The sequence below is a fragment of the Salvelinus namaycush genome, chromosome 1, assembly GCF_016432855.1.
Source record: "Salvelinus namaycush isolate Seneca chromosome 1, SaNama_1.0, whole genome shotgun sequence".
NCBI classification, from domain to species: Eukaryota; Metazoa; Chordata; class Actinopteri; order Salmoniformes; family Salmonidae; genus Salvelinus; species Salvelinus namaycush.
The window spans coordinates 2,460,478-2,532,566 of record NC_052307.1 but is presented as its reverse complement, the minus strand read 5'-3'; positions in this window follow the sequence as shown (position 1 = coordinate 2,532,566).

Genomic DNA, 72,089 nt, shown 5'->3' with positions numbered 1-72,089 from the left:
AAATTTCATCCAACTCGGAATTCCAAGTCGGGAACTCGGGCCTCTTTCTTGTGCTCTGACCTGAAGATCACTGACGTCATGATTCAACCTTGTTTTTTCTGAGTTCCCAGTTGTCTTGAAAGCACCATAAATCCAGAGAATGCCAGACTTTGATGACACATTTTGATGCCAAACCGCCACTACACCTTCCTGTTCAAGTGAGCACAGCACAACAAGGTGAGTCCAAAAGTGTATTGAATGCTGCTCTATAAATGATGTAATATGCCAGGGAGATATGTATACTGTAGCTAAGAAAGTAATACTAAGTGTATGTTGTGTAGTAAGCTGTTAGGAGCCCATGTGCCTCACCCTAATAATTTTGTCCCTTTCCCCTCTCATAACTTAGCCCACCGCTCTGACTCGGTGGTATACATGTAGACTATAGCCTGTTTTGGAGAAATGTAATCATCAAATATTGTAAGAGCTTTCATTGTCTGCTTATAACTGCCCTCCTGCAGTTATGACTTGGTGTACAGGGAGAATACTGTAAGAACAGCCAATGTTCTGAATTCTGTCGATGTACATTTCAAAAGAGCTGAACAAATAGTTATATTGACTACGTCTGTCGTCGCTCGCTCATTAATGTCTTCATCAAAATTACGGATTGCCTGTTATCCGCTTGTCGTCCACTTATGCCATAGTTTCTACATCTTAACCTTTTGTCAATAGGGGGAGCAGTTAGCACTTATTTTTTCTGGGTGTCGCCAAATTAAACTGCCTCGTGCTCAATTCTTGCTCGTACAATATGCATATTATTAATTCTATTGGATAGAAAACACTCTCTAGTTTCATAAAACGTTGGAATTATGTCTGTGGGTGACCCAGAACTCTTTCTACAGCGAAATCCATGACAGATAGTGCGAAGGTCTGAGAGCGAAGCTCTGGTTTCAGATCAGTTTTTAAGGTCTGTGTTTATCCTATGGAACGACATGAACTGCACCCGCCTTCCCCTGGATGTCAGTAACCAATGAGAAGTGGAATGGGCTTTCTGCGTAGCTCTCAGAGGTTATAAAAGACCAAGGAGTGAGAGTAGCCCCCTTTTCGACGCTGGCCATTACGCAGGAAGGGACCTCCGGATGCCATTTTCAAAGGCTCGGTTATCAACGTGAAATGTATCCGTCTGTAATTTAATTCGATATAGGAGTTAGAAACATCATAACGTAGTTAATTTAAACCGTTTTATAGCAATTTATATCCGTTTAGTGCGATTTTGATGCTTTCTATGTGATGCTCTATGAAGCTTTGGGCACGTTTCGGGGTCCCGGTCGAACGTTAGCGGGCATTTCGACGGACAGAGGACATCTTTCGACCACAAGAAGATTAGACCCAAGAAAGGATACATTGCCCAAGAATCTGATGGAAAATCACCTCAAAGTAAGAAATATTTAATATGATAAATCGTTGTTCTGTCGAAATATTTTAAACGCATATGGCGCCATTTTGTTTTGTATCCCTTCGCTTGGCGAACCCTGTATTGCACAGTAAGGATAATTTTAGAAATGTAAATCAGCGATTGCATTAAGAACTAATTTGTCTTTCGATTCCTGTCAACCCTGTATTTTTTAGTCAAGTATATGATTAGCTTTCGATTAAACTAGATCACTCTGAAAGATGACGTCCGACATTTTGAGGCGTGATTTGCTACTATTTTCATTGTATAACCACGTTTTTTTATGGCTAAATATGCACATTTTCGAACAAACAATATATGTATGTTGTAATATGATGTTACAGGAGTGTCAACGGAAGAATTCTGAGAAGGTTAGTGAAAAAATTAATATATTTTGGCGATGATTACGTTGTCGCTCTCTTTGGCTTGAATCGATGCTCTGGTAACGTTTGCACATGTGGTATGCTAACTTATCGATTTATTGTGTTTTCGCTGTAAAACGCTTAGAAAATCTGAAATATTGTCTGAAATCACAAGATCTGTGTCTTTCCATTGCTATGCTTTGTCTATTTTTATGAAATGTTTTATGATGAGTAAATTGGTCATACACGTTGCTCTGTGTATTTATTCTAGTCTAGTTGTGATGGTGGGTGCAATTGTAAACTGTGATTTCTACCTGAAATATGCACATTTTTCTAACAAAACCTATCCTATACCATAAATATGTTATCAGACTGTCATCTGATGAGGTTTTTTCTTGGTTAGTGGCTATCAATATCTTTATTTGGCCGAATTGGTGATAGCTAGTGGTGTTGAGAAAAAATGGTGGACAAAGAAAAATGGTGTATTTTGCTAACGTGGTTAGCTAATAGATTTACATATTGTGTCTTCCCTGTAAAACATTTTAAAAAACAGAAATGATGGGTTTATTCACAAGATCTGTATCTTTCATCTGGTGTCTTGGACTTGTGATTTAATGATATTTAGATGCTACTATTTACTTGTGAAGCTATGCTAGCTATGCTAATCAGTGTGGGGGGGGTGGGGGGTGATCCCGGATCCGGGTTTCTGAGGCAGTAAAAGTTAATTGTCAGAAGAAACCACAATTGTTTAAGTACGTCAGCCATATCAGATATGTTCTTTTAAAAGGCAGTAAATGAGTCTGAATGAACTGTTTCGCTGCCAGACAAGGCTCCGCTGATAACCAGGTGTAGCAGTGGTAAGATGTTGGAACTGCTGTTGGGACTCTGCTGTTGGGACAGTTTTATGTCGACCCTAACAGTTTGTGGGCACCGTTTGTCACCGTTATAGTGCAATTCAGGTATTGTTGTTGTGTAGTGACTTTGTTGGCATGCATCCCAAATTATGATTTTCTGCCTCACCAAGATTTATCTACTAAAATAGCCACTGCCTGTGGCGCTGATGTTAAGCCGAAAGGATGTCTATTTTTTATGTGCTCTAGTGCAACGGTGTCTAGATGGAATTTGTATTTGTGGTCCTGGTAACTGGACCTTTTTTTGGATTATTTTGTTTTACTGAGATTTACTGTCAGGGCCCAGGTCTGACAGGGCCCAGGTCTGACAGGGCCCAGGTCTGACAGGGCCCAGGTCTGACAGGGCCCAGGTCTGACAGGGCCCAGGTCTGATAGAATCTGTGCAGAAGATCTAGGTGCTGCTGTAGGCCCTCCTTGGTTGGGGACAGAAGTAGCAGATCATCAGCAAACAGTAGACATGTGACTTCAGATTCTATCTCGCTCTCTCCGTCCTCCCTCCTCTCTCTCTCTCTCTCTCTTTCTCTGCCCCTCTCTCTCTCTCGCTCTCTGCCCCTCTCTCTCTATCTGTCCCTCTCTCTCTCTCTGTCCCCCCCCCCTCTCTCGCTCTTGCCCTCCTCCCCCTCCCCCCTCTCTCTCTTTTTCTCTCTCTCTCTCTCTCTCTGTCCCTCTCTCTCGCTCTGTCCCTCTCTCTCTCTTTCTCTCTGTCCCTCTCTCTCTCTGTCCCTCTTCTCCCCCCTCTCTCGCTCTTTCCCCCCCCCCTCTCTCTGTCTCTCTTTCTGAGCCATGACAATATCCCTTATAGGGACATTTCATTAAACGTATAAGGATGAGTGTTTCAGACAGTGGGGTTACCCAGAGGATCGAGATCGTTTACAAAAAAGATTTACTCAGGATGACAACCTCACGCCCAAACCACCCGGCGCTCCCGACCAACGAGTTCAATGCTTCCTTCAATACTCCCCACTTGGCAAACAGTTCAACCACATCCTTACAAAACACCGGTACATCTTGATCACTGATCCACGACTGGAAAAAACGTTTGAGGAATCCCCGCAGGGTCGTATTCAGACACGCCCTCCAACATCAGTCAAATGGTGGTGAGGTCTGATCTAACACTGGTGCCACCTTCCTAGACAATGCGCCGGACGGTAATTACAGATGTGGTCCGATGTACCCAGTGTAACTTTACGAACAAATGTACAATGTTCCAATTACAGACCAGACCATTCAGGTTAAAGAGGCATCATTACATGTTCCACAACAAAATAATGTTATCCACCTGATCGAGTATATTTGTGGTCTAAACACAACGAGCTACACAGCAGTAATATCAGGACTTTTGACCAGAGAAACAAGGATAACAGAACACAGTAGTAATATCAGGAGCCTTGACCAGAGAAACCCTGTGGCTGCACATATCATGGAGGCTCGTCACAACATTAGCTCTTTGAGATACATTGGTATGGAACATGTTAAGACTCCTTGGAGAGGTGGAGATACTGATAATCTATTACTGAGAAAAGGTCTGATCCAGGAGTTTGATATCAGACCATTTGTCCACCATGTCTCCTAAAGGTCTGATCCAGGAGTTTGATATCAGACCATGTGTCCACCATGTCTCCTAAAGGTCTGATCCAAGAGTTTGATATCAGACCATTTGTCCGCCATGTCTCCTAAAGGTCTGATCCAGGAGTTTGATATCAGACCATTTGTCCACCATGTCTCCTAAAGGTCTGATCCAGGAGTTTGATATCAGACCATTTGTCCACCATGTCTCCTAAAGGTCTGATCCAGGAGTTTGATATCAGACCATTTGTCCACCATGTCTCCTAAAGGTCTGATCCAGGAGTTTGATATCAGACCATTTGTCCACCATGTCTCCTAAAGGTCTGATCCAGGAGTTTGATATCAGACCATTTGTCCACCATGTCTCCTAAAGGTCTGATCCAGGAGTTTGATATCAGACCATTTGTCCACCATGTCTCCTAAAGATCTGATCCAGGAGTTTGATATCAGACCATTTGTCCACCATGTCTCCTAAAGGTCTGATCCAGGAGTTTGATATCAGACCATTTGTCCACCATGTCTCCTAAAGGTCTGATCCAGGAGTTTAATATCAGACCATTTGTCCACCATGTCTCCTAAAGGTCTGATCCAGGAGTTTGATATCAGACCATTTGTCCACCATGTCTCCTAAAGGTCTGATCCAGGAGTTTGATATCAGACCATTTGTCCACCATGTCTCCTAAAGGTCTGATCCAGGAGTTTGATATCAGACCATTTGTCCACCATGTCTCCTAAAGGTCTGATCCAGGAGTTTGACATCAGACCATTTCTTACATGACTATGTCACGTTAATTTGTGTTGCCATCCAGGTCTCCACTCGGTCATGTTGTACATATATATATATTCTATTTTCTGTAACTACGACATGTGTCTATCTCATTGATATGAAATGATTAGAGGTAAACAAGTTGTTTTTGAAATAGGTTACTGTAATTATATCTACGTGCAGTTTTAAAGTTTTAGTGTGCAAAGTTTTACTGTTGCCTAGGTTTTAACTTGGAGCCATTTGGTATGTATATAATATTTTATGACCACATGTGATTAATTGTGATTGACTATGCGCAAAAAAATGGAATGTAATTGTATCCACACCCACCATGCATCGTGTGAGTGTAACGTCCTGACCAGAGTTCTTATGTGTTTTGCTTGTTTAGTGTTGGTCAGGACGTGAGCTGGGTGGGAATTCTATGTTGTGTGTCTAGTTCGTCTGTTTCTATGTTCAGCCTGATATGGTTCTCAATCAGAGACAGCTGTCAATCGTTGTCCCTGATTGAGAATCATATATAGGTGGCTTGTTTTGTGTTGGGGATTGTGGGTGGTTATTTCCTGTCTCTGTGTTTGTGTTCTGCACCAGCTAGGACTGTGACGGTATGTTCTTTTGTTATTTTGTATAGTGTATTGTTTTGTGTTAATTAAATTCATTATGGAAAATTACCACGCTGCGTATTGGTCCTCTGATCCTTCTCGCCTCTCCTCGTCTGAGGAAGAGGACCAAGTAGACTGCCGTTACAGAACCACCCACCAAACCCGGATCAAGCAGCGTGAGAACGGGCAGAAGCGACAGCAGCAGCGGTACCAGGAGGAATGGTCATGGGAGCAAATATTGAACGGAGAAGGACCCTGGGCTAAGGTTGGAGAATATCGCCGCTCTCGGGAAGAGATGGAGGCAGCTAAAGCCCAGGAGCGGTGGTATGAGGAGGCAGCACGGAAGCGTGGCTGGAAGCCCGTGAAGAAACCCCAAAAATGTCTTGGGGGGGGGGGGCTAAAGGGTAGTGTGGCGAAGGTAGGTAGGAAACCTGCGCCCACTTCCCATGCTTACCGTGGAGAGCGGGAGTACGGGCAGACACCGTGTTATGCGGAAGAGCGCACGGTGTCTCCTGTACGGGTGCATAGCCCGGTGCGGGTTATTCCACCTCCCCGCACTGGGCGGGCTAGAGTGAGCATTGAGCCAAGTGCCATGAAGCCGGCTCTACATATCTGGCCTCCAGTACGTCTCCTCGGGCCGGTGTACATGGCACCAGCCTTACGCATGGTGTCCCCGGTTCGCCTACACAGCCCAGTGCGGGTTATTCCACCTCCCCGCATTGGTCGGGCTACGGGGAGCATTCAACCAGGTAAGGTTGGGCAGGCTCAGTGCTCAAGGGAGCCAGTGCGCCTGCACGGTCCGGTATATCCGGCGCCACTTTCCCGCCCCAGCCCAGTACCACCAGTGCCTACACCATGCACCAGGCTTCCAGTGCGTCTCCAGAGCCCTGTTCCTCCTCCACGCACTCTCCCTGTGGTGCGTGTCTCCAGCCCAGTACCTCCAGTTCCGGCACCACGCACCAAGCCTCCTGTGCGTCTCCAGAGCCCTGTACGCACTGTTCCTTCTCCCCGCACTCGCCCTGAGGTGCGTGCCCTCAGCCCGGTACCACCAGTGCCGGTACCACGCACCAGGCCTATAGTGCGCATCGAGAGTCCAGTGTGCCCTGTTCCTGCTCCCCGCACTAGCCTTGAGGTGCGTGTCTCCAGTCCGGTACCACCAGTTCCGGCACCACGCACCAGGCCTACTGTGCACCTCAGCAGGTCAGAGTCGGCCGTCTGCCCAACGCCGCCTGCCCTGCTCGTCTGTCCAGCGCCGTCTGAGCTGCCTGCCTGCCCAGCGCCGTCTGAACTGCCTGCACTGCTCGTCTGCTCAACGCCGCCTGCACTGCTCGTCTGTCCAGCGCCGTCTGAGCTGCCTGCCTGCCCAGCGCCGTCTGAACTGCCTGCACTGCTCGTCTGCTCAACGCCGCCTGCACTGCTCGTCTGCCCAGCGCCGTCTGAGCTGCCTGCACTGCCTGCCTGCCCAGCGCCGTCTGAGCTGCCTGCCTGCCCAGCACCATCTGAGCCATCCGTCTGCCCAGCGCCGTCTGAGCTGCCTGCCTGCCCAGCACCATCTGAGCCATCCGTCTGCCCAGCGCCGTCTGAGCCATCCGTCTGCCCAGCGCCGTCTGAGCCATCCGTCTGCCCAGCGCCGTCTGAGCCATCTGTCTGCCTAGCGCCATCTGAGCCATCTGTCTGCCCAGCGCCATCTGAGCCATCCGTCTGCCACGAGCCATTAGAGCCGCCCGTCTGTCCCGAGCCATTAGAGCCGTCCGTCAGTCAGGAGCCGCTAGAGCCGTCCGTCAGTCAGGAGCTGCCAGAGCCGCCAGCCAGTCAGGAGCTGCCAGAGCCGCCAGCCAGTCAGGAGCTGCCAGAGACACCAGCCAGTCAGGAGCTGCCAGAGACGCCAGCCAGTCAGGAGCTGCCAGAGACGCCAGCCAGTCAGGAGCTGCCAGAGCCGCCAGCCAGTCAGGAGCTGCCAGAGACGCCAGCCAGTCAGGAGCTGCCAGAGCCGCCAGCCAGTCAGGAGCTGCCAGAGCCGCCAGACAGTCAGGAGCTGCCAGAGCCGCCAGACAGTCAGGAGCTGCCAGAGCCGCCAGACAGTCAGGAGCTGCCAGAGCCGCAAGCCAGTCAGGAGCTGCCAGAGCTGCCCTACAGTCATGAGCTGCCCTACAGTCATGAGCTGCCCTACAGTCATGAGCTGCCCTCCAGTCATGAGCTGCCCTCCAGTCATGAGCTGCCCTCCAGTCATGAGCTGCCCTCCAGTCATGAGCTGCCCTCCAGTCATGAGCTGCCCTCCAGTCATGAGCTGCCCTCCAGTCCGGAGCTGCCACCCAGTCCGGAGCTGCCACCCAGTCCGGAGCTGCCACCCAGTCCGGAGCTGCCACCCATTCCGGAGCTGCCACTCAGTCCGGAGCTGCCACTCAGTCCGGAGCTGCCACTCAGTCCGGAGCTGCCACTCAGTCCGGAGCTGCCACTCAGTCCGGAGCTGACATTCAGTCCGGAGCTGACATTCGTTCTGAGCTGCCTCTCTGTCCGGAGTTGCCCCTCTGTCCTGAGCTACCTCTCTGTCCTGAGCTACCTCTCTGTCCTGAGCTACCTCTCTGTCCTGAGCTACCTCTCTGTCCTGAGCTACCTCCTAAATCATGTGGGGGCCTTGGGGAGGATTCTTAGGCCAAGGTCGTGGATTCTTAGGCCAGGGTCGCCACTCAAAGGACGCTAAGGAGGGGGACAAAGACAGTGGTGGAGTGGTGTCCTCGTCCACCGCCGGAGCCGCCACCGCGGACAGATGCCCACCCAGACCCTCCCCTTGAGTTTTAGGGGTGCGTTCGGAGTCCGCACCTCAGGGGGGGGTACTGTAACGTCCTGACCAGAGTTCTTATGTGTTTTGCTTGTTTAGTGTTGGTCAGGACGTGAGCTGGGTGGGAATTCTATGTTGTGTGTCTAGTTCGTCTGTTTCTATGTTCAGCCTGATATGGTTCTCAATCAGAGACAGCTGTCAATCGTTGTCCCTGATTGAGAATCATATATAGGTGGCTTGTTTTGTGTTGGGGATTGTGGGTGGTTATTTCCTGTCTCTGTGTTTGTGTTCTGCACCAGCTAGGACTGTGACGGTATGTTCTTTTGTTATTTTGTATAGTGTATTGTTTTGTGTTAATTAAATTCATTATGGAAAATTACCACGCTGCGTATTGGTCCTCTGATCCTTCTCGCCTCTCCTCGTCTGAGGAGGAGGACGAAGTAGACTGCCGTTACAGTGAGTAACGGTCATGTGAGGTGAAATGTGTATATTTTGGGATGTGAACACTCAGTCTGTTTGTCCCGGCGAAGATCCGTGTTGGATAGAAACGTTGTCAATAAACAGAGTCAATTGGGAGCATAAACAGAGTGAATTGGGAGCATAAACAGAGTGAATTGGGAGCATAAACAGAGTGAATTGGGAGCATAAACAGAGTGTGAATTGGGAGCATAAACAGAGTGAATTGGGAGCATAAACAGAGTGAATTGGGAGCATAAACAGAGTGAATTGGGAGCATAAACAGAGTGAATTGGGAGCATAAACAGAGTGTGAATTGGGAGCATAAACAGAGTGTGAAGTGGGAGCATAAACAGAGTGAATTGGGAGCATAAACAGAGTGTGAATTGGGAGCATAAACAGAGTGAATTGGGAGCATAAACAGAGTGTGAAGTGGGAGCATAAACAGAGTGTGAAGTGGGAGCATAAACAGAGTGTGAAGTGGGAGCATAAACAGTGTGTGAAGTGGGAGCATAAACAGTGTGAATTGGAAGCATAAACATAGTGTTAATTGGGAGCATAAACATAGTGTTAATTGGGAGCATAAACAGAGTGTGAAGTGGGAGCATAAACAGAGTGAATTGGGAGCATAAACAGAGTGTGAATTGGGAGCATAAACAGAGTGTGAATTGGGAGCATAAACAGAGTGTGAAGTGGGAGCATAAACAGTGTGAATTGGGAGCATAAACAGAGTGTGAATTGGAAGCATAAACAGTGTGAATTGGAAGCATAAACAGTGTGAATTGGAAGCATAAACAGTGTGAATTGGGAGCATAAACAGAGTGTGAATTGGAAGCATAAACAGTGTGAATTGGAAGCATAAACAGTGTGAATTGGGAGCATAAACAGTGTGAATTGGAAGCATAAACAGTGTGAATTGGGAGCATAAACAGAGGGTGAAGTGGGAGCATAAACAGAGTCTGATGTGGGAGCATAAACAGAGTGTGAATTGGGAGCATAAACAGAGTGTGAATTGGGAGCATAAACAGAGGGTGAATTGGGAGCATAAACAGAGTGTGAATTGGGAGCATAAACAGAGTGTGAATTGGGAGCATAAACAGAGTGTGAATTGGGAACATAAACAGAGTGTGAATTGGGAACATAAACAGAGTGTGAATTGGGAACATAAACAGAGTGTGAATTGGGAACATAAACAGAGTGTGAAATGGGAGCATAAACAGAGTGTGAATTGGAAGCATAAACAGTGTGAATTGGAAGCATAAACAGAGTGTGAATTGGGAGCATAAACATAGTGTGAATTGGGAGCATAAACAGAGTGTGAAGTGGGAGCATAAACAGAGTGTGAATTGGGAGCATAAACAGAGTCTGAAGTGGGAGCATAAACAGAGTGTGAATTGGAAGCATAAACATAGTGTGAATTGGGAGCATAAACAGAGTGTGAAGTGGGAGCATAAACAGAGTGTGAATTGGGAGCATAAACAGAGTGTGAATTGGGAGCATAAACAGAGTGTGAAGTGGGAGCATAAACAGAGTGTGAAATGGGAGCATAAACAGAGTGTGAAATGGGAGCATAAACATAGTGTGAATTGGGAGCATTAACAGAGTGTGAATTGGGAGCATAAACAGAGTGTGAATTGGGAGCATAAACAGAGTGTGAATTGGGAACATAAACAGAGTGTGAATTGGGAACATAAACAGAGTGTGAATTGGGAACATAAACAGAGTGTGAAATGGGAGCATAAACAGAGTGTGAATTGGAAGCATAAACAGTGTGAATTGGTAGGATAAACAGTGTGAATTGGGAGCATAAACAGAGTGTGAATTGGGAGCATAAACATAGTGTGAATTGGGAGCATAAACAGAGTGTGAATTGGGAGCATAAACATAGTGTGAATTGGGAGCATTAACAGAGTGTGAAATGGGAGCATTAACAGAGTGTGAATTGGGAGCATAAACAGAGTGCGGGCCTTCCTGTTCTTTACTAGTATTCTTTATTAGCCCAGCACCTTTGTTTTTAAGAACGTGCATACGGCCACAAGCTTTTCTATAAACGTATACGGATCCCACACGTTATGTATGTGTCCTAAATGCCACCCTATTCCCTTTATAGTGCACTACTTTTGACCAGGGCTCATAGGGCTAACACATAGGGCCCTGGTCTAAAGGAGTGCACTAGTTAAGACCAGGGCTCATAGGGCTAACGCATAGGGCCCTGGTCTAAAGTAGTGCACTATATAGGAAACAGGGTGCCATTTGGGACATAGGCCGTTTCATTTAACCACCAGAGAAGGAAACTCTGCTGGGTTTTAGCCACGGGAAAGATGTTTGGGGGTGCCACGCTACAGACGTCTATATCGGTCCTCTAATACAGAACTAGTAAAGGCCCAGTGCATTGCTTTTTGTGAAAATAATCATATTTAATAAAAAAAGTATTCTGATTTTTTAGTTTCCCCTACTCCCCTGCAGCGATGCACATAACTTCTCTTGGAGAGAACGCTGAGGATCTCACGCATTCATGGAGCAGAGGTGGCAACTGTTGTTTTCACATGGAAAAGTCCACGAGTCTTTTGGATTTATTTTCTTGGCTTTGGTTTTGATTTGACCACCTTCAATAGCGACATGGTGGCTTTCTCTTCCTTTCTCCTCTACATTCATGAAATATATAACCGCCATGTTCATTTAGTACACATACAAATACTTCAAATTACCATTTCTTCCCTGGGTACCTATACAATAGCAGATATATTCTAATGGAGTTTTCAATGAAAGTCTGGTTCAATAAGAGTTGGGCTCAGACCGAAGGCTGGGCTAACCATTGGCACCTCCATTCTGGGGAGAAAGGAGAAACATACCGGTCTGTCAGTTTCCCTTCCTGCGATCAGCTTTTCCCTGTACGATGGGAAACTGTGGAGGTAAGCAAAGTGTAATTGAGCTAAAAAATTGAGCCTGCCTGATTTGGGGGTGTCCGGAAGCGGAACGGGAACTACTTTACCATAGCTTAGGAGTCCTTGACCCACACCTCCACTGTATCAGAGAGTAGCAGACTGTTACAGCCCAAACTACCTTACCCATAGCTTAGGAGTCCTTGACCCACACCTCCACTGTATCAGAGAGTAGCAGACTGTTACAGTCCAAACTACTTTACCATAGCTTAGGAGACCTCTGCACAGCCGACTGAACAGTAGACTGGCTGAGCATCAATAGGATTAGAATACTATTACATGATGGAAGAGTTTTCAGTATATTTCTATGGTAAACTACTACTGCTCTATATGAACTTGATCAGATGCGAGACACCCAGCAAACAGAGGGATGTCCTGAGGACGTCCAGGGGACCATGACACGACCTCCTGACGTTCCAGGGACATCCAAACGATTCCTTTTTGGTTTGCAGGGCTAATCAGGACCAGGATTGGACAAGCCCTGTGTTAGACCGAAGCAGGTTAGACCGACTTCTATCTGATCTGTAAAAAGTAATTCATTCATCAGACGTCTTTCTCCCATCATCCAAGAGCCTGGTGACAACAAATGAAAAATCATCGGGCGACTGCCGGCCTGACGGCCCCCTCAGCCCATAAATCAGGTTTCCCTGCCATAACTGCTATGCCTCTCCTCTCTCCCAGTCCAGCTAAATATCAACAGGCCATCTAATGGCCCCGGCAGCAGTCAACAGATGGAGAGAAGGGCTGTGTTCCAAATGTCACCCTGTTCACTCTGTAGTGCATTAGTTTTGACCTCTAGTGAGAAGTAGTGCACTATATAGGGAATAGGGTGCCATTTGGGATGTGGACCCTGGTCAAAAGTAGTGCACTATATAGGGAATGGGGTGCCATTTGGGATATGGACTCTAGTCAGAAGTAGTGCACTATATAGGGAATATGCCATTCAGCAGCCTTACAGCAGGGTCAAACCAGCGAGAGAACAGTGGTGAACTTTACAGCAGGGTCAAACCAGGGAAAGAACAGTGGTGAACTTTACAGCAGGGTCAAACCAGGGAGAGAACAGTGGTGAACTTTACAGCAGGGTCAAACCAGGGAGAGAACAATGGTGAACTTTACAGCAGGGTCAAACCAGGGAAAGAACAGTGGTGAACTTTACAGCAGGGTCAAACCAGCGAGAGAAGAGTTGTGAACTTCAAGTACAATCCCATACTGATCATAGTTTTGACCATTCTGATCATATATAAATAAATAAAAATACACTAACACCCCTGTTTTTCATGAACTAACACTCACTTTTGGCTTTCCCCCCTACTAGTACTGACTTTGTCGATAGCTGTTTTATTGTGGAAAACTGTACAAACTATGACAGTGATATGTGGTTGTCCCACATAGAGCTACAGTGTATGTTACGATGAATGCACGCCACTAATTATAAGTCACTCTGGATAAGAGTGTCTGCTAATTGAGTTAAATGTAAATATTTAACCGCTATGATGAGGCTGTGCTAATGTTACCACTGCATCTGCTATCGTATATGATGTCATAAACAGTATGCCTTCGGAAATTATTCAGACCCCTTGACTTTTTACACATTTTGTTACGTTACAGTCTTATTCTAAAATGGATTAAATATAAAAATGTCCTCAGCAATCTACACACAATACCCCATAATGCCTAAGTCAAAATGTTTTTTTTGTTTTTTTGTAAATGTTTTTTAACAGAAATACCTTTTTACATAAGTATTCAGACCCTTTGCTATGAGACTCAAAATTGAGCTCAGGTGCATCCTATTTCCATTGATCATCCATGAGATGTTTCTACAACTTGATTGGATGTCCAGGTCAGAGCAAAAACCAAGCCATGAGGTCAAAGGAATTGTCTGTAGAGCTCAGAGACAGGATTGTATCGAGGCACAGATCTGGGGAAGGGTACCAAAAAATGTTGGCAGCATTGAAGGTCCCCAAGAACACAGTGACCTCCATCTTTCCACCGAGACTCTTCCTAGAGCTGGCCGCCCGACCAAACTGAGCAATAGGGGGAGAAGGGCCTTGGTCAGGGAGGTGACCAAGAACCCGATGGTCACTATGACAGAGCTCTAGAGTTCCTCTTTGGAGATGGTAGAAACTTCCAGAAGGACAACCATCTCTGCAGCACTCCACCAAATCAGGCCTTTATGGTACAGTGGCCAGACAGAAGCAACTCCTCAGTAAAAAGCACATGACAGCCTGTTTGGAGTTTGCCAAATGACACCTAAAGGACTCTCAGACCATGAGAAACAAGATTCTCTGGTCTGATGAAACCAAAATTGAACTCTTTGGCCTGAATGCCAAGCGTCACGCCTGGAGGAAACCTGGCATCATCCCTACGGTGAAGCATTGTGGTGGCAGCATCATGCTGTGGGGATGTTTTTCAGCGGCAGGGACAGGGAGACTAGTCAGGATCAAGGCAAAGATGAACAGAGCAAAGTACAGAGAGATCCTTCATAAAAACTTGCTGCAGAGTGCTCAGGACCGCAGACTGGGGCGAAGGTTCACCTTCCATCAGGACAACGACCCTAAAACCCTCACAAACTTTTACAGATGCACTGTTGGGCTGTATCACCGCCTGGTACGGCAACTGCACCACCCGCAACTGCAGGACTCTCCAGAGGGTGGTGCGGTCTGCCCAATGCATCACCGGGGGCAAACTACCTGTCCTCCAGGCCACCTATAGCACCCGATGTCACAGGAAGGCCAAAAAGATAATTAAGGACAACAACCACCCGAGCCACTGCCTGTTCACCGCACTATCATCCAGAAGGCGAGGTCAGCACAGGTGCATCATAGCTGGGACCGAGAGACTGAGAAACAGCTTCTATCTCAAGGCCATCAGACTGTTAAATAGGCACTAGGCGGCGTCCACCCGGTTACAAAACCCTGCACCTTAGAGGCTGCTGCCCCATATACATAGACTTGAAATCACTGGCCACTTTAATAATGTTTACATATTTTTGCTTTACTCATCTCATATGTACAGTTGAAGTCGGAAGTTTACATACACCTTAGGCAAATACATTTAAACTAATTTAATCCTAGTAAAAATTCCTTGTCTTAGGTCAGTTAGGACCACAACTTTGGAAGTATGCTTGGGGTCTTTGTCCCATTTGCGACCAAGTTTTAACTTCCTGACTGATGTCTTGAGATGTTGCTTCAATACATCCACATCATTTTCATTTCTCATGATGCCATCTATTTTGTGAAGTGCACCAGTCCCTCCTGCAGCAAAGCACCCCCACAACATGATGCTGCCACCCTGTTGGGATGGTGTTCTTCGGCTTGCAAGCCTCCCCCTTTTTCCCCCAAACATAACGATGGTTATTATGGCCAAACAGTTCTATTTTTGTTCCTGAGCGTTATGATGACTGTGTGGTCCAATGGTGTTTATACTTGCGTACTTTGTTTGTACAGATGAACGTGGTACCTTCAGGCATTTGGAAATTGCTCCCAAGGATGAACCAGACTTGTGGAGGTCTACAATCTTTTTTGGAGGTCTTGGATTATTTATTTTGATTTTCCTATGATGTCAAGCAAAGAGGCACTGAGTTTGAAGGTAGATCTTCAAATACATCCACAGGTACACCTCCAATTGACTCAAATGATGTCAATTAGCCTATCAGAAGCTTCTAAAGCTATGACATCATTTTCTGGAATTTTCCATGCTGTTTAAAGGCACAGTCAATTTAGTGTATGTACACTTCTAACCCACTGGAATTGTGATACAGTGAATAAGTGAAATAATCTGTCTGTAAACAATTGTTGGAAACATTACTTGTGTCATGCACAAAGTAATGTCCTAACCGACTTGCCAAAACTATAGTTTGTTAACAAGAAATTTGTGGAGTCGTTGAAAAACGAGTTTTAATGACTCCAACCAAAGTGTATGTAACCTTCCGACTTCAAATGTATATACTGTATTCTGCTTTTGATTTTGTTATACTCTTGTGAATTCTATGGTTTTTACTAGATTACTTGTAGTTTTCATGTTGTCTGTCTGTAATTTTTGTAATGACTTGGTGCTGCCTATCTTGGCCAGGACGCTCTTGAAAAAGAGATTTTAAATCTCAATGAGCCCTTCCTGGTTAAATAAAGGTTCAAAATAATAATAATAAAATAAAATAAATAATTCTATTCTACTACCTTTCTATTTTCCACTCCTACATTGCTCATCCTAATATTTATATATTCCTTAATTCCATTATTTTACCTTTAGATGTGTGTATTGTTGTGAATTGTGAGATATTACTGCACTGTTGGAGCTAGAAACACAAGCATTTCGCTACACCTGTTATAACATCTGCTGATGTGACAAATAACATTTGATTTGATTTGATGCACACAGCTAAGTGGCTTCGGGACAAGTCTCTGCATGTCCTTGAGTGGCCCAGCTGGAGCCCGGACATGAACCTGATCGAACATCTCTGGAGAGACCTGAAAATAGCTGTGCAGCAACGCTCCCCATCCAACCTGACAGAGCTTGAGAGGATCTGTAGAGAAGAATGGGAGAAACTCCCCAAAATCAGGTGTGCCAAGCTTGTAGCGTCATGCCCAAGAAGACTCGAGGATGTAATGGCTGCCAAAGGTGCTTCAACAAAGTACTGAGCAAAGGGTCTGAATATGTATGTAAATGTGATATTTCAGTTTTTTATTTATAATACATTTGCAGAAATGTCTAAAAAACTGTTTCTGCTTTGTCATTATGGGGTATTGTGTGTATATTGATTAAAAAACAACAACAATTTAATCAATTTTAGAATAAGGCTGTAAAATAACAAAATGTGGAAAAAGTCAAGGGGTCTTAATACTTTCCAAAGGCTCTGTAGCTGGCAATGCTCAGGACACTGGAGAAATACAAGCTACATGACTTGGGTGTGGACGTGCAGGTGCTACGTGGATATATGGTCTGCTACATGACTTGGGTGTGGACGTGCAGGTGCTACGTGGATATATGGTCTGCTACATGACTTGGGTGTGGACGTGCAGGTGCTACGTGAAGGGATATATGGTCTGCTACATGACTTGGGTGTGGACGTGCAGGTGCAACGTGAAGGGATATATGGTCTGCTACATGACTTGGGTGTGGACTTGCAGGTGCAACGTGGATATATGTTCTGCTACATGACTTGGGTGTGGACGTGCAGGTGCAACGTGAAGGGATATATGGTCTGCTACATGACTTGGGTGTGGATGTGCAGGTGCTACGTGAGGGATATATGTTCTGCTACATGACTTGGGTGTGGACGTGCAGGTGCTACGTGAAGGGATATATGGTCTGCTACATGACTTGGGTGTGGACGTGCAGGTGCTACGTGAAGGGATATATGGTCTGCTACATGACTTGGGTGTGGACGTGCAGGTGCAACGTAGATATATGTTCTGCTACATGACTTGGGTGTGGACGTGCAGGTGCTACGTGAAGGGATATATGGTCTGCTACATGACTTGGGTGTGGACGTGCAGGTGCTACGTGAAGGGATATATGGTCTGCTACATGACTTGGGTGTGGACGTGCAGGTGCTACGTGAAGGGATATATGGTCTGCTACATGACTTGGGTGTGGACGTGCAGGTGCTACGTGGATATATGGTCTGCTACATGACTTGGGTGTGGACGTGCAGGTGCTACGTGAAGGGATATATGGTCTGCTACATGACTTGGGTGTGGACGTGCAGGTGCTACGTGAAGGGATATATGGTCTGCTACATGACTTGGGTGTGGACGTGCAGGTGCAACGTGGATATATGGTCTGCTACATGACTTGGGTGTGGATGTGCAGGTGCTACGTGAAGGGATATATGGTCTGCTACATGACTTGGGTGTGGACGTGCAGGTGCTACGTGAGGGATATATGGTCTGCTACATGACTTGGGTGTGGACGTGCAGGTGCTACGTGAAGGGATATATGGTCTGCTACATGACTTGGGTGTGGACGTGCAGGTGCTACGTGAGGGATATATGGTCTGCTACATGACTTGGGTGTGGACGTGCAGGTGCTACGTGAAGGGATATATGGTCTGCTACATGACTTGGGTGTGGACGTGCAGGTGCTACGTGAGGGATATATGGTCTGCTACATGACTTGGGTGTGGACGTGCAGGTGCTACGTTAAGGGATATATGGTCTGCTGATGTCACAATACATTAGTCTCAAATCTACATGCTTCATTTCTTAGATTAACTACAAATCTGTTCACAAATACATTTGTCCAGAATCAGTGAATTTAAGTCGTTCACATGTTTCCCATCAGCAACAGTTTGTGCATATATTACGATTACATGTTGTGACGTTTCTGTTCATTTTGGTTTTCGGCCCCCCCAAAATTGGAATTTTTTAAATGTTATTTTGTCGAGGCAAGTTGAAGTCTGTAGCCAAAGTCTACATCCCTTCGTCTGTGATTGGCCAACAGTAGGAATTATTCAATGACGTGTTTGTTGTCAAAGAGAGACATACAGTTTTCATGCAAATGTTTTCCTTGCGAAATAAACATCTTAGTTTGACTAAGATCTCCTCAACAAAAACGGCAAAATGTGAATGACAGACTTCTTGAGTTATTTTGAGGAAGTGTATATTGGCTACGGCAGGTCAAGATGGACAAACAGTACAATTGCCGCTTTTTTTCTCGTTTTTCAAGCAAAGGTATTACAAGGGAGTCTGCGAGCACACTCGTTCGCTTCACCGAGCTGAAATCGAAGCATGTGGAAGACTTAAGAACCATTAGACTGTGTCTCTGTCCCAAATAACACTCTATAGTGTTAAAACATGGTTTCCACATCATTTCAACCCCAAACATCTATGTGATGACGTTAATTCAACCTGGAAAACTAAATGATATTGCAAAAAGTCCTCAACATAAAGTCATCAACTTTTAACCTAAATCCAATGACATGGTGAAATGTTTCGTTGATTTCAAGTTGAATTCACGTTATTCGACAACCAAATGTAAATCAAAACTAGTTGTTGAACTGACGTCTGTGCCGAGTGGGTTCTGACCAGGCCCTGGTCTAAAGTAGTGCACTATATAGGGAATAGGGTGTCATTTAGGACTCAGTATGTACTGACAGGTTTGGTGGCGCTTGATGCTGCATACTGCCTGGGTTATCATAGAACACAATCTGGATCCGACCTGGTTAACCTTTAACACAATCCAAAACTGACCTGGTCCCCCTTTAACACAGTCCAGAACTAACCTGGTTCCCCTATAACACAATCCAGAACTGACCTGGTCCCCCTTTAACACAGTCCAGAACTAACCTGGTTCCCCTTTAACACAGTCCAGAACTGACCTGGTCCCCCTTTAACACAGTCCAGACCTGACCTGGATCCCCTTTAACACAGTCCAGAACCGACCTGGTCACCCTTTAACACAGTCCAGAACTAACCTGGTTCCCCTTTAACACAGTCCAGAACTGACCTGGTCCCCCTTTAACACAGTCCAGACCTGACCTGGATCCCCTTTAACACAGTCCAGAACCGACCTGGTCACCCTTTAACACAGTCCAGAACTAACCTGGTTCCCCTTTAACACATTCCAGAACTAACCTGGTTCCCCTTTAACACAGTCCAGAACTGACCTGGTTCCCCTTTAACACAGTCCAGAACTGACCTGGTTCCCCTTTAACACAGTCCAGAACTGACCTGGTTCCCCTTTAACACAGTCCAGAACTAACCTGGTTCCCCTTTAACACAGTCCAGAACTGACCTGGTTCCCCTTTAACACAGTCCAGAACTAACCTGGTTCCCCTTTAACACAGTCCAGAACTGACCTGGTCCCCCTTTAACACAGTCCAGACCTGACCTGGATCCCCTTTAACACAGTCCAGAACCGACCTGGTCACCCTTTAACACAGTCCAGAACTAACCTGGTTCCCCTTTAACAGTCCAGAACTGACCTGGTTCCCTTTAACAGTCCAGAACTGACCTGGTTCCCCTTTAACACAGTCCAGAACTTACCTGGTTCCCCTTTAACAGTCCAGAACTGACCTGGTTCCCCTTTAACACAGTCCAGAACCAACCTGGTTCCCTTTAACACAGTACAGAACTGACCTGGTGCCCCTTTAACACAGTCCAGAACTGACCTGGTTCCCCTTTAACACAGTCCAGAACTGACCTTGTTCCCCTTTAACAGTCCAGAACTGACCTGGTTCCCCTTTAACACAGTCCAGAACTGACCTGGTTCCCCTTTAACAGTCCAGAACTGACCTGGTTCCCCTTTAACACAGTCCAGAACTAACCTGGTTCCCCTTTAACACATTCCAGAACTAACCTGGTTCCCCTTTAACACAGTCCAGAACTGACCTGGTTCCCCTTTAACACAGTCCAGAACTGACCTGGTTCCCCTTTAACACAGTCCAGAACTGACCTGGTTCCCCTTTAACACAGTCCAGAACTAACCTGGTTCCCCTTTAACACAGTCCAGAACTAACCTGGTTCCCCTTTAACACAGTCCAGAACTGACCTGGTCCCCCTTTAACACAGTCCAGACCTGACCTGGATCCCCTTTAACACAGTCCAGAACCGACCTGGTCACCCTTTAACACAGTCCAGAACTAACCTGGTTCCCCTTTAACAGTCCAGAACTGACCTGGTTCCCTTTAACAGTCCAGAACTGACCTGGTTCCCCTTTAACAGTCCAGAACTGACCTGGTTCCCCTTTAACACAGTCCAGAACCAACCTGGTTCCCTTTAACACAGTACAGAACTGACCTGGTGCCCCTTTAACACAGTCCAGAACTGACCTGGTTCCCCTTTAACACAGTCCAGAACTGACCTTGTTCCCCTTTAACAGTCCAGAACTGACCTGGTTCCCCTTTAACACAGTCCAGAACTGACCTGGTTCCCCTTTAACAGTCCAGAACTGACCTGGTTCCCCTTTAACACAGTCCAGAACTGACCTGGTTCCCCTTTAACACAGTCCAGAACTGACCTGGTTCCCCTTTAACAAAGTCCAGAACTAACCTGGTTCCCCTTTAACACAGTCCAGAACTGACCTGGTCCCCCTTTAACACAGTCCATAACTGACCTGGTTCCGCTTTAACATCGTCCAGAACTGACCTGGTTCACTTTAACACAGTCCAGAACCGACCTGGTTCCCCTTTAACACAGTCCAGAACTGACCTGGTTCCCCTTTAACACAGTCCAGAACTTACCTGGTTCCCCTTTAACAGTCCAGAACTGACCTGGTTCCCCTTTAACACAGTCCAGAACCAACCTGGTTCCCTTTAACACAGTACAGAACTGACCTGGTGCCCCTTTAACACAGTCCAGAACTGACCTGGTTCCCCTTTAACACAGTCCAGAACTGACCTTGTTCCCCTTTAACAGTCCAGAACTGACCTGGTTCCCCTTTAACACAGTCCAGAACTGACCTGGTTCCCCTTTAACAGTCCAGAACTGACCTGGTTCCCCTTTAACACAGTCCAGAACTGACCTGGTTCCCCTTTAACACAGTCCAGAACTGACCTGGTTCCCCTTTAACACAGTCCAGAACTGACCTGGTTCCCCTTTAACAAAGTCCAGAACTAACCTGGTTCCCCTTTAACACAGTCCAGAACTGACCTGGTCCCCCTTTAACACAGTCCATAACTGACCTGGTTCCGCTTTAACATCGTCCAGAACTGACCTGGTTCACTTTAACACAGTCCAGAACCGACCTGGTTCCCCTTTAACACAGTCCAGAACTGACCTGGTTCCCCTTTAACACAGTCCAGAACTGACCTGGTTCCCCTTTAACACAGTCCAGAACCGACCTGGTTCCCCTTTAACACAGTCCAGAACTGACCTGGTCCCCCTTTAACACAGTCCAGAACTGACCTGGTTCCCCTTTAACACAGTCCAGAACTGACCTGGTTCCCCTTTAACACAGTCCAGAACTGACCTGGTTTCCCTTTAACACAGTCCAGATCTGACCTGGTTCCCCTTTAACACAGTCCAGATCTGACCTGGTCCCCTTTAACACAGTCCAGATCTGACCTGGTTTCCCTTTAACACAGTCCAGAACTGATCTGGTTCCCCTTTAACACAGTCCAGAACTGACCTGGTTCCCCTTTAACACAGTCCAGAACTAACCTGGTTCCCCTTTAACAGTCCAGAACTGACCTGGTTCCCTTTAACAGTCCAGAACTGACCTGGTTCCCCTTTAACACAGTCCAGAACTGACCTGGTCCCCCTTTAACACAGTCCAGACCTGACCTGGATCCCCTTTAACACAGTCCAGAACCGACCTGGTCACCCTTTAACACAGTCCAGAACTAACCTGGTTCCCCTTTAACACATTCCAGAACTAACCTGGTTCCCCTTTAACACAGTCCAGAACTGACCTGGTTCCCCTTTAACACAGTCCAGAACTGACCTGGTTCCCCTTTAACACAGTCCAGAACTGACCTGGTTCCCCTTTAACACAGTCCAGAACTGACCTGGTTCCCCTTTAACACAGTCCAGAACTAACCTGGTTCCCCTTTAACACAGTCCAGAACTGACCTGGTCCCCCTTTAACACAGTCCAGACCTGACCTGGATCCCCTTTAACACAGTCCAGAACCGACCTGGTCACCCTTTAACACAGTCCAGAACTAACCTGGTTCCCCTTTAACACAGTCCAGAACTAACCTGGTTCCCCTTTAACAGTCCAGAACTGACCTGGTTCCCTTTAACAGTCCAGAACTGACCTGGTTCCCCTTTAACAGTCCAGAACTGACCTGGTTCCCCTTTAACACAGTCCAGAACTTACCTGGTTCCCCTTTAACAGTCCAGAACTGACCTGGTTCCCCTTTAACACAGTCCAGAACCAACCTGGTTCCCTTTAACACAGTACAGAACTGACCTGGTTCCCCTTTAACAGAGTCCAGAACTGACCTGGTTCCCCTTTAACACAGTCCAGAACTGACCTGGTTCCCCTTTAACAGTCCAGAACTGACCTGGTTCCCCTTTAACACAGTCCAGAACTGACCTGGTTCCCCTTTAACAGTCCAGAACTGACCTGGTTCCCCTTTAACACAGTCCAGAACTTACCTGGTTCCCCTTTAACAGTCCAGAACTGACCTGGTTCCCCTTTAACACAGTCCAGAACCAACCTGGTTCCCTTTAACACAGTACAGAACTGACCTGGTTCCCCTTTAACAGAGTCCAGAACTGACCTGGTTCCCCTTTAACACAGTCCAGAACTGACCTTGTTCCCCTTTAACAGTCCAGAACTGACCTGGTTCCCCTTTAACACAGTCCAGAACTGACCTGGTTCCCCTTTAACAGTCCAGAACTGACCTGGTTCCCCTTTAACACAGTCCAGAACTGACCTGGTTCCCCTTTAACACAGTCCAGAACTGACCTGGTTCCCCTTTAACACAGTCCAGAACTAACCTGGTTCCCCTTTAACACAGTCCAGAACTGACCTGGTCCCCCTTTAACACAGTCCATAACTGACCTGGTTCCGCTTTAACATCGTCCAGAACTGACCTGGTTCCCTTTAACACAGTCCAGAACCGACCTGGTTCCCCTTTAACACAGTCCAGAACTGACCTGGTTCCCCTTTAACACAGTCCAGAACTGACCTGGTTCCCCTTTAACACAGTCCAGAACCGACCTGGTTCCCCTTTAACACAGTCCAGAACTGACCTGGTCCCCCTTTAACACAGTCCAGACCTGACCTGGATCCCCTTTAACACAGTCCAGAACCGACCTGGTCACCCTTTAACACAGTCCAGAACTAACCTGGTTCCCCTTTAACACAGTCCAGAACTGACCTGGTCCCCCTTTAACACAGTCCAGACCTGACCTGGATCCCCTTTAACACAGTCCAGAACCGACCTGGTCACCCTTTAACACAGTCCAGAACTAACCTGGTTCCCCTTTAACACATTCCAGAACTAACCTGGTTCCCCTTTAACACAGTCCAGACCTGACCTGGTTCCCCTTTAACACAGTCCAGAACTGACCTGGTTCCCCTTTAACACAGTCCAGAACTGACCTGGTTCCCCTTTAACACAGTCCAGAACTAACCTGGTTCCCCTTTAACACAGTCCAGAACTGACCTGGTTCCCCTTTAACACAGTCCAGAACTAACCTGGTTCCCCTTTAACACAGTCCAGAACTGACCTGGCCCCCCTTTAACACAGTCCAGACCTGACCTGGATCCCCTTTAACACAGTCCAGAACCGACCTGGTCACCCTTTAACACAGTCCAGAACTAACCTGGTTCCCCTTTAACAGTCCAGAACTGACCTGGTTCCCTTTAACAGTCCAGAACTGACCTGGTTCCCCTTTAACACAGTCCAGAACTTACCTGGTTCCCCTTTAACAGTCCAGAACTGACCTGGTTCCCCTTTAACACAGTCCAGAACCAACCTGGTTCCCTTTAACACAGTACAGAACTGACCTGGTGCCCCTTTAACACAGTCCAGAACTGACCTGGTTCCCCTTTAACACAGTCCAGAACTGACCTTGTTCCCCTTTAACAGTCCAGAACTGACCTGGTTCCCCTTTAACACAGTCCAGAACTGACCTGGTTCCCCTTTAACAGTCCAGAACTGACCTGGTTCCCCTTTAACACAGTCCAGAACTAACCTGGTTCCCCTTTAACACATTCCAGAACTAACCTGGTTCCCCTTTAACACAGTCCAGAACTGACCTGGTTCCCCTTTAACACAGTCCAGAACTGACCTGGTTCCCCTTTAACACAGTCCAGAACTGACCTGGTTCCCCTTTAACACAGTCCAGAACTAACCTGGTTCCCCTTTAACACAGTCCAGAACTGACCTGGTTCCCCTTTAACACAGTCCAGAACTAACCTGGTTCCCCTTTAACACAGTCCAGAACTGACCTGGTCCCCCTTTAACACAGTCCAGACCTGACCTGGATCCCCTTTAACACAGTCCAGAACCGACCTGGTCACCCTTTAACACAGTCCAGAACTAACCTGGTTCCCCTTTAACAGTCCAGAACTGACCTGGTTCCCTTTAACAGTCCAGAACTGACCTGGTTCCCCTTTAACAGTCCAGAACTGACCTGGTTCCCCTTTAACACAGTCCAGAACTTACCTGGTTCCCCTTTAACAGTCCAGAACTGACCTGGTTCCCCTTTAACACAGTCCAGAACCAACCTGGTTCCCTTTAACACAGTACAGAACTGACCTGGTGCCCCTTTAACACAGTCCAGAACTGACCTGGTTCCCCTTTAACACAGTCCAGAACTGACCTTGTTCCCCTTTAACAGTCCAGAACTGACCTGGTTCCCCTTTAACACAGTCCAGAACTGACCTGGTTCCCCTTTAACAGTCCAGAACTGACCTGGTTCCCCTTTAACACAGTCCAGAACCGACCTGGTTCCCCTTTAACACAGTCCAGAACTGACCTGGTCCCCCTTTAACACAGTCCAGAACTGACCTGGTTCCCCTTTAACACAGTCCAGAACTGACCTGGTTCCCCTTTAACACAGTCCAGAACTGACCTGGTTTCCCTTTAACACAGTCCAGATCTGACCTGGTTCCCCTTTAACACAGTCCAGATCTGACCTGGTCCCCTTTAACACAGTCCAGATCTGACCTGGTTTCCCTTTAACACAGTCCAGATCTGACCTGGTCCCCTTTAACACAGTCCAGATCTGACCTGGTTTCCCTTTAACACAGTCCAGAACTGATCTGGTTCCCCTTTAACAGTCCAGAACTGACCTGGTTCCCTTTAACAGTCCAGAACTGACCTGGTTCCCCTTTAACACAGTCCAGAACTGACCTGGTCCCCCTTTAACACAGTCCAGACCTGACCTGGATCCCCTTTAACACAGTCCAGAACCGACCTGGTCACCCTTTAACACAGTCCAGAACTAACCTGGTTCCCCTTTAACACATTCCAGAACTAACCTGGTTCCCCTTTAACACAGTCCAGAACTGACCTGGTTCCCCTTTAACACAGTCCAGAACTGACCTGGTTCCCCTTTAACACAGTCCAGAACTGACCTGGTTCCCCTTTAACACAGTCCAGAACTGACCTGGTTCCCCTTTAACACAGTCCAGAACTAACCTGGTTCCCCTTTAACACAGTCCAGAACTGACCTGGTCCCCCTTTAACACAGTCCAGACCTGACCTGGATCCCCTTTAACACAGTCCAGAACCGACCTGGTCACCCTTTAACACAGTCCAGAACTAACCTGGTTCCCCTTTAACACAGTCCAGAACTAACCTGGTTCCCCTTTAACAGTCCAGAACTGACCTGGTTCCCTTTAACAGTCCAGAACTGACCTGGTTCCCCTTTAACAGTCCAGAACTGACCTGGTTCCCCTTTAACACAGTCCAGAACTTACCTGGTTCCCCTTTAACAGTCCAGAACTGACCTGGTTCCCCTTTAACACAGTCCAGAACCAACCTGGTTCCCTTTAACACAGTACAGAACTGACCTGGTTCCCCTTTAACAGAGTCCAGAACTGACCTGGTTCCCCTTTAACACAGTCCAGAACTGACCTTGTTCCCCTTTAACAGTCCAGAACTGACCTGGTTCCCCTTTAACACAGTCCAGAACTGACCTGGTTCCCCTTTAACAGTCCAGAACTGACCTGGTTCCCCTTTAACACAGTCCAGAACTTACCTGGTTCCCCTTTAACAGTCCAGAACTGACCTGGTTCCCCTTTAACACAGTCCAGAACCAACCTGGTTCCCTTTAACACAGTACAGAACTGACCTGGTTCCCCTTTAACACAGTCCAGAACTGACCTGGTTCCCCTTTAACACAGTCCAGAACTGACCTGGTTCCCCTTTAACACAGTCCAGAACTGACCTGGTTCCCCTTTAACACAGTCCAGAACTGACCTGGTTCCCCTTTAACAGTCCAGAACTGACCTGGTTCCCCTTTAACACAGTCCAGAACTGACCTGGTTCCCCTTTAACACAGTCCAGAACTGACCTGGTTCCCCTTTAACACAGTCCAGAACTAACCTGGTTCCCCTTTAACACAGTCCAGAACTGACCTGGTCCCCCTTTAACACAGTCCATAACTGACCTGGTTCCGCTTTAACATCGTCCAGAACTGACCTGGTTCCCTTTAACACAGTCCAGAACCGACCTGGTTCCCCTTTAACACAGTCCAGAACTGACCTGGTTCCCCTTTAACACAGTCCAGAACTGACCTGGTTCCCCTTTAACACAGTCCAGAACCGACCTGGTTCCCCTTTAACACAGTCCAGAACTGACCTGGTCCCCCTTTAACACAGTCCAGAACTGACCTGGTTCCCCTTTAACACAGTCCAGAACTGACCTGGTTCCCCTTTAACACAGTCCAGAACTGACCTGGTTTCCCTTTAACACAGTCCAGATCTGACCTGGTTCCCCTTTAACACAGTCCAGATCTGACCTGGTCCCCTTTAACACAGTCCAGATCTGACCTGGTTTCCCTTTAACACAGTCCAGAACTGATCTGGTTCCCCTTTAACACAGTCCAGAACTGACCTGGTTCCCCTTTAACACAGTCCAGAACTAACCTGGTTCCCCTTTAACAGTCCAGAACTGACCTGGTTCCCTTTAACAGTCCAGAACTGACCTGGTTCCCCTTTAACACAGTCCAGAACCGACCTGGTCCCCTTTTAACACAGTCCAGAACTGACCTGGTCCCCTTTTAACACAGTCCAGAACCAACCTGGTTCCCTTTAACACAGTCCAGAACTGACCTGGTTCCCCTTTAACACAGTCCAGAACTGAACTGGTTCAGAATATAAAGTAGCTGCAACACACCTCACAGTCTCACAGCCTCAAAACCCACTCATTAAAACTAGTGACCTTTCTATACCAGACACACTGTAAAACTGAAACACTAGGAAAACCATACACAGAGAGAGAGAGAGAGAGAGGGAGAGAGAGAGAAGAGAGAAGAGAGAGAGAGAGACATCTGGTAAACAACATTCCTCCGTCAAGTCTGTGTACGTAACCATACACACACACACCGTACAGTAATCTATGCAAACGTACTGTACTAACAAAGCCTTCATCCCAGTGTGAGAGTAATCGATAATCTACAGCCTGTATAGTAACTGACAATAGTACAGTAACCAGGATGTTATCCTGCCCTACATCTCTTCTGGACAGTAACCAGGATGTTATCCTGCCCTACATCTCTTCTGGACAGTAACCAGGATGTTATCCTGCCCTACATCTCTTCTGGACAGTAACCAGGATGTTATCCTGGCCTACATCTCTTCTGGACAGTAACCAGGATGTTATCCTGGCCTACATCTCTTCCGGACAGTAACCAGGATGTTATCCTGCCCTACATCTCTTCCGGACAGTAACCAGGATGTTATCCTGCCCTACATCTCTTCCGGACAGTAACCAGGATGTTATCCTGCCCTACATCTCTTCCGGACAGTAACCAGGATGTTATCCTGCCCTACATCTCTTCCGGACAGTAACCAGGATGTTATCCTGCCCTACATCTCTTCCGGACAGTAACCAGGATGTTATCCTGCCCTACATCTCTTCCGGACAGTAACCAGGATTTTATCCTGCCCTACATCTCTTCCGGACAGTAACCAGGATGTTATCCTGCCCTACATCTCTTCCGGACAGTAACCAGCATGTTATCCTGCCCTACATCTCTTCCGGACAGTAACCAGGATGTTATCCTGCCCTACATCTCTTCCGGACAGTAACCAGGATGTTATCCTGCCCTACATCTCTTCCGGACAGTAACCAGGATGTTATCCTGCCCTACATCTCTTCCGGACAGTAACCAGGATGTTATCCTGCCCTACATCTCTTCCGGACAGTAACCAGGATGTTATCCTGCCCTACATCTCTTCCGGACAGTAACCAGGATGTTATCCTGCCCTACATCTCTTCCGGACAGTAACCAGGATGTTATCCTGCCCTACATCTCTTCCGGACAGTAACCAGGATGTTATCCTGCCCTACATCTCTTCCGGACAGTAACCAGGATGTTATCCTGCCCTACATCTCTTCTGGACAGTAACCAGGATGTTATCCTGCCCTACATCTCTTCTGGACAGTAACCAGGATGTTATCCTAGCCTACATCTCTTCTGAACAAATTGATTTGGAACCAAACAGCTACTTTTGCCCCCCCAAAAGTTTGTTTGATGTTCAGTAATAGTAGGAGAATTACAGTCCCATCTGTCAAACCTTGACTTTTCTGTAATTGCAGCTGTTAGAAAGGTTGTTTCTGTCACCATATAATTACACAGATATTGTGCTGCTCAATAGGGAGAATGCAGTATTCACAGCCTCACATTGGTCCTATTTCCACTATGACACCCTCACACTGAAGACTGAGGAAAGTACACATGGCTTGTTTGGTTTCTGGTCTATTGACAGAGCACAAGCTTACATTACATATAATTATGTATTAATTATGATATTGCCTGCCTGTGCACGTTCCTGTGTGTGTATATACTGTATTAATACAGTACCAGTCCAAAGTTTGGACACATCTACTCATTCAAGGGTTTTTCTTTATTTTTACTATTTTCTACATTGTACATCTACACTGTAGAATAATAGTGGAGACATCAACACTATGTAGTAACCAAAAAAAAGTGTTAAACAAATCAAAATATATTTTATATTTGAGATTCTTCAAAGTAGCCACCCTTTGCCTTGATGACAGCTTTGCACATTATTGGCATTATCTCAACCAGCTTCATGAGGTAGTCACCTGGAATGCATTTCAATTAACAGGTGTGCCTTGTTAAAAGTTAACTTCTGCAGTATCTTTCCTTCTTAATGCGTTTGAGCCAATCAGTAGTGTTGTGACAAGGTAGGGGTTATACAGAAGATACAGTATCCCTATTTGTTAGAGACCACGTCCAAATAAGCAAAGATAAATGACAGTCCATCATTACTTTAAGACATGAAGGTCAGTCGATCCGGAAAATGTCAAGAAGTTTCTTCAATAGCAGTCGCAAAAACCATCAAGCGCCGTGATGAAACTGGCTCTCATGAGGACCGCCACAGAAAAGGAAGACCCAGAGTTACCTCTGCTGCAGAGGATAAGTTCATTAGAGTTACCAGCATCAGATAGCAGTCCAAATAAATGCTTCACAGAGTTCAAGTAACAGACACATCTCAACATCAACTGTTCAGAGAAGACTGTGTGAATCAGGCCTTCATGGTCGAATTGCTGCAAAGAAACAACTACTAAAGGACACCAATAATAAGAAGAGAATTGCTTGGGCCAAGAAACACGAGCAATGGACATTAGACTGGTGGAAATCTGTCCTTTGGTCTGATGAGTCCAAATTTGAGATTTTTGGTTCCAACCACCATGTCTTTGTGAGACACGGTGTGGGTGAATAGATGATCCCTGCATGTGTATTTCCCACCGTGAAGCATGGAGGAGGAGGTGTTATGGTGCGGGGGTGCTTTGCTTGATTTCTAACACCTCAGGACACAGCTGTTGAGCCACACACACACGCACCCATCCACCCTCCCGCCCGCCCGCTCACACACACACGCACACACACGCACACACACACGTACACACACAAGCACACACACACACACACACACACACACACACGCGCGCCATTTACTTTAAACTCCAGAAGCAGGGTTCAAATTATTCTCATTAGCAGCTAATAGGATCGTTACAAAACAAGGGCTCTATTTCCCAGGGGAAGAACAGCGGGACTCGACCTGTGAGCGACTTAGCGGCTCCCATCAGTGTCCTGCACAGAAGTGTTATTTTATGGAATGGAAAGTTAAATGTATAGATGACCTCTGTTTCCCCCCTGCTAACCCCAAACATGTGTAGATAATCCTGCTAGTGCAGCACTGTAAACTCCTCCCTTCTTCGTCCGACACGTCGGCCCCCTCAGAACCCTGTGTAGTCTGGTGTCCAGGAGAATGGACCATCTCTGTAGTTTTCTTCTTGGTAGTAGGGTAATACAGATGTAGGATCTTAATTTGAGCCAGTTTGCTACAGCAGGAAAATAATTCTGCAGCAACAGGACATGTGAATTGTTATGTGGATTATAATTCATGGACATTTTGTAAGTGGTTGATCAATTTGTTTGTTAGATTATATCAAGTTTGACATTTTAAAGTGGAAATTACAAACTTTAGAAGCCTTTTTAAACCTTGAATGCGCTACACGTTCGCATTTCCTGCTGTGCAAAACCAGGATGATCAAATTAAGATATGGCATCTGTACAGTAGGTTAATAGTGTGTGTGTATCCAGACCCGTCTGTTTATACCCCAGTGTCAGACTCTATGCCTGTCAGACAGTAACTGTCTAGCCGTCTGTCTGTCTGTCTGTCTGTCTGTCTGTCTGTCTGTCTGTCTGTCTGTCTGTCTGTCTGTCTGTCTGTCTGTCTGTCTGTCTGTCTGTCTGTCTGTCTGTCTGTCTGTCTGTCTGTCTGTCTGTCTGTCTCCAACGTAATACAACCCAGCCCAGCTCCTGAACCATTTTCTAGCACCTCTCAACTCTGTGGTTGACTGTCTGTGTGTGAATCCACCTGCTGGACTTGTCACTGTGACACTCCTGACATTTCCTGTATCACATTCCGGCAGGACTGTAAACCTGTCAGAGTGCTGCCGTACTGTAATCCATACATCCTCACCTCTACTGGGATGACTACGGGGAGTATGGGGGGGGCAGGTGGTTTTTGTCAGGTCTTTACGCTATGAAATGGCCCTGCGATAGACTAGCATCCTGTCCAGGACTCTTGACTTACATCAATCTGCCTCACATCAACAGAAACAGGGGACAGGCTCCTGTCATACGGTTTGTTCTGGCTCGGACAAGACAAGCCACAGTACTTTACTGTACAGTACTTATGCAATGAAATGGACTGGTAATTGAATAGACGTAGTAACGTGGTTTTACTACACTGTTAAAATGTAAAGATTCAAAACACCATCATTGTGTACTGAAACCATGAAAAGTAATGCACCTAAACAGAGATCTGGTGTTTGAAGGATGTTTGAAAGTAAAGACAATGTAAGTGTTTTGAAGTACTCTGAATGGAAGTATTATGAACGGAAGTACTCTGAACGGAAGTACCCAATGGAAGTATTATGAATAAAAGTATTATGAATGGAAGTACTCTGAATGGAAGTATTATGAATGGAAGTACTATGAATGGAAGTACTATGAATGGAAGTATTATGAATGGAAGTACTATGAATGGAAGTACTATGAATGGAAGTACTCTGAAACACCAAAAGTGGTTCTTCAATCTGAATATAATTTATTTATATATCTTGTCTGATCGCAGCAACTCGCCAATGGGCTCGGGAGAAGGTTGAGTCATGTGTCCTCCAAAACATGACCCGCCAAACCTTGCTTCTTAACACCCGCCCGCACCAATGTATCGGAGGAAACGCCGTTCACCTGACGACCGGAGTCAGCCTGCAGGTGCCGGCCTGTCACAAGGAGTCGCTAGAACACAATAAGTCAAGTAAATCCCCCCCTGGCCAAACCCTCCCCTAACCCGGACGACACTGAGCCAATTGTGCGCCGCCCGATGGGACTCCAGATCATGGCCAGTTGTGATACAACCCGGGTCTGTAGTGACAACTCTAGCACTGTGATACAGTGCCTTAGACCGTTGCGCCACTTGGGAGGCCCTGAATATCATTTATTTTAAGAGAGTGTTGTGAAAAAACGTTTTCGGGTTTCAGTATATTTAAAAGGCTGCATCAAAACACACAAAAAAAAATTCTGAAATGTACTGAGATTAACAGACAGAGCTGTCATATTTCTCCATAGTTTGCTTAAATATGTTCACATTTTAGAGGACACGTGGAATGTAATACTTTTCCTAGGATATACAATGGCACGAATTATACAGGTTACTACAGTTGCCAGCTTTATTGAGATTATAAATTATGTTACAATCAAAATGTTTAGGGTGATATAAGTTATAGCATAGGTAGCGTGAATTAAGTTGTGGTATTTGTGTGACAACGTGGATTTAAAAACCGGTTCTCCTTGTCAAAATACTGCCGTAGTCCACTCAGCCAGTCTACAGTCTTAACTATTGTGCTGAATCACCGTTGTTACACTGAGCACATGGAGCCCAATTCAGATTTGAGATCAATAAAACATGGCCCTTGTTTTACTTAAGTCCATGTTAAATCACTATATCTCAAATCTGAATAGGAATTGCAACCTTTATTTTTTCAAAACTTTATTTAGACAGATTAGAAACAGGAGGAGAAGGAGTGAAAGTGGGACAAGCAGAAGTGGGAATTGAACCCCTGCCTTGTGATGCAGTAAGAAGGAAAATTCCTTTGGAATGTTACCCAGTCAACCACATCTCCACATGCCATATGAATCCCATTGAAGTTAAAAACCTGGTGCCCCATATCAGAAGACTGAGGCACGGAGGTGGAGAATTATGGGTAATTGTGGCAAGATCAGTGGTTCTCAAACCCCAGACGTTTCACAATGTTGTTGTAGCCCTGAACTAACCTGATTCACCTAGTCAAAGGCTTGATGATTAGTTTACAAGTTGAATCGGGTGTTCTAGCTCTGGAATAAATCTAATCCATGGAACAGCTGGTGGTCCCCCGAGGAGACTCTATGATTACTCTATGATCAAGTGTAAAAAACAGGCAAGTTTGTGGGCACCTCGCCTCGCTTTCTGGTCCTTCACAAATTCAGACAGAGGTGAGAGCAAAACCAAACGCTCGGGTGAAAGGCTCCTAAACAATGAAAGAAAGTGCACGTCAATGAAAACGCAATGTTACCACATTGAAGAAGGGAACAGAAAAGGAATTCACACGACAAGAAGTGTTTAGCGTTGCATTTCATCCGCTATGGTAATAGTCCAAGTCAAGCAGCCATTTTGATTCATCGATCAGTTTTCTTGATGCTACACGTAGTTGTTAAACTGATATATGCCATTGTTTGCACATTTGTTTTTAAAAAGGCAAATGAATGCCTGCTTTTTAGTTAATACAACTGACTTGTGTGCCATCGCCCTCCATTTGTTAAATCTGACCATAATTCTATCCTCCCGATTCCTGCTTACAAGCAAAAACGAAAGCAGGAAGTACCAGTGACTCGGTCAATACGGAAGTGGTCAGATGACACGGATGCTACGCTACAGGACTGTTTTGCCAGTACAGACTGGAATATGTTCCTTTATTCATCTAATGGCATTGAGGAGTACACCACATCAGTCACTGGCTTCATCAATAAGTGTATCGACGATGTCATCCCCACAGTGACCGTACATACATAGCCCAACCAGAAGCCATGGATTACAGGCAACATCCACACCAAGCTAAAGGCTAGAGCTGCTGCTTTCAAGGAGCGGGACACTAATCCGGATGCTTTTAAGAAATCCCGCTATGCCCTCAGACGAAACATCAAACAGGCAAAGCGTCAATACGGGATTAAAATTGAATCCTACTACACCGGCTCTGACACTTGTCGGATGTGGCTGGGCTTGCAAACAATTACGGACTACAAAGAGAAACCCAGCCGCGAGCTGCTCAGTGACATGGGCTTACCAGATGATCTAAATGCCTTTTATGCTCGCTTTGAGGCAAGCAACACTGAACATGCATGAGAGCACCAGCTGTTCCGGACGACTTTTGATCACGCTTTCTGTAGCCGATGTGACCAAGACCTTTAAACAGGTCAACATTCACAAGGCCGCAGGGCCAGACGGATTAACAGGGAGTGTACTCAAAGCATGCATGGACCAACTGGCAAGTGTCTTCACCGACATGTTCAACCTCTCCCTGACCGAGTCTGTAATACCTACATGATTCAAGCAGACCCCATAGTCCCTGTGCACAATAAAGTGAAGGTAACCTGTCTAAATTATTACCGCCCTGTAGCACTCATGTCTGTAGCCATGAAGTGCTATGAAAGGCTGGTCATGGCTCACATCAACACCATCATCCTGAAAACCCTAGACCCACTCCAAATCGCATACCGCCCCAACAGATCCACAGATGATCTCAATCGCACTCCACACTGCCCTTTCCCACCTGGGCAAAAGGTACACATATGTGAGAATGCTATTCATTGACTACAGCTCAGTGTTCAACAACATAGTGTCCTCAAAGCTCATCACTAAGCTAAGAACACTGGGACTAAACACCTCCATCTGCAACAGGATCCTGGACTTCCTGACTGGCCGCCTCCAGGTGGTGAGGGTAGGCAACAACACATCCGCAACGCTGATCCTCAACACTGGGGCACCTCAGGGGTGCGTGCTTTGTTCCCTCCTGTACTCCCTGTTCACCCACAACTGCGTGGCCAAGCACAACTCCCACACCATCATTAAGTTTGCTGACGACATGACAACAGTGGTAGGCCTGATCACCGACGACGATGAGACAACCTATATGGAGGAGGTCAGAGAACTGGCAGTGTGGTGCCAGGACAACAACCTCTCCCTCATTGTGATCAAGACAAAGGAGATGATTGTGGACTACAGGAAAAGGATGGCCGAACATGCCCCCATTCATATCGAAGGGGCTGTAGTGGAGCAGGTAGAGAGTTTCAAGTTCCTTGGTGTCCACATCATCAACCAACTATTATGGTCCAAACACACCAAGACAGTTGTGAAGAGGGCACGATAACACCCTTTCCCCCTCAGGAGACTGAAAAGATTTGGCATGGGTCCCCAGATCCTCAAAAAGTTCTACAGCTGCACTATCGAGAGCATCCTGACCGGTTGCATCACCGCCTGGTAATGCAACCGCTACAGAGGGTAGTGCATACGGCCCAATATATCACTGGGGCCAAGCTTCCTGCAATCCAGGACCTATATACAAGGCGATGTCAGAGGAAGGCCCTAAAAATGGTCAAAGACTCCAGTCAACAAAGTCATAGACTGTTCTCTCTGCTACCGCACAGAAGACAGTACCCGGAGCACCAAATCTAGGTCCAAAAGGCTCCTTAACAGCTTCTACCCCCCAAGACATAAGACTGCTGCACAATTCATCAAATGGCCAGCCGGACTATTTACATAGACAGATCAGCACTTCTACTCTGAGACGCTTTATGATTACAGATATTATACATTTCACTGTTACTCCTGAACTGTGGATGTGTATAACAGGTGTTAGTAAATGTAATGACCTGTGGATGTGTATAACAGGTGTTGGTATATGTAATGGCCTGTGGATGTTTATAACAGGTGTTAGTATATGTAATGACCTGTGGATGTGTATAATAGGTGTTGGTATATGTAATGTAGTCCATACTTAGTAAACCCACTGATGTCTCATATCACTATGAACTGTAGGTGTGTGGTGTAAAAGGCATATGTAACACCAGTTTTAGGATAGATATCTCTTCGAGAAATTGGTTTCAAACTAGATGTGTGTAGAAAGGCTCAAGTGTATATTTAATACAGACCTGTACATATTTAGTCAACCCAGTTATATCTCTCCTCTCTGTCTCCAGTCTATAGTCAACCCAGTTATATTTCTCCTCTCTGTCTCCAGTCTATAGTCACCCCAGTTATATTTCTCCTCTCTGTCTCCAGTCTAGTCAACCCAGTTATATCTCTCCTCTCTGTCTCCAGTCTATAGTCACCCCAGTTATATCTCTCCTCTCTGTCTCCAGTCTAGTCACCCCAGTTATATTTCTCCTCTCTGTCTCCAGTCTATAGTCACCCCAGTTATATTTCTCCTCTCTGTCTCCAGTCTAGTCAACCCAGTTATATCTCTCCTCTCTGTCTCCAGTCTATAGTCAACCCAGTTATATCTCTCCTCTCTGTCTCCAGTCTAGTCCACCCAGTTATATCTCTCCTCTCTGTCTCCAGTCTAGTCCACCCAGTTATATCTCTCCTCTCTGTCTCCAGTCTAGTCCACCCAGTTATATCTCTCCTCTCTGTCTTCAGTCTACAGTCACCCCAGTTATATCTCTCCTCTCTGTCTCCAGTCTATAGTCAACCCAGTTATATATCTCCTCTCTGTCTCCAGTCTAGTCAACCCAGTTATATCTCTCCTCTCTGTCTCCAGTCTAGTCCACCCAGTTATATCTCTCCTCTCTGTCTCCAGTCTAGTCAACCCAGTTATATCTCTCCTCTCTGTCTCCAGTCTAGTCAACCCAGTTATATCTCTCCTCTCTGTCTCCAGTCTAGTCAACCCAGTTATATTTCTCCTCTCTGTCTCCAGTCTAGTCCACCCAGTTATATCTCTCCTCTCTGTCTCCAGTCTAGTCAACCCAGTTATATCTCTCCTCTCTGTCTCCAGTCTAGTCAACCCAGTTATATCTCTCCTCTCTGTCTCCAGTCTAGTCAACCCAGTTATATTTCTCCTCTCTGTCTCCAGTCTAGTCACCCCAGTTATATCTCTCCTCTCTGTCTCCAGTCTAGTCAACCCAGTTATATCTCTCCTCTCTGTCTCCAGTCTAGTCCACCCAGTTATATCTCTCCTCTCTGTCTCCAGCCGTCTAGTCAACTCAGTTATATCTCCTCTCTGTCTCCAGTCTAGTCCACCCAGTTATATCTCTCCTCTGTGCCTCCAGTCTAGTCAACCCAGTTATATCTCTCCTCTCTGTCTCCAGTCTAGTCAACCCAGTTATATCTCTCCTCTCTGTCTCCAGTCTAGTCACCCCAGTTATATCTCTCCTCTCTGTCTCCAGTCTAGTCCACCCAGTTATATCTCTCCTCTCTGTCTCCAGTCTAGTCAACCCAGTTATATCTCTCCTCTCTGTCTCCAGTCTAGTCAACCCAGTTATATCTCTCCTCTCTGTCTCCAGTCTAGTCCACCCAGTTATATTTCTCCTCTCTGTCTCCAGTCTAGTCACCCCAGTTATATCTCTCCTCTCTGTCTCCAGTCTATAGTCACCCCAGTTATATCTCTCCTCTCTGTCTCCAGTCTAGTCAACCCAGTTATATCTCTCCTCTCTGTCTCCAGTCTATAGTCACCCCAGTTATATCTCTCCTCTCTGTCTCCAGTCTAGTGAACCCAGTTATATCTCTCCTCTCTGTCTCCAGTCTATAGTCAACCCAGTTATATCTCTCCTCTCTGTCTCCAGTCTAGTCACCCCAGTTATATCTCTCCTCTCTGCCTCCAGTCTAGAGTCAACCCAGTTATATCTCTCCTCTCTGTCTCCAGTCTAGTCAACCCAGTTATATCTCTCCTCTCTGTCTCCAGTCTAGTCACCCCAGTTATATCTCTCCTCTCTGCCTCCAGTCTAGAGTCAACCCAGTTATATCTCTCCTCTCTGTCTCCAGTCTAGTCCACCCAGTTATATCTCTCCTCTCTGTCTCCAGTCTAGTGAACCCAGTTATATCTCTCCTCTCTGTCTCCAGTCTATAGTCAACCCAGTTATATCTCTCCTCTCTGTCTCCAGTCTAGTCACCCCAGTTATATCTCTCCTCTCTGCCTCCAGTCTAGAGTCAACCCAGTTATATCTCTCCTCTCTGTCTCCAGTCTAGTCAACCCAGTTATATCTCTCCTCTCTGTCTCCAGTCTAGTCCACCCAGTTATATCTCTCCTCTCTGTCTCCAGTCTAGTCAACCCAGTTATATCTCTCCTCTCTGTCTCCAGTCTATAGTCCACCCAGTTATATCTCTCCTCTCTGTCTCCAGTCTAGTCCACCCAGTTATATCTCTCCTCTCTGTCTCCAGTCTATAGTCAACCCAGTTATATCTCTCCTCTCTGTCTCCAGTCTAGTCAACCCAGTTATATTTCTCCTCTCTGTCTCCAGTCTAGTCACCCCAGTTATATCTCTCCTCTCTGTCTCCAGTCTAGTCAACCCAGTTATATCTCTCCTCTCTGTCTCCAGTCTAGTCCACCCAGTTATATCTCTCCTCTCTGTCTCCAGCCGTCTAGTCAACTCAGTTATATCTCCTCTCTGTCTCCAGTCTAGTCCACCCAGTTATATCTCTCCTCTGTGCCTCCAGTCTAGTCAACCCAGTTATATCTCTCCTCTCTGTCTCCAGTCTAGTCAACCCAGTTATATCTCTCCTCTCTGTCTCCAGTCTAGTCACCCCAGTTATATCTCTCCTCTCTGTCTCCAGTCTAGTCCACCCAGTTATATCTCTCCTCTCTGTCTCCAGTCTAGTCAACCCAGTTATATCTCTCCTCTCTGTCTCCAGTCTAGTCAACCCAGTTATATCTCTCCTCTCTGTCTCCAGTCTAGTCCACCCAGTTATATTTCTCCTCTCTGTCTCCAGTCTAGTCACCCCAGTTATATCTCTCCTCTCTGTCTCCAGTCTATAGTCACCCCAGTTATATCTCTCCTCTCTGTCTCCAGTCTAGTCAACCCAGTTATATCTCTCCTCTCTGTCTCCAGTCTATAGTCACCCCAGTTATATCTCTCCTCTCTGTCTCCAGTCTAGTCAACCCAGTTATATCTCTCCTCTCTGTCTCCAGTCTATAGTCAACCCAGTTATATCTCTCCTCTCTGTCTCCAGTCTAGTCACCCCAGTTATATCTCTCCTCTCTGCCTCCAGTCTAGAGTCAACCCAGTTATATCTCTCCTCTCTGTCTCCAGTCTAGTCAACCCAGTTATATCTCTCCTCTCTGTCTCCAGTCTAGTCACCCCAGTTATATCTCTCCTCTCTGCCTCCAGTCTAGAGTCAACCCAGTTATATCTCTCCTCTCTGTCTCCAGTCTAGTCCACCCAGTTATATCTCTCCTCTCTGTCTCCAGTCTAGTGAACCCAGTTATATCTCTCCTCTCTGTCTCCAGTCTATAGTCAACCCAGTTATATCTCTCCTCTCTGTCTCCAGTCTAGTCACCCCAGTTATATCTCTCCTCTCTGCCTCCAGTCTAGAGTCAACCCAGTTATATCTCTCCTCTCTGTCTCCAGTCTAGTCAACCCAGTTATATCTCTCCTCTCTGTCTCCAGTCTAGTCCACCCAGTTATATCTCTCCTCTCTGTCTCCAGTCTAGTCAACCCAGTTATATCTCTCCTCTCTGTCTCCAGTCTATAGTCCACCCAGTTATATCTCTCCTCTCTGTCTCCAGTCTAGTCCACCCAGTTATATCTCTCCTCTCTGTCTCCAGTCTATAGTCAACCCAGTTATATCTCTCCTCTCTGTCTCCAGTCTAGTCAACCCAGTTATATTTCTCCTCTCTGTCTCCAGTCTAGACTCAACCCAGTTATATTTCTCCTCTCTGTCTCCAGTCTAGTCCACCCAGTTATATCTCTCCTCTCTGTCTCCAGTCTAGAGTCAACCCAGTTATATCTCTCCTCTCTGCCTCCAGTCTTCAGGAAACAGCTGCTGTTATAACAGCTCCATACTAAATGTTCTGGCTATTTTAAATGCTGCTTTGTAAGCTGAGTTTTAGGGTGAAATATCAAGTGAAAGGAATATGCCTCTGGTGATTGGACATAGCTAGGCTAAGGAAACATAATGTTCATATACACACCTTAAATAACTTCAATCAACCACACAGACACATATATATACACACAACATATACAGTATGTGTGAGTGTAACAATGGCAAGTGTAACACATTCCTATCATTGATTAGTAGGCGCTAAGCATGGATGGCTCACAGCGGACATGAGTGTGAATGAGGTGAGATGTCATGGCAGGGATGGTCTATATCTGACTGACTGGCTAACATGAGACAGCAAGCAGCCAGCTATCTATTTGTGAACTCATAAAAGGAAACAGCAGACATATTTATTTATTTATTTATCATTCTATTTGTGAGGTCATAAAAGGAAACGGCAGACATATTTATTTATTTATTTATTATTCTATGTGTGAGGTCATAAAAGGAAACGGCAGACATATTTATTTATTATTCTATTTGTGAGGTCATAAAAGGAAACGGCAGACATATTTATTTATTTATTTATCATTCTATTTGTGAGGTCATAAAAGGAAACCGCAGACATATTTTATCCAGGCGTCCAAAGGCTCAACCTCCTGTGACGTTTTTCCGTCACAGAAAAAGAACGGATGCTGATTCTGACTGGATGGATATTCTGCACCATGTATGGTAGAGAACCTTTCCATGCAGATCCTCCCCCCTATCAGAAACATACAGATCGGCCATTTTGGGGGGGTTGGAGTTTATTCGATAAAAAAGGTACAAAAAATTGATGATCAACTAATAGAAGATCTCAATTGACAATTATGCTTGTCAGTATACCAGAGTGAAAGTGAACGTTTTGTTACCTGTATGCAGTGTGTAAAGGAGAGGGATGAGGAAGAGAAAGACAACGAGGAAGAAGAGGAGGAGGAAGAAGAGAAGGAAGCGGAGGAGGAGGAGGAGGAAGAAGTAGAATAAGAGGAGGAGGAAGAAGAGGAGGAGGATGAGGAAGAGAAAGACAACGAGGAGGACGAGGAGGAGGAAGAAGAGGAGGAGGAGGAAGAAGTAGAATAAGAGGAGGAGGAAGAAGAGGAGGAGGATGATGAGGAGGAGGAGGATCTGACACATAGTTTACATAACAAATAAAGAAGAGCCTCACGCTCTAGGAGCTTAGATTTACACCCTGATGAAGACAGCTTGTCTGTCCAAACGTTGGACATTACATGTTTGCATCTGAGCTGCTAGAGCGTGAGGCTCTCCTTTAATTTTTCAAGTGTTCTACTCCGCTAGCCAGCACCTCGCCTAAAATAGGTGTGAGTTTCTTTCGGCCTCTAGAACACAGCTTACACAGGCATAAAAAAGATCAAGACAGCCAAATTACACTAAATACACCTTGTTCATTCTACAGCTTGTCAAACACAGAGACATTGCTGGGTGTAAATGATCGTCTTTTCAGGTCTCTCTCTATCTCTCTCTAAGGAGGAGGAGGAGGAGGAAGAGGGGGTAGGAGGAAGAGAAGGAGGAGGAGGAGATTTCACTGACTAGATCTAGCAGACAGAGTTACTGGGTCTGTGTCCCAAATGGCACCATTTTCCCTATACAGTCTCTGGTCAAAAGTAGTGCACTACATAGGGAATAGGGTGCCAACGCTGGTCAAAAGTAGTGCACTACATAGGGAATAGGGTGCCAACTCTGGTCAAAAGTAGTGCACTACAGAGGGAATAGGGTGCCAACTCTGGTCAAAAGTAGTGCACTACAGAGGGAATAGGGTGCCAACTCTGGTCAAAAGTAGTGCACTACATAGGGAATAGGGTGCCAACTCTGGTCAAAAGTAGTGCACTACATAGGAAATAGGGTGCCAACGCTGGTCAAAAGTAGTGCACTACATAGGGAATAGGGTGCCAACTCTGGTCAAAAGTAGTGCACTACATAGGGAATAGGGTGCCAACTCTGGTCAAAAGTAGTGCACTACATTGGGAATAGGGTGCCAATTGGGACGTTGCTGGGTATTCTGCCCCGGGTGATGCATAATAGAAATAGCCAGGTGCTTTGGGCCAAAGAATGAACTGAATGAGAAGAAAATTAGCTGCAGTACTTGAAAAATGTAAACATTAGCCAAGGGGAGTTAGCATCGTCATGCTCTGTACTCAAGGCCTTCTAACCACCTTCTGTTGACCTCCGTGGTTTCAGGCAACACAAATCAATACGTAACATATACATGTTCCTAACAAGGTAACAAAGACAACTCAAAAGATTCAAAAGAACTGAAAACAACTCAACAACTGAAAACCAACTCAACAACTGGAAAACAACTCAACAACTGGAAAACAACTCAACAACTGGAAAACAACTCAACAACTGAAAAACAACTCAACAACTGGAAACCAACTCAACAACTGAAAACCAACTCAACAACTGGAAAACCAACTCAACAACTGAAAACAACTCAACAACTGGAAAACAACTCAACAACTGAAAACAACTCAACAACTGGAAAACAACTCAACAACTGAAAACAACTCAACAACTGAAAACAACTCAACAACTGAAAAACAACTGAAACGAACTCAACAACTGAAACGAACTCAACAACTGAAAAACAACTGAAACCAACTCAACATCTGAAAACCAACTCAACAACTGAAAACCAACTCAACAACTGAAAACCAACTCAACAACTGAAAACCAACTCAACAACTGAAAACCAACTCAACAACTGAAACCAACTCAACAACTGAAAACCAACTCAACAACTGAAAACCAACTCAACAACTGAAACCAACTCAACAACTGAAACGAACTCAACAACTGAAAAACAACTGAAACCAACTCAACAACTGAAAACCAACTCAACAACTGAAAACCAACTCAACAACTGAAAACCAACTCAACAACTGAAAACCAACTCAACAACTGAAAAACAACTCAACAACTGAAAACAACTCAACAACTGAAAACCAACTCAACAACTAAAAAACAACTCAACAACTGAAAACCAACTCAACTGAAAACCAACTCAACAACTGGAAAACCAACTCAACAACTGGAAAACCAACTCAACAACTGGAAAACAACTCAACTGAAAAGCAACTCAACAACTGGAACTTGAACAAAAAAGTTTAACCCTGGCAAATCTTTTAACTGCATTAAAACCTCTTGAGCCTATGGGGGGTGCTATTTCGATCTTGGAAAAATTGGTCCCCAAATTAAACTGCCTCGTACTCAATTCTTGCTCGTACAATATGCATATTATTATTACTATTGGATAGAAAACACTCTCTAGTTTCTAAAACCGTTTGAATTATGTCTCTGAGTGAAACAGAACTCATTCTGCAGCACATTTCCTGCCAGGGAGTGAGATTTCTGAAATCGTGGTCCCTGTTCCCAGGTCAGTTTATAAGTCCCTGTGAACGCTGTGGGGCTACAAACACTGCATACGCCTTCCTCTAGATGTCAGTAAGTGGTGACAATTTGAATGGAGTCGATTGCGCAATCTGGGACCTTATATAAGACCCTGGAGCGGAAGTACCTTTCTTTTCAACCGTGCACCTGACGCAGAATGGACGTCGGACTGGCCTCCTTCCAAGCTTTGGTTTAGCCAGTTCTATATCTCCGGTCATGTTTTTATTCGTTATAGGTGTTAAAGACATCATAAGGTAGTTAATTTAAACCGACTTATAGCAATTTATATCAGTTTATTGCGATTTTCTGGCATTTTTTGTGACGCACTTTCAAGAGTTGGACACTTTTCCGGTACATGCCGAACGTTAGTGGCCATTTCGACAGGACAAGAGGACATCTTTCGACCAAAAGACGATTGTTCTGGACAAAGGACACCTTTCCCAAGATTCTGATGGGGGTTCATCTAAAAGTAAGAACTATTTATGCTGATAAATCGTTGTTCTGTTGAAAAATGTTAAATGCATAAGCCGCCATTAATTTTTGGGTAGCTCCGCTTTAGCGCACTCTGTATTGCGCAGTAAGGTTAATTTTAAAAATGTAATTCAGCGATTGCATTAAGAACTAATTTGTCTTTCAATTGCTGTCCAACCTGTATTTTTTTTGTCAAGTTTATGAATAGTTTTCGATAAAAATAGGTGTCTTTCCAAGATGGCGCCGGACAGATTGCTTGAGTAGTTGGACACTATTTTCATTGTATAAGCACGATTTGTGCCGCTAAATATGCACATTTTCGAACAAACTCTATATGCATTGTGTAATATGATGTTACAGGACTGTCATCTGAAGAATTCTGAGAAGGTTAGTGAAAAAATTTATATATTTTGGTGGTGATAACGTTATCGCTCTTTTTGCCTTGAATCAATGCTGGGGTAATGTTTGCACATGTGGTATGCTAATATAACGATATATTGTGTTTTCGCTGTAAAACACTTAGAAAATCTGAAATATTGTCTGGATTCACAAGATCTGTGTCTTTCAATTGCTGTACGCTGTGTATTTTTAAGAAATGTTTTATGATGAGTAATTAGGTAATACACGTTGCTCTCTGTAGTTATTCTAGTCGAGTTGTGATGGTGGCTGCAATGGTAAACTATGATTTATACCTGAAATATGCACATTTTTCTAACAAAACATATGCTATACAATAAATATGTTATCAGACTGTCATCTGATGAAGTTTTTTCTTGGTTAGTGGCTATTTATATCTTTATTTGGTCGAATTGGTGATAGCTACTGATGGAGTGAAAAAATGGTGGAGTAAGAAAAATGGTGTCTTTTGCTAACGTGGTTAGCTAATAGATTTACATATTGTGTCTTCCCTGTAAAACATTTTAAAAATCAGAAATGGTGGCTAGATTCACAAGAAGTGTATCTTTCATCTGGTGTCTTGGACTTGTGATTTAATGATATTTAGATGCTAGTATTTACTTGTGACGCTATGCTAGGCTATGCTAGTCAGCTTTTTTACTGGTGGGGGTGCTCCCGGATCCGGGTTTGGGAGGAACTAGAAGTTAACGTCATTATGGTCCTAACTTCCTGAATAAAACTCTTCTCTACGATCCCTCTCAAGGTCATTCTGGTCCTAACCTGAATAAAACCCTTCTCTACAATCCCTCTCAAAGTCATTCTGGTCCTAACCTGAATAAAACTCTTCTCTACAATCCCTCTCAAAGTCATTCTGGTCCTAACCGGAATAAAACTCTTCTCTACAATCCCTCTCAAAGTCATTCTGGTCCTAACCTGAATAAAACCCTTCTCTACAATCCCTCTCAAAGTCATATTTCCCTGAAGACAGACCCTGAACAGAATTCTGGTCATGGTTCCCCAAGGTGTGTTCTGCTCCAGTCCTTGTCGGAGATCAATCTTTATAATTCACTCTTTACAATTCAGTCTTAATAATTCTCGCTCTCATGGTTTGTAAAAACATCACTCATCAAAATGCCCATTCGATGACCATTTTCCTGGCGCCTACAGGACATTAAAGCCACCGAGAGAAAAAGACTATTCTCCAAAAGACTGGAGAAGGGTGCACTGATAAAACACACAATGTGTTCATCATCTCGTTTATAAACACTAATTCATTCATTCATTTTGAAAACAGCTATCATATAGTGTAGATCAGAGATCATCAACTAGATTCTGTCTTACGCCACATTTTTCTTGAGGTTACGGAGCCGGAACATAATTACAAATCATTTGTAGACTTCAGATTGACCACAAGAAGCCCAAACAGATATAATATTTGACTAAAACATAATCATTTCAAACCTTGCCTACATTTAAATAAGATCACATACATCTCTCTATTATGCGTGGGAATATTTGGGAACAGATTTCCTAAATTAAAATCACTTGTTACCAATGGTGATTTCAGCATGTAAATCTTGGTGGGGCAAAATATATATAATGTTTAGATGTATGCCAGCAAAGCCACTACACAACACAACACTAAACAATACATTAATTGCACTATAACTTTGACAAACGGTGCCCACAAACTGTTAGGGTCTACATAAAGCTGTCCCAACATCTTACCACTGCTACACATGGCTATCAGCAGGGCCTTGTCTGGCAGGAAAACAGTTCATTCAGCCTCATTTACTGCCTTTTAAAAAAACATAGCTGATATGGCTGACTTACTTAAACAATTGTGGTTTCTTCTGACAATTAAGATGTACAAACTATGGCATAAGTGGACGACAAGCGGATAAGAGGCAATCCATAATTTAGATTAAGACATTAACGAGCGAGCTAGAACGGACGTAGTCAATATAACTATTTGTTCAGCACTTTTGAAATGTACAACGACAAAATTCAGAACATAGGCCGTTCTTACAGTACTCTCCCTGTACACCAAGTCAGAACAGTAGGATGAATAAAGGGGGCATATAAGCAGACAATGAAAGCTCTTACAATATTTAATGATGACATTTCTCTAAAACAGGCCATAGGCTACATGTGCACCACCAAGTCAGTGCAGTAGGCTAAATTATGAGGGGGAAAGGGACAAAATTATTAGGGTGAGGCACATGGGCTCCTAACAGCTTACTACACAACAAATACTTAGTATTACTTTCTTAGCTACAGTATACATATCTCCCTGGCATATTACATCATTTATAGAGCAGCATTCAATACATTTTTGGAATCACCTTGTTGTGCTGTGCTCTCTTGAACAGGAAGCTGGCGCATCGGTTCTTCGTGAGCAAATTTTGTCATCAAACTTTGTCATCAAAGTCTGTCATTCTCTGGATTTATGGTGCTTTTCAAAACAACTGGGAAAAGAACAAGGTTGATTGATGACGTCAGTGATGTTCAGGTCGGAGCTCTGGAAAGAGGCCCGAGTTCTCGACTTGGAATTCCGAGTTGGATGACCATTCAAAATGTATTTTCCCAATCGGAGCTCATTTTTTTCTGAGTTTCCAGTTGTCTTGAACTCACTGAAGTCTAAGATTTCCCAGTTCCGAGTTTCCAGTTGTTTTGAAGGCGGCAGAAGTCCTGCTGGATTGACAGCATGGACAATGTTGAGTGTTTATCCTTTTAAGCTTGGAAAAGAGACCATTAAACCCCGATTTGAATTACACATCCATTCCACTGTATAGTGACTAGTGATTGCTTTGCAATGCTTGTAGTTAGCCACTGATTCCTTCCAAACCACTCATTATTGAATTTGTGATTTCCAACTTGTTGTGTCATGTTCAATGGTCGATGAGCATCGTTACGTTTTATCTATATTTTCTTTTCATAATGTCTCTTCGTGTATCTTCCTATGACAAGGATTGAAAAGGATTTGCTAGTAGATTGTTGACTGGATTCATGATGATGACTGCTAGCTTGGTAGCTAAGATTTAGAAAATATGATGTTGACATGATCAGTCCAATCAAAGCTATGGTAAATATAACCTGATTTGATGTCATTTTATCTGTGGCCAATGACCTTGAGCATTATTGGATGGGCACTTCTAATGTAACTCTATAGCAGCACCCAAAGGGCTTGAAATTTCGAGCTCTTCTCATAGATTTTGCAGTGACGTAGTGTCCCCTTGAGTGACAGAACACTGAGCCAATCACAGCGCAACTAGAGAACATTACCAACCCCTACACTCTGTATTTTGCGTATATTCCTCCAGGATTTGTTTTAAAGCCCCCAAAACGTATTTTCATCATGTATTTTTAGAGTAACAACAGGTTTAAAATCGATCGAAATAAGGTTATTTTTGGTCAAGGTTGGCTAAAAGTATACCTCATAGTTTATGTTAGACACTGATCTAATATAACTTACTTAAATTCTATCCAAATAAAGAAATTACAGCCCACTCTGTCCATCCATCCAACACCAACAAAAGGCACAAAAATGGCTGTACTATCTAGCCACAGTACTTTTGGGATGTTATTTTGAGAAAGAGAGCGAGAGAGAGAGAGAAATGTGAAGACATGCAGGTCATATTATACCATTAGAAAAACATCTTTATTTAAGTTTCACCCTTTTGTTAAATGTTGCTCAAAATTACCCCAATGATTCAGACACATGGAACATCTTAAACAGTATCATCCACAATGGTGGTGTCACGTTCTGACCATAGTTCTTTTGTGTTTTCTTTGTTTTAGTGTTGGTCAGGACGTGAGCTGAGTGGGCATTCTATGTTGTGTGTCTAGTTTTCCTGTTTCTGTGTTTGGCCTGATATGGTTGCCAATCAGAGGCAGGTGTTAGTCGTTTGTCTCTGATTGGGAGTCATATTTAGGTAGCCTGTTTTGTGTTGGGTTTTGTGGGTGGTTGTCTTCTGTCTTTGTGTCTATGCACCAGATAGGACTGTTTCGATTTTTCACATTTGTTGTTTTCGTATTTTGTAGTGTTCACGTTTATTGTCTTAATTAAAGTCATGATGAACACTAACCACGCTGCGCTTTGGTCCTCTCCTTCGTCCACAGAAGAAAGCCGTTACAAGTGGGGCAAAACTAAATTCAACTAATGATCTAAATAATATGTTTTTAAAAACTGAAAAATAATTAGGAATAAAATCTGATAAAAAGTTAGATCCCAAACAAATATTACAGAACTTCTCCACCTGTTTCTCTCTTGTGATGCTTATTTCCTGGTTGGACGCATCATAGTGTACCTCCTATTTTTAAAGGTAGCAAAGCGGCCAATGACACTATTGTGGCTTAGTGGCCCAAGAACTTCACCCTCAATGGACATGGCTGCAAGCCTTTTCTGACCCGTTGTCTGATCCAACCAGGAGTGCAGCCAGCGCAGTGCACTAAAGGACCTTTCACAGGAGCAGCTGCTCACAGGAACTGTGAGGACAACCTGAATGATTTCCTTCAGAGAAGGAAACGTATCATCATCCAGGAGGTTATGCACAGCAAGCATATCTTTGGGAGGACGTCCAGCCTCTCTTAATGGCAAGAACGTTTCTGGCCACCAACATCTCTTCTGTTTTAACATCCGTAGTGCTTGGCAAACTCAGTTAACCTTTCACGAGTATCAACCCCGTATCCGGGATCACCCCCCACCCCCCCCACACTGATTAGCATCGCTAGCATAGCTTCACAAGTAAATAGTAGCATCTAAATATCATTAAATCACAAGTCCAAGACACCAGATGAAAGATACAGATCTTGTGAATAAACCCATCATTTCTGTTTTTTAAAATGTTTTACAGGGAAGACACAATATGTAAATCTATTAGCTAACCACGTTAGCAAAATACACCATCTTTCTTTGTCCACCATTTTCTCTCTCCACCACTAGCTATCACCAATTCGGCTAAACTAAGATATTGATAGCAACAAACCAAGAAAAAAACTCATCAGATGACAGTCTGATAACATATTTATGGTATAGGATAGGTGTTGTTAGAAAAAAGTGCATATTTCAGGTAGAAATCACAGTTTACAATTGCACCGACCATCACAAATCGACTAGAATTACTAGATAGAGCAACGTGTATGACCAATTTACTCATCATAAAACATTTCATAAAAATAGACAAAGCATAGCAATGGAAAGACACAGTTCTTGTGATTTCAGACCATATTTCAGATTTTCTAAGCGTTTTTCAGCGAAAACACAATAAATCGATAAGTTAGCATACCACATGTACAAACGTTAGTAGAGCATGAATTCAAGGCAAAGGGAGCTATAACGTTATCATCGCCAAAATATATTAATTTTTTCACTAACCTTCTCAGAATTCTTCCGATGACACTCCTGTAACATCATTTTACAACATACATATACAGTTTGTTCGAAAAGGTGCATATTTAGCCATACAAAACCGTGGTTACACAATAAAAATACTAGGAAATCAAGCCTCAATATGTCTGACGTCATCTATCAGAGTGATCTAGTTTAATTGAAAGCTAATCATATACTTGACTAAAAAATACAGGGTTGACAGGAATCGAAAGACAAATTAGTTCTTAATGCAACCGCTGACTTACATTTTTAAAATTATCCTTACTTTTCAATACAGGGTTCGCCAAGTGACGCGATACCAAACAAAATGGCGAAATATGCGTTTAAAATATTTCGACAGAACAACGATTTATCATATTAAATATTGCTTACTTTGAGCTGTTCTTCCATCAGATTCTTGGGCAATGTATTCTTTCTTGGGTTTAATCTTCTTTTGGTCGAAAGATGTCCTTTGTCCGTCTAAATGCCCGCTAACGTTCGACCGGGACCCCGAAATGTGCCCGGTGCTTCACATAGAAATGCATCAAAATCGCACTAAACGGATATAAATTGCTATAAAACGGTTTAAATTAACTACCTTATGATGTTTCTAAGTCCTATATCGAATTAAATTACAGACGGATACATTTTACGTTGATAACCGAGCCTTTGAAAATGGCATCCGGAGGTGTCTTCCTGCGTAAAGGCGAGCGTCGAAAGGGGGGCTACCCTCACTCCTTGGTCCTTTATAACCTCTGAGAGCTACGCAGAAGGCCCATTCCACTTCTCATTGGTTACTGACATCCAGGGGAAGGCGGGTGCAGTTCGTGTCGTTCCATAGGATAGACACAGACTTTTAAAACTGATCTGAAATCAGAGCTTCGCTCTCAGACCTTTCACTGTCTGTCATGGATTTCGCTGTAGAAAGAGTTCTGGGTCACCCACAGACATCATTCCAACTTTGTATGAAACTAGAAAGTGTTTTCTATCCAATAGAATTAATAATATGCATATTGTACGAGCAAGAATTGAGTACTAGGCAGTTTAATTTGGAGACGACAAAATGCTAATTCGGAACAGCACCCCCTGTAGTCGCAAGTAGTAAGCATGATGTATCTAGGAAGTTTTTTGAGTTGAGGCTGCATGCCTGTATGCCTTTGAGCAGACCTGTATCTACAGTCGAGAATCGCTGGTCAAGCTCACAAACCATCCTGTCCAAGCAGGGGAGCAACAACTCTGTTTATCATTGTTTGGGAACATGACAATTCTGTGCCTAAAACCAAGCAGGTCTCCACCACAAAATCTCCCATTTTCCTTTGTTTGAGCTTTTCTTGCTGCATCTGCCTCTGGAATATTGTGAATTTCACAGAGTGCTTTGGTTCTGTCATAAAGATGTGTGTCAAATGCATCTGTGCGTTTTCCTATCACTGTGTCACATACAGCTTGTTTGGCGAAACGAGCTTCTGCCAGGTCTACAGTCTCTTTCTGGAGGAACTTATGTCGTCCCTCAGTTACAGAAAGAAGGGTCTGAAACATCAGTAGCAAATACACAGTGGAGAACTTATGAAGCTTTGCTTTTAAACCAACAGCCATGGGGGATCCAATGGCAGATAGACAACCAAAAATAGCAGTTAAAGGTTCCAGGACTGCATGTATGGAGGACAGCTGGCACGCCCAGCGAGTATTTGAGAGTTGTACAAGTTCAGCTGATGCTATTCCAAGTTTGGACTGAGCTTCTTTGAACTTGTGGTGGTTAACTAGGGATGTAGTGAAAAACAAATACACCATTCTCCAAGAAACTGAAACTCAGCAGCCTCCGGAATAGCCCTGCAAGTATGACACAACAGCAAATGAAGCTCATGAGCAAAGCAATGTCCATAAACTGTCCCCGGATGCAGCACTCTGAAATGTGCTGTACACCTCCTTTGGATCCTCTCATGACATCTGCACCATCATAGGTCTGTACAACCCACTTCAGGCCTGCTACCCCTCTCATTTGAAGCTGCTGTTGCAACTCATTTGCTATCGATTGGTCATCAAATGACTTGATTTCTGCTAGTGCTAGTAAACGCTCCTTAACGGTCCCCTCTGTCACATACCTAACACACAGAGCCAACAGTTCAGACTGCCCATCCCTGGCCTCATCCACCATAATGACATACATTCCAGACTTTGACATCTTAGAGACCATGGTGTCCGTAATCTCTTGAGCACAGCATTCGATCATGTCATTCTGAGATTTTGGAGAGAGATAACGTCACATTTGATGGAGTATTATACCTTGGCAGGAAAGGGTCAAACTCCTTCAAAAGCTCCATACATTCAAGAAAGTTCCCTCTATTTGTGCTTTCACTAGATTCGTCATTGTCACGGAAACAGAGTCCCTGTCTTCCTAACATTGATGTGACCGCAACAATTCTCCTCAGATACTCCCTTCTCTCTGCAATATCACTAGCATGGGCAGATGTTAAAATCTGAGCAATGTTCCCATGACTGCTAGTTGCCTGGTAGCTTTGCCATGCCACAACACTGTCTCTGTGTGTTTCTCCCATTTCATGTTTACCGAAGATAAACAAAGTTATTTTTCCAAATTTTTGCATCCATTACTGACAAAATAATCAAATGTAATGTTTTTGCCAAAAACTCTACCCAATTGTACTTCTCAAACCAGCAGTGCTGAAATGCCCTTTTCTATGTACCAAAACGTTAGTGTGGGTAGCTATTCAGCTTCACTTGTCTGGGCCCAGTGTCTTTGTGACCTAAATCGCTCTCTTTTCTGGAAAGAGTTGCTGCAGCGGCTTGATTACTTTCTCTCTCTGGATCTGTTTCTCACTTATCCAGCTCGCATGTTGATCTCTGCCTTGCATAGAGGAAGCCTCTCTTTCTTTATGACCCTTTAAGATATTGTGAACATCATTTATTCATGCCTAACAAAAGTAAGACATATGCTGTACAAATTGAACTGAAAGCTTAAACATCTACTTGCATTTTTTCTCTCACTAACCTTCATCAGACGTGCTCCCTCAGCCCTGTCAGCCTCCAGCTTCTTTCCCTCATTCTTGTCTGCTGTGTTTTAACATGTATTGTTATTAAACTCATATAGACAATAACTCAAGGCTTAATAGGTGATTCATCAGTTTAAGTTTTAAGTTGTTTGAACTGGTAAACTCTTCATTTCTCACCGGATTGGCCTTCGGCAGAGCTGCTGGCACTGCCTCTGTTGAAGAATTTCCGTATATCCATCTAACGTAAACTCGTACATCGCCTTGGTCCGTACAATTGCCCTTATTTTAGCGCCCCAAAAACGTAATACTTCCAGATCAACTGTAATGTCAATACCATTGTAAAGCACAATTTCTCCCCTTTCCAACAAAATCAATTACATGACCTAAACACTGCCCGTTTCTGCATAATTCAAGCAGGCAATGAGCCCCGTCGGGTCTTTTTTTTAAATGGCGGGTGGGGAAGCGAAAATAGTGCGTGATAGTGAGAAGGACAGATGTCGTGTGGGAAAATTGCTTTTTTCACTCGATCTGTCCAACTTATCACCTTATCGCCTCTAAAATGTAAATAAAACACTATAAAGAGTTTATATAATGTGTCATTACATACCTATTTGAAGGTTTGTGTCGAATTTGAATCGGGTTTTTAGGGCGGTGCTAAAGTGATCTTAGAAGTAAACAGCGGCTTTGAGAATTATGATCGCATGCAATGATGACGAAAAAAAAGACTAGGTATCCCCCCCTTACCCCGTCACTGTCCATTTCTTGTTTTTAAACGATGAGAGAAGTGCTACACCTGGTGGAGAGAGATTGTAAGACAGAAATAGTTGCTTTATGCGTGCTGTACGTTACGACATGACACGTCACGATGTAACGGAGGGTCAGTTTTTTCAACTTTTCTCCAATACTATAGAGCCATTACCATGTCGATCAACGCTTGAATAGAAACCTAGTTCACACCCCCGATTTTGAAGTCAACACAGTCGCTACAGTCCCATTAGTTTTCTTTGTAGCCTCGTTTGAATGTCGCGGTTACACACATTTGTACGGAATGGGGTGAGTTTACGTTAACGTTAGTCGTTAGCTAGGCTACAGTTGAGAAAATGAGGATAATACAATGACATTGTGATCAACACTATGTCACCTTTTCAACACATGACCTACTGATAATTGTTTTGCAATGGCTACTGAATGAAAGCAATTGAGTATGAAAAGATATGTGCATGATGTTACGTCATCTGTCTCATTTGTAGCCTGGCACAGATAGCAAAACCACACTGAAATACAACGTTAACTAGATATCATCGCCACATAACTTATGTCAAATTTAAAAGAGAGAGAGAGAGAGAGAGAGAGAGATGTTCTTCCCAATCATGGCCAACCTTTTCCATTGGAATGTGGTTCCCACTTCTCAGAGTGCCTGCCTGCCTGACCTCCGTTTGCCTGCCAACCTCCCTGCATGCATCTCCTTCCTTCCGTGCCTGCCTACCACCCTGCTTGCTTGCCTCCCTGCCTGCCTGCCCTGTCTGCCTCATATCTCTGCCTCACCTTCCATGTCTTCCTCCCTCGTGCCAATATTATTACTCCTTGTTGTGTGTTCAGCATTTCAGCTAAAGATGAGAGAACTCTTGACCTCTCCAACCTCAGGGGAGATAAGTGAACCCTGCTGCAGTGAGATCTCTCCACCCTCCTGCCTTTGACCAGTGGAGATAAGTGAACCCTGCTGCAGAGAGCGAGAAATAGCAGGAGATTTTTTATTTAACCTTCATTTAACTAGACAACTTTAAGAACAAACTCTTATTTACAAAGACGGCCTACCCCGGGCCAAACCAAACCTGGATGACGCTGGGCCAATTGTGCGCGGCCCTATGGGACTCCCAATCACGGGCAGAGGTAAGAGAGAGAATTTCCACCTGCTGCAGCCAGAAGAGGAATGACCAACCCTCTGAGCCTGGTTCCTCCCATGGTTTCTTCCTAGGTTCCTGCCTTTCTAGGGAGTTTTTCCCAGCCACCGTGCTTCTTCATCTGCATTGCTTGCTGTTTGGGGTTTTAGGCTGGGTTTCTGTATAAGCACTTTGTGACATCTGCTGATGTAAAAAGGACTTTATAAAATGCTTATTTTTTTATATATATATTTTATTTAACCTTTATTTAACCAGGTAGGCCAGTTGAGAACAAGTTCTCATTTACAACTGCGACCTGGCCAAGATAAAGCAAAGCAGCGCGACACAAACAACAGCACAGAGTTACACATAAACAAACGTACAGTCAATAACACAATAGAAAAGTCTATATACAGTGTGTGCAAATGGAGTACGGAGGTAAGGCAATAAATAGGCCACAGTGGCGAAGTAATTACAATTTAGCAGATTAACACTGGAGTGATAGATTGGCAGATGATGATGTGCAAGTAGAAATAGTGGTGTGGAAAAGAGCAAAAAAAGTAAATAAAAACAATATGGGGATGAGGTAGGTAGTTGGGTGGGCTATTTACAGATGGGCTTTGTACAGCTGCAGCGATCGGTAAGCTGATCAGCTGCTCATCGTTTAGTACCTTGAGGGTGGCTGAGGTGCACCCGTGACCAGCTCGGAAACCGGATTGCACAGCGGAGAAGGTACGGTGGGATTCGAAATGGTCGGTGATCTATTTGTTAACTTGGCTTTGGAAGACTTTAGAAAGGCAGGGCAGGATGGATATAGGTCTGTAACAGTTTGGGTCTAGAGTGTCTCCCCCTTTGAAGAGGGGGATGACAGCGGCAGCTTTCCAATCTTTAGGAATCTCGGACGATACGAAAGAGAGGTTGAACAGACTAGTAATAGGGGGTGCAACAATGGCGGTGGATAATTTTAAAAAGAGAGGGTCCAGATTGTCTAGCCCGGCTGATTTGTACGGGTCCAGGTGTTGCAACTCTTTCAGAACATCAGCTATCTGGATTTGGGTGAAGGAGAAGCTGGGGAGGCTTGGGCAAGTAGCTGTGGGGGGTGCGGAGCTGTTGGCCGGGGTTGGGGTAGCCAGGAGGAAATGTTTTACATGCATGAAACCAAGGATTTTACGGTTACAGAAGTCAACAAAAAGGAGTGCCTGGGGACACACAGGGTTAACCTCTACATCACCCGAGGAACAGGGAAGGAGTAGGATGAGGGTACGGCTAAAGGTTATCAAAACTGGTCGTCTAGTGCGTTGGGGACAGAGAATAAAAGGAGCAGATTTCTGGGCGTTATATAGAAATGATTCAGGGCATAATGTACAGACAGGGGTTTGGTAGGGTGCGGGTACAGTGGAGGTAAGCCCAGGCATTGAGTGACGATAAGAGAGGTTGCATCTCTGGAGGCACTAGTTATGCTAGGTGAGGTCACCCCATGTGTGGGAGGTGGGACAAAAGAGGTATCTGAGGCATGTTGAGTAGGGGCTCCGCAGTAAAACAAAACTATGAAAACTACCCTAAACAACAGTATACAAGGCATATTGACATTTGAGAGAGACATAAAGCGAGGCGTAAAGCAATCACAGAGAGTGAGTGAGTGAGTGAGTGAGTGAGTGAGTGAGTGAGTGAGTGAGTGAGTGAGTGAGTGAGTGAGTGAGTGAGTGAGTGAGTGAGTGAGTGAGTGAGTGAGTGAGTGACTGAGTGAGTGAGTGAGTGAGTGAGTGAGTGAGTGAGTGAGTGAGTGAGTGAGTGAGTGAGTGAGTGAGTGAGTGAGTGAGTGAGTGAGTGAGTGAGTGAGTGAGTGAGTGAGTGAGTGAGTGAGTGAGTGAGTGAGTGTGGGAGAGAGGATGGGAGCCCCGTATGCTGAAGCATATGACCCTGAGTGTGAAAAGTTCTGCAATGGCTAGAGACAGATGGCAATAAGCCTGCCAACAAACTATACTTTACACCGGAGTCCTGCTGCTCACTCTTTTCAAACACCTGGAAGTGGATGAGACTATGTAAATAAGACAGCCTTACAGTACATTACATCCCTATAAACTACAACAGCTGATGATGAAAGAAAAGCAGTGATGAACAGTGTTTTAGTCATCTAGCTTTAACAACCTTCATATGACAACAAAACATTACCCATGCTCTTATATGTGCAAGACAAATTTCCTCTATAAAACTCCCTCCCTCCCTCCCTCCCTCCCTCCCTCCCTCCCTCCCTCCCTCATTATAATTGTGGATCCATCTTCTAAGGTGAATTTGTTTTAATGACAAATTCCCTCAATATAACTTCCACCTTCATGCCACACATGTTTGTTCCCTTATTTTAATATAGTGTGGTCTAATATTAACTACAAAGACAAGAAGGGTTATATATATACCACACTCCTGCCAGTCAAGTGCATGACTTTAAAGTGAGACAGTGCAGTGCAGGGGCTTTGCCAAAGAGGAAGCTCTTTGAGGACTGCTGTGTGTGCTGTCTGGAAGTGGGGACAAAGCATGTCCTTCTGTGTTACTACATGACTAACTATTGCTCTGGGATGCTTTCATTTACGCTGGAGCGTAAAACTCTGCAGTCTGCACTTCACCAAGCATTCAGATACACACACACTCCACGAAACGTTAATATACACACACACACTCCACAAATCGTTAAGATGTATACACTCTCTTGAAAAATATAAGCTTCTTGAAAAAGCCAAACCTTGACCCAGAAAATATAAAAAACTATCGGCCTATATCGAATCTTCCATTCCTCTGAACATTTTTTGAAAAAGCTGTTGCGCAGTAACTCACTGCCTTCCTGAAGACAAACAATGTATACGAAATGCTTCAGTCTGGTTTTAGACCCCATCATAGCACTGAGACTGCACTTGTGAAGGTGGTAAATTACCTTTTAATGGCGTCAGACCAAGGCTCTGCATCTGTCCTCGTGCTCCTAGACCTTAGTGCTGCTTTTGATACCATCGATCACCACATTCTTTTGGAGAGATTGGAAACCCAAATTGGTCTACACGGACAAGTTCTGGCCTGGTTTAGATCTTATCTGTCGGAAAGATATCAGTTTGTCTCTGTGGATGGTTTGTCCTCTGACAAATCAACTGTACATTTCGGTGTTCCTCAAGGCTCTGTTTTTAGGACCACTATTGTTTTCACTATATATTCTACCTCTTGGTGATGTCATTCGGAAACATAATGTTAACTTTCACTGCTATGCGGACGACACACAGCTGTACATTTCGATGAAACATGGTGAAGCCCCAAAATGTCCCTCCCTGGAAGCCTGTGTTTCAGACATAAGGAAGTGGATGGCGGCAAATGATTTACTTTTTGAACTCCCAAGAAACAAAGAGATCTTCTGTTGGATCTGACAATTAATCTTGATGGATGTACAGTCGTCTCAAATAAAACTGTGATGGACCTCGGCGTTACTCTGGACCCTGATCTCTCTTTTGACGAATATATCAAGACTGTTTTAAGGACAGCTTTTTTCCATCTACGTAACATTGCAAAAATCAGAAACTTTCTGTCCAAAAATGATGCAGAAAAATGTACCCATGCTTTTGTCACTTCTAGGTTAGTCTACTGCAACGCTCTACTCTACTTTACTAAATACATTTCAGTTAGTGCTAAACACGTCTGCTAGAATCTTGACTAGAATTAAATAATTTGATCATATTACTCCAGTGCTAGCCTCTCTACACTGGCTTCCTGTTAAGGCAAGGGCTGATTTCAAGGTTTTACTGTTAACCTATAAAGCGTTACATGGGCTTGCTCCTACTTATCTTTCCGACTTGGTCCTGTCGTACATACCTACACGTACGCTACGGTCACAAGACACAGGACTCCTTACTGTCCCTAGAATTTCTAAGCAAACAGTTCTCCTATAGATCTCCATTTTTATGGAATGGTCTGCCTACCCATGTGAGAGACGCAGACTCGGTCTCAACCTTTAAGTCTTTATTGAGGACTCATCTCTTCAGTAGGTCCTATGATTGAGTGTAGTTTGGCCCAGGAGTGTGAAGGTGAACGGAAAGACACTGGAGCAACGAATCACCGTTGCTATCTCTGCCTGGCCGGTTCCCCTCTCTCCACTGGGATTCTCTGCCTCTAACCCTATTAAAGGGGCTAAATCACTGGCTTACTGGTGCTCTTTCTTTTTTTTTTTTTTTCTTTTTTTTTTATCCCATTTTCTCCCCAATTTTCGTGGTATCCAATCGCTAGTAATTACTACCTTGTCTCATCGCTACAACTCCCGTACGGGCTCGGGAGAGACGAAGGTCGAAAGCCATGCGTCCTCCGAAGCACAACCCAACCAGCCGTACTGCTTCTTAACACAGCGTGCCTCCAACCCGGAAGCCAGCCGCACCAATGTGTCGGAGGAAACACCGTGTACCTGGCCCCCTTGGTTGGCGCACACTGCGCCCGGCCCGCCACAGGAGTCGCTGGAGCGCGATGAGACAAGGATATCCCTACCGGCCAAACCCTCCCTACCCCGGACGACGCTATGCTAATTGTGCGTCGCCCCACGGACCTCCCGGTCGCGGCCGGCTGCGACAGAGCCTGGGCGCGAACCCAGAGACTCTGGTGGCGCAGTTAGCACTGCGATGCAGTGCCCTAGACCACTGCGCCACCCGGGAGGCCTACTGGTGCTCTTTCATGCCGTCCCTAGGAGGGGTACGTCACTTGAGTGGGTTGAGTCACTAAGGTGATCTTCCTGTCCGGGTTGGCGCCCCCCTTTGGGTTGTGCCGTGGCGGAGATCTTTGTGGGCTATACTCGGCCTTGTCTCAAGATGGTAAGTTGGTGGTTGAAGATATCCCTCTAGTGGTGTGGGGGCTGTGCTTTGGCAATGTGGGTAGGGTTATATCCTGCCTGTTTGGCACTGTCCGTGGGTATCATCAGATGGGGCCACAGTGTCTCCCGATTCCTCCTGTCTCAGCCTTCAGTATTTATGCTGCAGTAGTTTATGTGTCGGGGGGCTGTAGTCAGTCTGTTATATCTGGAGTATTTCTCCTGTCTTATCCGGTGTCCTGTGTGAATTTAAGTATGCTCTCTCTAATTCTCTCTTTCTTTCTCACTTTTTCTCTCTCTCGGAGGACCTGAGCCCTAGGACCATGCCTCAGGACTACCTGGTCTGATGACTCCTTACTGTCCCCAGTCCACCTGGCCGTGCTGCTGCTCCAGTTTCAACTGTTCTGCCTGCGGCTATGGAACCCTGACCTGTTCACGGGATGTGCTACCTGTCCCAGACCTGCTTTTTTCAACTCTCTAGGGACAGCAGGAGTGGTAGAGATACTCAGAATGATCGGCTATGAAAAGCCAACTGACATTTACTCCTGAGGTGCTGACCTTTTGCACCCTCGACAACCATTGTGATTATTATTATTTGACCCTGCTGGTCATCTATGAACATTTGAACATCTTGGCCATTTTCTGTTATAATCTCCACCCGGCACAGCCAGAAGAGGCCAGAAGAGGACTGGCCACCCCTCATAGCCTGGTTCCTCTCTAGGTTTCTTCCTAAGTTCTGGCCTTTCTAGGAAGTTTTTCCTAGCCACCGTGCTTCTACACCTGCTGTCACGTTCACTGTCTTCAAACTTCCAGTCATAGATGAGCCAAGGCGCAGCTTGTAATTCCACATCTGTAATAAAGTCAGACCTTCACAAAAAAAAACAGGTAAACAGAAACCGAACGTGACGCAAATGTAGCGCACACAAACACACACAGAAAATAATAATTACCCACAAACACAGGTGGGGAAAAGGCTGTCTTAGTATGATTCCCAATCAGAGACAACGATAGACAGCTGCCTCTGATTGGGAACCATACCCGGCCAAAACATAGAAACAGACAGCATAGAATGCCCACCCAAATCACACCCTGACCTAACCACATAGAGAAATAAAAAGGCTCTCTAAGGTCAGGGCGTGACACCCTGCATTGCTTGCTGTTTGGGGTTTTAGGCTGGGTTTCTGTACAGCACGTTGTGACATCAGCTGATGTAAGAAGGGCTTTATAAATACATTTGATTGATACACACACTCCACGTAGTGTTAAGTTATACACTGTGTGTACAAAACATTAAGGACACTTGATCTGTCCATGACATAGACTGACCAGGTGAATCCAGGTGAAAGCTATGATCCCTTATTCATGTCACTTGTTAAATCCACTTCAATCAGTGTAGAAGAAGGGGAGGAGACTTGTTAAATCCACTTCAATCAGTGTAGATGAAGGGGAGGAGACTTGTTAAATCCACTTCAATCAGTGTAGATGAAGGGGAGGAGACTTGTTAAATCCACTTCAATCAGTGTAGATGAAGGGGAGGAGACTTGTTAAATCCACTTCAATCAGTGTAGATGAAGGGGAGGAGACTTGTTAAAGAAGGATGTTGAGACATGGATTGTGTATGTGTGCCATTCAAAGGGTGAATGGGCAAGATACAATATATAAATGCCTTTGAACAGGGTATGGTAGTAGGTGCCAGGTGCATTGGTTTAGTGTGTAAAGAACTGCAACGCCGCTGGGTTTTTACACGCTCAACAGTTTTCTCGTGTTTATCAAGAATGGTCCACCAACCAAATGACATCCAGACAACTTGACACAACTGTGGGAAGCATTGGAGTCAACATGGGTCAGCATCCCTGTAGAACGCTTTTGACACCTTGTAGAGTCCATGCCCTGACGAATTGAGGCTGTTCTGAGGGGAAAAGGAAGGGGTGGAACTCAATATTAGGAAGATGTTCTGGGGAGGGGAGGGGGATAGCTATACAGAACTAAGGATATAAGAAATACTATACTATAAGAAATACTATAATATACAAAATACTGTACTATACTATAAAATATAGGTTTAGAAAAGGTGGTTTTACAGTTCTACAGCCTTGTCTGCGACCTTAAGACTTCCTGTAGTATACTATACAATAGGAGAGCTATACAGAACTAAGGATATATGAAATACTATACTATAAGAAATACTATAATATACAAAATACTGTACTATACTATAAAATATAGGTTTAGAAAAGGTGGTTTTACAGTTCTACAGCCTTGTCTGCGACCTTAAGACTTCCTGTAGTATACTATACAACAGGAGAGCTTTACAGAACTAAGGATATAACAAATACTATACTATAAGAAATACTATAATATACTAAATACTGTACTATACTATAAAATAGGGGAGCTTTACAGAACTACCGATATAAGAGATACAGTACCATACTATCAGAAATACGACACTATAAGAAATACTGTAACGTACTAAATACTAAACATTAATCTATACCAAATACTATACTAAATACTGTACTATACTATGAAATATAAATTATATATTGTAATAATATAATAAAAATGAATTGAGGCAGTTCTGAGGGCAAAAGGGGAAGGGAAATACCTAGCCAGTTGTACAACTGAATGTATTCAACTGAAATGTATCTTCCACATTTAACCCCTCTGAATCAGAGACATGTCGCGGGGGGATGCCTTAATCGACATCCATGTCATCGGCGCCCAGGGAGAAGTTGTTAACTGGCTTGCTCAAGGGCAGAACGGCAGATTTTTCCACCTTGACAGCACGGGGATTCGAACCAGTGCCCTTTCGGTAACTGACCCAATGCTCTTAACACCTTCTGCCCTGCAGGAGGTGCAACTCAATATTAGGAAGGTGTTCCACTCAGTGTACACACAAACCCACCTTCCACGAGGCGTTAAGATGTACACACAGGGCCTCCCGAGCGGCACAGAGGTCTAAGGCACTGCATCACAGTGCTAGAGGAGTCACACAAACACAACTTCCATGAAGCGTTAAGATGTACACACAAGAAACAGGGACACAGATGGCTCTTTGGAACACAGCCAAGCTGGTGGCTTCAGCAATGACAGGAAAAAAATGTGATGTCACATCAGAGAGAGAGAGAGAGAGAGAGAGAGAGAGAGAGAGAGAGAGAGAGAGAGAGAGAGAGAGAGAGACTCTCTCATGAAGAGTGCCTTCCTGGTGTTTAGATAAAGGACTCTGACATGAGGCCCAATTAAAACATCAGGGGCCTCATTTCTCAAAGATTAATAACACGAATGTAAACCTCGCCTGCTCCAGTGTTCCTGCAAAGATTAGTATTTATAATTATAGAAGTTGATGAGAAAGTGTGCGCATCTCCATGCAAAATCTCAAAGCAACTTCTAGAAGGCTGATCAACTGTATTGCAAGCAAACAGGCTCATTGTTCGGTTGGTGGAAATGGTAGGTGTTATAATAATGGTAGGTGTTATAATAATGGTAGTAATGGTAGGTGTTATAATAATGGTAGGTGTTATAATAATGGTAGGTGTATAATAATGGTAGGTGTTATAATAATGGTAGGTGTTATAATAATGGTAGGTGTTATAATAATGGTAATAATGGTAGGTGTTATAATAATGGTAGGTGTTGTAATAATGGTAGGTGTTATAATAATGGTAGGTGTTATAATAATGGTAGGTGTTATAATAATGGTAGGTGTTGTAATAATGGTAGGTTGTATAATAATGGTAGGTGTTGTGATAATGGTAGGTGTTGTAATAATGGTAGGTGTTGTAATAATGGTAGGTGTTATAATAATGGTAATAATGGTAGGTGTTAGAATAATGGTAATAATGGTAGGTGTTATAATAATGGTAGTAATGGTAGGTGTTGTAATAATGGTAGGTGTTATAATAATGGTAATAATGGTAGGTGTTATAATAATGGTAGGTGTTATAATAATGGTAGGTGTTATAATAATGGTAATAATGGTAGGTGTTATAATAATGGTAGGTGTTGTAATAATGGTAATAATGGTAGGTGTTGTAATAATGGCAGGTGTTATAATAATGGTAATAATGGTAGGTGTTGTAATAATGGTAGGTGTTATAATAATGGTAGTAATGGTAGGTGTTATAATAATGGTAGGTGTTGTAATAATGGTAGGTGTTATAATAATGGTAGGTGTTATAATAATGGTAGGTGTTGTAATAATGGTAGGTGTTATAATAATGGTAGGTGTTATAATAATGGTAGGTGTTATAATAATGGTAGTAATGGTAGGTGTTATAATAATGGTAGGTGTTATAATAATGGTAGGTGTTATAATAATGGTAATAATGGTAGGTGTTATAATAATGGTAGGTGTTGTAATAATGGTAGGTGTTATAATAATGGTAATAATGGTAGGTGTTATAATAATGGTAGGTGTTGTAATAATGGTAATAATGGTAGGTGTTATAATAATGGTAGTAATGGTAGGTGTTGTAATAATGGTAGGTGTTGTAATAATGGTAGGTGTTATAATAATGGTAGGTGTTGTAATAATAGTAGGTGTTGTAATAATGGTAGGTGTTATAATAATGGTACTAATGGTAGGTGTTGTAATAATGGTAGGTGTTGTAATAATGGTAGGTGTTGTAATAATGGTAGGTGTTATAATAATGGTAGGTTGTATAATAATGGTAGGTGTTGTAATAATGGTAGGTGTTATAATAATGGGAGTAATGGTAGGTGTTATAATAATGGTAGGTGTTATAATAATGGTAGTAATGGTAGGTGTTATAATAATGGTAGGTGTTGTAATAATGGTAGGTGTTATAATAATGGTAGTAATAGTAGGTGTTGTAATAATGGTAGGTGTTATAATATTGGTAATAATGGTAGGTGTATAATAATGGTAGGTGTTGTAATAATGGTAGGTGTTGTAATAATGGTAGGTGTTATAATAATGGTAGGTGTTGTAATAATGGTAATAATGGTAGGTGTTATAATAATGGTAATAATGGTAGGTGTTATAATAATGGTAGGTGTTGTAATAATGGTAGGTGTTGTAATAATGGTAGGTGTTATAATAATGGTAGGTGTTATAATAATGCTAGATTGTATAATAATGGTAGGTGTTTGATGCATGGGAATTATAATAATGATTAGGTAATAAAAACATTAAAACGTAGGCCTAATGATAAAACAGGTGAATTTGCCGTTTGGTAAGGAGATCGCATAGCAGTCTGTCACCTAATATGTTTCATTTGACTTGTATTATATAGGCCTAAATCATAATCATACTGCAGGACACTTGTCTCCTTTTCTGACATGACTGATTTAAATGATCCTGCTACACAACCAATAGAAGGCTATCAAATCGCTCATTCAACAGCCAAGCATGCTGGGAAGTAAATAGACCGGTAGCCTTGACAGTATAGGTAGGCTATAGTATTGCTGTGCGATATTAGGAGCGTAACATCATAGCCAAGCCTATTTAAGATCAGAATTTCAGTTCTCTATCAATCTGCCGTTGATTGATTGATTTATTTATTTCCAGTATTTTGTGAATGAGACTGAGATAGAAGACTTTCCCCGCTTCCAGTTCCGAGGGATATTATTGGATACGTCACGTCACTACCTACCTTTACACGCTGAAACGCAATCATGTATTGATAAACAAAATATTGAACAACAGCTTGTCTTTTACATAGAAGTGTGGGCTGTAGCATTAAGTTTTAAATTCAATCTGGCAGAAGGTGCAGCCAGTGTTTGGCACTCACTAGGCGGCATGCAATTTTTTGTTTGGAAAAGTCAGTGCAACAATCTGCCCACGCCTCTACAGAAATGAGATCAAATTTGTCATTGCTTTTTCTTTTAGGAACTATCATGGCCCAGTTCCAACATCTCCAAATCATACAGCAAATGAGGGTGTTTTTGTTACCATGAAATGTGAATGGAGGGCATTTTCCAGGCGGGGATGAAGAGCTCGTTCACGATCCCACATATAATATGGCTCTGATTTATCGATGAAAACATGCATATATGTTGCGTGCGACAGTTTGTGGCGAATCCCCCGTACGACTGAATTTAGTAAGAAACGGTTAATAAATGAGGCCAAGGGGCTTTGAGATGAAAATACTGCAAAATTATTCACAAGAGTTATACCAGAACGACCAAGTAATACCAGAACGACCAAGTAATACCAGAACGACCAAGTAATTCCAGAACGACCAAGTAATACCAGAACGACCAAGTAATACCAGAACGACCAAGTAATTCCAGAACGACCAAGTAATACCAGAACGACCAAGTAATTCCAGAACGACCAAGTAATTCCAGAACGACCAAGTAATACCAGAACGACCAAGTAATACCAGAACGACCAAGTAATACCAGAACGACCAAGTAATACCAGAAAGACCAAGTAATTCCAGAACGACCAAGTAATACCAGAACGACCAAGTAATACCAGAACGACCAAGTAATTCCAGAACGACCAAGTAATACCAGAACGACCAAGTAATTCCAGAACGACCAAGTAATACCAGAACGACCAAGTAATTCCAGAACGACCAAGTAATTCCAGAACGACCAAGTAATACCAGAACGACCAAGTAATACCAGAACGACCAAGTAATACCAGAACGACCAAGTAATTCCAGAACGACCAAGTAATACCAGAACGACCAAGTAATACCAGAACGACCAAGTAATTCCAGAACGACCAAGTAATACCAGAACGACCAAGTAATTCCAGAACGACCAAGTAATTCCAGAACGACCAAGTAATACCAGAACGACCAAGTAATACCAGAACGACCAAGTAATTCCAGAACGACCAAGTAATATGAAAATGTTGTTTACAACTTCCTCATTAAACCAAGCGTGAAAGGCCAACAAAGAGTAAAATAGCTGTACACACACACACCATGAAGCTACCACTACTTACTGATGAACTGTATCAAAGGCCAAGCCAGGTCAAAGATCATGCTACACACAGGACAATATTTCCTCAAATCCTCTCTTCCGCCCTTTCTCCCTCTCTTTCTACCTCTCCCCCCCCCCATCCCTTCCTCTAAGGGTGTACTTCGTTGGGTCTGGGCCCAAGAGAATGCTGTGTTGGGTGTACACAACAAAGTGAATTCCTCCTGCATTCATTGCGAGTTCAAAGCTTTCTCACAAAGCCAAGGCTTTCAAATCAACCTCCTCCAAATTACATTATTCAGAAAGGCTGGTGGGGTGGCGGAGGCTCCAGGGGGTTAATCAGGCACAGGTATCTCCGGCTGAGCTGCGGCTAGGTTGGCGGTCGTCTCTCACCTCCAAGAACGCACTTCCTTGAGTCCCAAACGGCACTCTATTCCCCTATGTAATGCACTGCTCTCAACTTGAGTGCTTGATGGAATAGGGTGGAACACAATCACTCTTTAAAACCCAAATCCAGAGATATCAAGTACCAGTGTCCCAAATGGCATCAAAAGTTCTGTTGTCTGGATTCTACTGAGTCCCACTGCAATCGTCCTCTGTTCTACAGAAATACAATGAATCAAAATAAGACCACTCCCGGTCACTCTGACAGACTCCACTTTTCCCAATGCATAATTCACCCTTTTCCGACACGGATTTCCAACATATGCATCTTTAGTCAACAAAACTCCTCCCAACAAGAAGCAATTCATTATCATTTAGCTCTTGTCACGGCCGTCAAAGAGAGGAGACCAAGGCACAGCGTGGGATGTATACATACTAATTTATTAAAAGAACGAACACTAAACAAACTAACAAACTAACAAAATAACAAACGAACCGTGAAGCTATACAAAAATGAGTGCTGACAGGCAACAACACATAGACAACTACCCACACATACAGGTGGGAAAAGGCAACCTAAGTATGGTTCTCAATCAGAGACAACGATAGACAGCTGCCTCTGATTGAGAACCACACCAACATAGAAATAAAGAAACTAGAATGCCCACCCTAGTCACACCCTGACCTAACCAAAATAGAGACATAAAAAGCTCTCTACGGTCAGGGCGTGACACCCCTCTTATCTTACCTCATTTGCACACACTGTATATAGACATTTTCTATTGTATTATTGACTGTACGTTTGTTTATTCCATGTGTAACTCTGTGTTGATGTTTGTGTCGCACTGCTGTGCTTTATCTTGGCCAGGTCTCAGTTGTAAATGAGAACTTGTTCTCAACTATCCTACCTGGTTAAATAAAAAATTAAATAAAAATGTACACACGTATCCTTCACTCGAGTTTAAGACTATTTCCTTGTTGTTCCAGTTTTTGTTACTACTGTTGTCCACTCAGAACATTTTTGAGTTTCTTTGCCCACGAGAGAAGTATATTTCACCCCCCCTCCCAGTCCTTTTTCCACATAACTTCATCTAAAACTGTTGAATCAGTTTCCTGTAAACAATAGATATTATATTCCTTCTCTTTTAGCCAGGTAAATACTGATTGTCTTTTCTTATTATCTGCTAGGCCATTTCAATTATAATTAGCTATTCTTATTTCACCTCTTACGATAATGAGATACACATTTCTATTCTATTTATCATAATATATGTTTATAAACTCACCATTAAAAAGTACCATAATGATTGAGTGTCCATATAGCTGTACCATGATATTTGCATAACTACGAAGTAAACCTCCAATTGTTCTCCACTATTCCACCTGCTAAACCCCCCCCCCCAAGTTGGGTTGTCGTCCCAGTGACTAGCAGACGACCCCCGCTGTCCCAAGTTGGGTTGTCGTCCCAGTGACTAGCAGACGACCCCCCCTGTCCCAAGTTGGGTTGTCGTCCCAGTGACTAGCAGACCACCCCCCCTGTCCCAAGTTGGGTTGTCGTCCCAGTGACTAGCAGACGACCCCCCCCTGTCCCAAGTTGGGTTGTCGTCCCAGTGACTAGCAGACGACCCCCCCCCTGTCCCAAGTTGGGTTGTCGTCCCAGTGACTAGCAGACGACCCCCCCTGTCCCAAGTTGGGTTGTCGTCCCAGTGACTAGCAGACGACCCCCCCTGTCCCAAGTTGGGTTGTCGTCCCAGTGACTAGCAGATGACCCCCCCCCCCTGTCCCAAGTTGGGTTGTCGTCCCAGTGACTAGCAGACCACCCCCCCTGTCCCAAGTTGGGTTGTCGCCCCAGTGACTAGCAGACGACCCCCCCTGTCCCAAGTTGGGTTGTCGTCCCAGTGACTAGCAGACGACCCCCCCTGTCCCAAGTTGGGTTGTCGTCCCAGTGACTAGCAGACGACCCCCCCTGTCCCAAGTTGGGTTGTCGTCCCAGTGACTAGCAGACGACCCCCCCTGTCCCAAGTTGGGTTGTCGTCCCAGTGACTAGCAGACGACCCACACCTGTCCCAAGTTGGGTTGTCGCCCCAGTGACTAGCAGACCACCCCCCTGTCCCAAGTTGGGTTGTCGTCCCAGTGACTAGCAGACGACCCCCCCTGTCCCAAGTTGGGTTGTTGCCCCAGTGACTAGCAGACCACCCCTCCTGTCCCAAGTTGGGTTGTCGCCCCAGTGACTAGCAGACGACCCCCCCTGTCCCAAGTTGGGTTGTCGTCCCAGTGACTAACAGACCACCCCTCCTGTCCCAAGTTGGGTTGTCGCCCCAGTGACTAGCAGACGACCCCCCCTGTCCCAAGTTGGGTTGTCGCCCCAGTGACTAGCAGACCACCCCCCCCCCTGTCCCAAGTTGGGTTGTCGTCCCAGTGACTAGCAGACCACCCCCCCCCGTCCCAAGTTGGGTTGTCGTCCCAGTGACTAGCAGACCACCCCCCCCCTGTCCCAAGTTGGGTTGTCGTCCCAGTGACTAGCAGACCACCCCCCCTGTCCCAAGTTGGGTTGTCGTCCCAGTGACTAGCAGACCACCCCCCCCCCTGTCCCAAGTTGTCGTCCCAGTGACTAGCAGACCACCCCCCCCTGTCCCAAGTTGTCGTCCCAGTGACTAGCAGACCACCCCCCCTGTCCCAAGTTGGGTTGTCGTCCCAGTGACTAGCAGACGACCCCCCCCTGTCCCAAGTTGAGTTGTCGTCCCAGTGACTAGCAGACCACCCCCCCTGTCCCAAGTTGGGTTGTCGTCCCAGTGACTAGCAGACGACCCCCCCCCCTGTCCCAAGTTGGGTTGTCGTCCCAGTGACTAGCAGACCACCCCCCCTGTCCCAAGTTGGGTTGTCGTCCCAGTGACTAGCAGACCACCCCCCCCCTGTCCCAAGTTGGGTTGTCGCCCCAGTGACTAACAGACGACCCACCCTGTCCCAAGTTGGGTTGTCGCCCCAGTGACTTGCAGACCACCCCCCCTGTCCCAAGTTGGGTTGTCGTCCCAGTGACTAGCAGACGACCCCCCCCTGTCCCAAGTTGGGTTGTCGTCCCAGTGACTAGCAGACCACCCCCCCTGTCCCAAGTTGGGTTGTCGTCCCAGTGACTAGCAGACCACCCCCCCTGTCCCAAGTTGGGTTGTCGTCCCAGTGACTAGCAGACCACCCCCCCTGTCCCAAGTTGGGTTGTCGTCCCAGTGACTAGCAGACGACCCCCCCCTGTCCCAAGTTGGGTTGTCGTCCCAGTGACTAGCAGACCACCCCCCCCCTGTCCCAAGTTGGGTTGTCGTCCCAGTGACTAGCAGACGACCCCCCCTGTCCCAAGTTGGGTTGTCGTCCCAGTGACTAGCAGTCGACCCCCCCTGTCCCAAGTTGGGTTGTCGTCCCAGTGACTAACAGACGACCCCCCCTGTCCCAAGTTGGGTTGTCGCCCCAGTGACTAGCAGACGACCCCCCCTGTCCCAAGTTGGGTTGTCGTCCCAGTGACTAGCAGATGACCCCCCCCCCCCCCGTCCCAAGTTGGGTTGTCGTCCCAGTGACTAGCAGACCACCCCCCCTGTCCCAAGTTGGGTTGTCGTCCCAGTGACTAGCAGACGACCCCCCCCTGTCCCAAGTTGGGTTGTCGTCCCAGTGACTAGCAGACCACCCCCCCTGTCCCAAGTTGGGTTGTCGTCCCAGTGACTAGCAGACCACCCCCCCTGTCCCAAGTTGGGTTGTCATCCCAGTGACTAGCAGACCACCCCCCCTGTCCCAAGTTGGGTTGTCGTCCCAGTGACTAGCAGACCACCCCCCCTGTCCCAAGTTGGGTTGTCGCCCCAGTGACTAGCAGACGACCCCCCCTGTCCCAAGTTGGGTTGTCGCCCCAGTGACTAGCAGACCACCCCCCCCTGTCCCAAGTTGGGTTGTCGTCCCAGTGACTAGCAGACCACCCCCCCCCCTGTCCCAAGTTGGGTTGTCGTCCCAGTGACTAGCAGACCACCCCCCCCCTGTCCGAAGTTGGGTTGTCGTCCCAGTGACTAGCAGACCACCCCCCCTGTCCCAAGTTGGGTTGTCGTCCCAGTGACTAGCAGACGACCCCCCCCCTGTCCCAAGTTGGGTTGTCGTCCCAGTGACTAGCAGACCACCCCCCCCCCTGTCCCAAGTTGGGTTGTCGTCCCAGTGACTAGCAGACCACCCCCCCCCCTGTCCCAAGTTGGGTTGTCGTCCCAGTGACTAGCAGACCACCCCCCCCCCCTGTCCCAAGTTGGGTTGTCGTCCCAGTGACTAGCAGACCACCCCCCCCCCCCTGTCCCAAGTTGGGTTGTCGTCCCAGTGACTAGCAGACCACCCCCCCTGTCCCAAGTTGGGTTGTCGTCCCAGTGACTAGCAGACCACCCCCCCCTGTCCCAAGTTGGGTTGTCGTCCCAGTGACTAGCAGACCACCCCCCCCCCTGTCCCAAGTTGTCGTCCCAGTGACTAGCAGACCACCCCCCCCCTGTCCCAAGTTGTCGTCCCAGTGACTAGCAGACCACCCCCCCTGTCCCAAGTTGGGTTGTCGTCCCAGTGACTAGCAGACCACCCCCCCTGTCCCAAGTTGGGTTGTCGCCCCAGTGACTAGCAGACGACCCCCCCCCCCCCCTGTCCCAAGTTGGGTTGTCATCCCAGTGACTAGCAGACGACCCCCCCCTGTCCCAAGTTGGGTTGTCGCCCCAGTGACTAGCAGACGACCCCCCCCTGTCCCAAGTTGGGTTGTCGCCCCAGTGACTAGCAGACGACCCCCCCCCCCCTGTCCCAAGTTGGGTTGTCGTCCCAGTGACTAGCAGACGACCCCCCCCCCCTGTCCCAAGTTGGGTTGTCGCCCCAGTGACTAGCAGACGACCCCCCCCCCCCCCTGTCCCAAGTTGGGTTGTCGTCCCAGTGACTAGCAGACCACCCCTCCTGTCCCAAGTTGGGTTGTCGTCCCAGTGACTAGCAGACCACCCCCCCCCCTGTCCCAAGTTGTCGTCCCAGTGACTAGCAGACCACCCCCCCCCTGTCCCAAGTTGGGTTGTCGCCCCAGTGACTAGCAGACGACCCCCCCTGTCCCAAGTTGGGTTGTCGTCCCAGTGACTAGCAGACCACCCCCCCTGTCCCAAGTTGTCGTCCCAGTGACTAGCAGACCACCCCCCTGTCCCAAGTTGGGTTGTCGTCCCAGTGACTAGCAGACCACCCCCCCTGTCCCAAGTTGGGTTGTCGTCCCAGTGACTAGCAGACCACCCCCCCTGTCCCAAGTTGGGTTGTCATCCCAGTGACTAGCAGACCACCAGGATCCTAGGGCCTTTGAGAGATTGGGACCCATCCTTCTAAAAGACAGTTCCACCCACAGAACAGAATCAGATTAACCTCCAAAAGCCTTTCCAAAGCCCTCACCTCCATTGCATTA